The sequence below is a fragment of the Schistocerca nitens genome, chromosome 9 (assembly GCF_023898315.1).
Source record: "Schistocerca nitens isolate TAMUIC-IGC-003100 chromosome 9, iqSchNite1.1, whole genome shotgun sequence".
NCBI classification, from domain to species: domain Eukaryota; kingdom Metazoa; phylum Arthropoda; class Insecta; order Orthoptera; family Acrididae; genus Schistocerca; species Schistocerca nitens.
The window spans coordinates 122,313,682-122,385,770 of NC_064622.1; the positions used below are offsets into that span (position 1 = coordinate 122,313,682).

General features: G+C 41.3%; 1 long non-coding RNA gene across 1 annotated transcript; it reads right to left on the reverse strand.

The window, feature by feature from the left end:
* Window positions 1-1,240: 1,240 nt before the first annotated feature.
* Window positions 1,241-57,843, reverse strand: LOC126203469 (uncharacterized). The gene is made up of 4 exons (XR_007540266.1): window positions 57,793-57,843; window positions 19,312-19,425; window positions 8,586-8,676; window positions 1,241-1,871 (listed from the first exon to the last, which is right to left on the reverse strand). It is a non-coding gene; the product is annotated as an uncharacterized LOC126203469 (long non-coding RNA).
* Window positions 57,844-72,089: the final 14,246 nt, after the last annotated feature.

A 72,089-nucleotide genomic window follows, 5' to 3' on the forward strand; every position in this document is an offset into this window, starting at 1 on the left:
TCAGAGCCACGCTGGGAGCTCAGTCGACAGTGCCGGGCAAGGCCCTGCTCGCGGCCCCAGTACTGTGCAGGGCTAGTCAATGGCGTCTTCTCACTTGTGACGGGTCACGATGCTGCCTGGTGTTTAACTCTGGTGGTTGGAGAGTGGATGTGGGTGGCGGAAAGACTCCGAGAGCTCAGTGCTGGTAGGTTGTCAGTTGAAGCCCCGGCCATGGTGTGGCGGCAGTAACACTGTCGACGTATCTCCTTGAGATGACAGAAGAGCGATGGCTGCCAGAGGTCTGAACAGTTAGGCAGTGGTCCGTAGTTTGGAGCCATGTGCCAGCTGTGAAGATTGCGACATTGTTAAGGTGAAGATTTCAGACTGAGTGCAGCTATGTTGCCCAGGTGGCCGATGATGACGACTGACACGGTAGGAGTTTAAAGTCAAATGCTCGGTGCTGTCTTTGCGGAAGGAATTAAATTCTGGGAATTGCGGAAACGTCTTGGTCAGAGTCGGTGATTTTCATGTGCCTGTTGTCACATGACAGTGTGTTAAACTACAAAATCGTCCTGGAGGCTAGTTACTTTTCCAGTTTCTTGGGATAAAGAAACAACAGTAAGGAAGTGGTAGCATCTGCGGAGTTGCCTTACGGCATGGGTGTTGTCTGGCTGTGGTCAGTACTCCGATCCCAGCAGTCTGTACAGGGCACTGAGCCTGCTACAGCTCAACCCGTTACAGTGCGATACTAGAAATATACAGTCATGTCACAAAACACAAGTAGGACTCACAGCAGTAGCTGACCGTATACAAATAAGGACAGCGCAAATGGTCACGTGTTTTGGACCCATGAAAATACGTGTCAGAGATAATAAGACACAAGTTGCGGTACAAGCTCGAAAATAGCGAATGCCTGTTCCAAGAAACAGTATTAAGTAAGGAATCTACAAAAATATTACAGGCCGATACCTATCGGTTCCGAAACAACCACAATTATGCGTTTCAGCAGTTACTGATCCTGCACTCCATTCACAAATGGAATGAGATATAATCCTAATAAGTGACACAATGGGATGCACCCTCTACCATGCAATTTATATTGGTTGGAAGAGAACAAATGTAGATGCAGGCCGATTGGATAATAGTTTTGGGGAAGAGATATTGTAGAACGTAGATATCGAAGAGTAACTATATGAATTATTAATGCATATCTTAAGTTAATCAAGAAAATACTTAATACTCAAATCTTAAATGAGAACGATTAGGCGTTTAAATTTAAATTTAATAACAATAAAAAACATAAGAAGGAAGTATAAATACGAAAAAGTATAAACTAAAGAGTTTTTTACATAAGAACATAGTTCCTCTGAGCGTTAGTACTGTTTAGAGGTCTCATTTTATAGACGATGCCTTCCATGGCTTAACAACATTGTTGTTCCCACAGAGTCAGTGCTTATGAAAATATTCATTCAAAACTGGTTTTGCCTTCACAAGAGGAAATGCGATATAGGATTATTTTCCGTTAGCGGATTAACTCTGATCTGCAAGGTACGTTCTTCGTTGACAAGCAGCTGGTACTGCCGCAAACTGTGCAACATCAACATTATTCACAGCGAGTCCTAAACGAGTACATTGCAGTGGTGAAACATGGACCATTGCCAGTCTTGTGGTGCCGTCTGCGATTCTCACCGTCACACTGAATGCATGCTGGCTTTGGTGTTGGAAGTCCATGCACTCATTGCAGGGAAACTGCTGTGGATAGATGAACATGGGCAGCAGATGGCGGCAGTCGTTGTCCGCGTAGCGATGACGATTCCTGGCATCGTATCCGTCTGGCAGCCGAAGCTACACCACTCTCGCCAACACAGACGCTCTGCGGTCTTGCTGGTCATCTGAAGATAAAAATTCACTACTACAGTCAGTTCAAAGCGCCATTAAATTAATCTAAACTGTACTGGTACTGTGTATTTACATCGTGACAAAACAGTTTGGATTTCAAACGAACTATTTCACATTGACAACTTACACAGGGAGTATTATAATTAATAACGAAACATGGCACGGGGTTCAAATGGCTCTGAGCACTATGGGACTTAACATCTGAGGTCATCAGTCCCGTAGAACTTAGAACTACTTAAACCTAACTAACCTAAGGACATCACACACATCCATGCCGGAGGCAGGATCCGAACATGCGACGGGAGCGGTCACGTGGTTCGAGACTGTAGCGCCTAGAACCGCTCGGCCACCCCGACCGGCGTTCGCGAGATAACTGCGAGTGTGTTGTTGTGAAATATTTTTCACGACATCCTCTTAAGTATATATTGTTATCGTAGTTACTAGGCGGGTGAAGCAATAAACATATAACATATACTGAATTATATTGAATTATTTAACCCAGACGCTTTTTTCTATTCACCACCTTTTACTTTTTTTTATAAGTATTTGTGTATCATTATAGCCAGAAATTATTCTCCGGAATTACAAGCAAGTCTGCTACGTTCATCGATAGAGAAACAAGTATTACATAGAGCATTTTGGCGTTTGTTTTACCAGAGTAAGCCAGCGACAACAATTTCTCTGGATAAACATTACAGAGATTCGAAACTGAACGGAAGTAACTCTCAACGATAACAAAACAAATTCTACTGAAATAAAAGTAATAATGAACTATTAACCAATCGATTCCTGCTACTGAGGGGAGAAGTTCAAAAATGGCTCTGAGCACTATGGGACTTACATCTTAGGTCATCAGTCTCCTAGAACTTAGAACTATTAAACCTAACTAACCTAAGGACATCACACACATCCATGCCCGAGGCAGGATTCGAACCTGCGACCGTAGCAGTCGCGCGGTTCCGGACTGACCGCCTAGAACCGCGAGACCACCGCGGCCAGCGAGGGGAGAATTATATGAGGTATTGGGTCTATATGGTTGCTAGCCGCCACGGACGTAAGTATGAAATATTGTCCGAGTTAGTAAATTTAGTTGAAATGTAGACATTACAATTATTTCCCCAAACAAATGGACTCAAACTTGATCCATGACTTATCTGATCAAGAAATTCAATTACCATTTACAATCGGCAGTTAAATTAAAACCCGACAACCGCCACCACGGAACCACGGAACGGTTCCATTCAAAAGCAGTCACCACACGCGTTAAGAGATTTATCCCACTGGGAAACGAGACCGTCGCTTCTTGTTTCGTAGAACTTGGTCGGCCACCGGCGGATCCACAATCGCACCCATTCCTGCACGTTCTCCTCGGACGGAAACCGATGTCCACGCACGGCCTCCTTCATGTCGACAAAGATGTGAAAATGACAGTGTGGAAGATCAGGCCTGTACGGATAATGCAGCTGTATTTCCCAACAAAATTCCCGGAGCATAGCCTTCGACCAATTGGTAGTGTGGGGGTGGGTGTTGTCGTGCAACAGGATGCATCCTCTGCTCGTCAAGTTCTTCGAGTGCGGAGCCACAATCAACGTGCAGTGCGAGGACTATAAGGTCAAAACGCCTAGGAACGCTATGTCATAGTCATTCTGTTGCACGGTAATTCCACCCCCTAGACTGCCAATCGGACAAAGGCTACTCTTCAGCGATTTGTCTGGGAAACACCTCAACATCCTGCTGAAATCTATGTCGACCTGTAGAAAAATATGCAAGGACGTTGTTTTCAGTCTTACGACGAAGTGCAAGAGAGGCTGCGGTTCTGTGTCCGACAGCGGCCGACCGCGTTCTACGAAACAAGAAATTTCGTCTCTTCTCTCAGATGGACGAACGTCTTAATTTGTGTGGTGATTACTTTTCCATGGAACCATTCCATGGTCCCGTTCTGGAGGGTGTTCGATTTTCATTTGCCTGCCCCTAACACTGTACGTTTTTACCTATTAAATGAGATGTTTCAAGTTTCATTAGCGCGTTTTGATGCAGAACGTCATTATTGAGGTTTGCAGTGAATTTAGAATTCTTACCAAGACCACCGGATCATTTCGTAAGACTGTACAAGACTGTACAGTTCGCTGCTCCAGTTCCCCCACTCTGTCGACAGGAATGCTATAGACTTCACTTCTGAGATAACCCCCGACTGATAAACTCAGAATATTCTGATCTGGTTATCTTGGAGCCCATTGCTTAAGCACTGCTCGACCCGTTCATCTTAGGACCTATTGGGGCACGTCGTCTTATGTCAACAGACAGAGTTACCCCATCATACATCTAGCACACTCGACAATGAAGGGTCGCTCGTGAAATTTTTGCCCAATTACATGGGAGTTTAGTCGAAAAGTATACATTATCACTATGTTCTACAATATTTCATTCTGAAAGTCAGTGACGGTTCACAACTTTCTGACAAACTGTTAGTTTACAGATCTCTGTTTACTGGTACGCTTTGGGCATGTATGTGCTTTCACTGTGAATATGACACTCCTTGTACATTAGGGTACATAATCAAACTCACCATGTGGAATTATTTCTACTGACCCAAATATAGCTAATGCGAGAATTATGATTGTCAAACAGATCTTAAAAACGCCTTGGATTACTTAATACATTCATTAGTATTCGTCCTACATACTGTGAACTATGAAAGCAGCCGACATTCAGTTCAGTGTACTTCTTTAGTCATTTGTTGAGTTCAATAGACATTAACTATCTTCCATTTAAAATGTCGCAAATAACCCACTTCATCCTCTCGGTAGCTATGTCTGTATTTGTAAATACCAGAAGATAGTATAGGTATATGGTTTAAAATTTACGATGTATAAGTATTTTTATTTTCCTCATTAAGCGTCACGAAATGTAATAAATCCACTAAAACACTGATACCCAAGATATTTGCGTTACACTATGTTTAGACTACAAAAACCGTATTACAAGCTGAACTGGCAAGCTCTACACTTAAGGATATAGGGTACTTCTCTGGCTACTGGTCTACTACATAAGTATGGACTATTGAAAGTTACAGAAAGAAATCAGCGCAATGCTTTACAAACTTCTGGAAATATTTGTATCTGAATTCTGAAAAATACAACTTGTGGGTAATTGTGAATGAAGATATGAGTCCAATAAAATTGTGCCTCAGAACATTCGTGAAGCATAGTCTTCAACCTGCAGCATTTCTTCATCTTCAAGCTTCCTCTTGGCACTCCTTTTAGCACGCTTCTTTGGTAACTTGAAGAGCGAATCTTTCAGCCTCATGCACCCGTTGTCTGTCACACGAAAGCAATTGATCATCCATATTAGGGCCACATATTATGCCTAAATTTATCAGGACTTCCAAACTTCCTATCACTCCAGCATTGAAACACATCACTGCATCTAGTAGACCAACTTTTAATGTATTTAGTACTACAAAAACATTCTTGGGTAACTTTTTGAAGGACATCATCTTTACGCCAGTGACTGTTATAAGTTTTTATTACGTTACTGCAATTTAGGCCTTTGGCTATTATAAAGTACTGATATTATGGCTATTAGTAGACTGCAAAAAATAGTCTGCATCTGTGGTCTAATGCATGTGTGACTAGTGATGGGTTAATGAACATGTCCATTTACAAATTATATTGTTTTACGATGTTTGTATACGTGTGCTCGCACTGTGTAACAACGACACAAATGTATATAACAGGATTGACAACGACACACAAATGTGTCAGGTAACATTACGTTGACATCGCTTAAAGTCACAATATCAGCAATTGATAATGGCCTAAGGCCGAAATTGCAATAATGTAATAAAAACTTATAACAGTCACTGGCGTAAAGCTGATGATTTTTAAAAACATTTTTATGACTGTGAATCTAAGCTACAACAAGTGTATTCTTGGATAGTCTTTCCCATATGCAATGGTTGAAACTTTCATTCGTATTCTGAGTGCCCCCATGAAGACATTTACTAAGCAAAACAGCTTCACTCAGGTCTCTAAAAATTGGTTTTATTTAATTCATAACAGACTCAGGAAGAGAATGCTTATGGTGGTATACTTGACCACTTTCTTTTGCTTCTTGGTAACCACACCAAAAATCTGCTCCTTTAGGTCAAAGTCCATGAACAGCGTCGTCATCTGTGGACAACTTATGAAAGTAGGTGGTCCATACAGCTTTCCTCATTGCTGTAACATCATTCAGAGGAGCACTTCGTCTAACGGCCAGTCCATAATAACTCTGAAGAAGGTTTATTTCAGTTTATGTCAATCTGCCTCGGACAGACAGAGATTTTCCATCAGATAGCAACTTTCCTTTCATTCCTCTTCGTAGCATCCTCAATCTAACACCCACCCTCTTTTGCATATGTCCACACTCCAGTTTTGTTACCAAGGTATTACCACAAACATTTAACTCATTAATTTTATTGAAAGATTTAGAGTCTCCATCACCTAGGTACATCGTATATCTAACGTTATAAACGAGCACTGACGTGTGAAATAGTTTTAGAGCTCCAACACACTCCATACCTCCACTGTAACCATCATAATTCTTGGAACACTGATGTTCAATATCTCCTTCTGTGTTACCATGGCAGGTGTGTCAGTACTTAGGTAAGCACTCAACATCAACAGCTTTTCCATTCTCCAGAGAAGTAGCACTTAACAATACCATTCAATGAACGATGTCTTACACGTTGCCATGTCCCTTCAAGTGCAACAACAGTGTCCCTGGTTCCACTCATATCTATAGTTTCTTCTACTCCACGTTTCATAATTGCTTTAGACACAACCGTCAATGCACATAAAAGTATTTTTATGTACTTGCTGAACCTACTGGGAGGAGGAGGAAGGTCCATCAAACCACAAAACTTTTGAGCAGCCTTATTTCCTTTTCCTATTGCACCCGTTGCATACACTAACTTCAAATTCACATCATATGAATTATGCACAATGTTCGAAGTCATTTTAGATGTAGATTTATTGCAGGATCTACCGAGAACAACTAATTGTGACGCTAAACCCTTCCTGCTACTTTGATGTTCAGTTATTTCTAGACAGCCTACACCATCACATCACATTCTTTATCAAAGAAGATAAGATACCCACATCAACAACAACAAATCCACTACAAACAGCGTCATTGTTATCACAAAAATTAGAATCACCAGGAGGCGTGTCATGTTAGAGTTTCTTCCCTGAGAAACTGACACATAGTTACTTTCAACAGTGTGGCTTGTTTTTTTTTTTGTGAACTGGTTACCACAGAATTTCCTTTTACTGAATTTATTGAAGGGCGTGGCATAATTCGTATTTATTGCACACTAAAGGATGTATACTTCCACAAATATATGTAGTACCTGGGCAACAAACATTCAGTAATACGTGAACAAACTGCTTCAGCGAAACAAAAGTAAATACTACTAAAGATAATCATTTACAGACACTAGAAACCAGCACTGTTACCAACTTATAAATGTATCATATGTGTAATCGCTGGAAACAGAAAGTTCACAGTTCTTTTCGATATAATAGTGGTATCTGTAACAGATATAAAGGGGGAGTGGTGGCATACATGACCGTAATTTTAAAATCTGGTATAGATATATATGTCGTTTTTCATTTGAAACCCTATAATGTAAATGTCAATGTAATCAGGAAAGGCTATAGAATTTAATAAAGTCAGAAAAAATTCGATTTTTCCACCATTTATAAGTACCCTGTATCCTTAATGTAGTTCGTCTATTTCCAGCTCGAAATATAACACCTATAGGCTATCTAACAATAGCAATATCAGTTTGTTTTGAATATTATCGTTTAGTAAACGCTTGCAATTTTTCTCTTTGGGACGTGCGGAATTTTACAAATATGGGTAACAAATGAAAGTGGGAGAATGACAAGTCTTATAAAAATTATATCCTTTGTTCATTGTTAAAAAGGGTGCAGAAACCTCTTTCAGATATGGGCATTTGGACTCGTGTTTCACAACACGCATACTGATTAATGTTAGACGTTTAAGCACGATGACTGAATGTAGTGGTCAGAGGATTTCCCACTCTGTAAAGCACAACTAGTAGCCGGTTGCTCCCGTTTGTTACATTACTAGCAACAAAATTTACTTGAATTATAGATGTGTTTCTAACTACTGTCATTATTCTAGCAAGAGTCAGTTTCTGTGTAAGTAGGATTTTATTTGTTTATATTTTTCTGAATCTTAAGTTTTGTTACTAAACCTGTCATGTATCTTAGCACTTAATTCACTCCTAAGATTATAATAGCATCAGTATGTCTGTTAGCAATACTCATACATTATGCTGTCTGTTTTGTATTATTTTTCTTGTGTTTCTGTTGCACTTACTAAGAATAATTTGTGTAAGTAAGGTAAAGCCAGTGTGCACATTCGTATCTATAGCTTTATCCTAATTTCGCCTCTTTCTTAATTGTCGTGACTCCATTCTCTGAGTTTTTTAAATTCTATACACTGTAGGAGTTAGTGTTATCATATTACAAAATCACATTCTGTACATTATTTAAAACGTACAATTAATCTCTTTTTCCAGAACTCTTCGAATCTGTATGTAATGTACTAAATTTAATGTCTCTGATTGATAAAATCAATGTGACTCAATCCTCTGACATTCTCAAAACAGATGCATAAAATTTAATGTCTGTTACCTGTATTAATCACCAGAGGGTGAGATGTCTATCAAGAAATACTATCAGACACGAGTGCTGCTGTGCCTCTGAATGCTGAAGTTTCCGTCATCTGCAACAAAGCAGTACATGTATTAGCTCACCACATTGTTATCTGGATTACAGAAACAGGAGATATCAACTATGAGTGATAATGACACTGACAGTAAACAAACAGCAACAGAGGAACTGAAAATAATGTGCTTAAAAATTACCGATTCGATATCTGCAAATGATATCTCTGACATTACAAAACGTTGAATATTTACTGCTACACATCAAAGACACGACACTAATGATAAATCTTAAGAATGGGCAACATGCTGACATGAAAGAGAATCTTTTAAATGTTACGATGTAGATGTTACAGAGTATTTAAATTATAAAAACCCGTCAAAAGAATCTAAAAAACTGAATTCACCTACTTTTACACTTTGCATCACTTCAAATCTGTTGAACGAAGTGACAGAAACCCAAACTACTTTGTTTATTTTCATTCATTTACGATATATTATATTAATTTTAGGAGTAACATATGAACTCTAAGTATTTTCTGCTTATGGTACCTAACCATTAGTAAATGGTTAGAAAAGGGTTACCTTGTAAAGTGTGGTTCACCATCAGAAACAAATTAACGGGAGATACCAAAATGGGAGGAACCGGAGTAAGAACTTTCGAATTCATTACATCTGAACCATTTAGGAAAGGTTAAGTACATTAAATGAAATAGACCTAACAGAGCCAAATGAAACCTGTATGACTTCACACCTACTTAAACAAAGAGAGACTGCAGACACTTGGACAAGAAGGTCAGAAGTAATGTGTACCTCGGTCCAGAAATGTCATATCTCATAAGTCATAGCCAATCCTCACATCAATTTTGACAGTGCCATTCCATTTGCTAACAGCCGCTTAAAACTCTTGAGAAAAAACCTATATAGATTAGGCGGCTGCGCCTGTCTGTGTGCCCTTCCTGATACAGGCGTAGTGCAGGTTGCATAAAACGAATCGGTAGGGGCAGCTGAATCACGCTGTATAGTCGATTACAGTTCACAACGAATAAGTATGGCCACAAGTGAAAAAGCTTGGCTAAAACTGACTTTACATTAGGTATGTGTGGAAATTATAGTGCAGAAATTTTTATCACTTATTCCACGATATTAAATGCCTACAGCTAGCAGAACTAAATTTGTAAGTAAACTACTGGACGTCCTTCTGGGGACAGTGTTGTGTTTTATACATGAATATTTATTTAGTAGCTTGTGATTTATTCAGTCTAACAGTCTTACATATTTACTTGTCTTACTTTTAACGAAGCGCAACAGTGTGTGGAGCTAGATATCCAGCCTCGCACACTGCACGATACCAACTGCACTGTCGCACCAAGGCTCATGGACCAGCTCAATGTTTCTCTTTCCCAATTGTTTCCTTCCACACCTTCCAAGAGTAACATGGACTCTTAGAGCATTTCACCTCAGTAATACCGCTGATACTGTGTTTAATCGAGCTCTCCATTTTAACCTTTATCTCACAAGCTTCTTGTGGCTGAAGCTGGAGAGAGAAATGTGTAGAAGCATAATGAGTCATCAGAATGAAAGTAAATGCTTTTCTAGCGTGGTTATAAATAACATTTCAATGTCACAGTGTGGGCAGCAATCGTGACACATAGTAAACTGTTGCATGTGGTGAGTGTAGTGTATCTTACCATAACAAATAACGATCTTCTTAGATAAATTATGCTTGAACGTCATCAAACGCAGTGCTTCATGGACGAGATTGCTACTAAAGGATCTCGATGAAAGAAAGAAATCTTAATAACTATAGGTGAAGACAAGTGATACAAACAGCAGGTGGAATCCTACATACTGTACGTCTCTGTCTTTCTTTCTAGTCTCCTTTCTTTCAGAGCGGATACAATTCCTAGATCCGCCACGTTTCCCCCTCCATCCCTGTGAGACGTCCAAACAAACAGTGCTCCATGATATTTGATTTCTTAGTAATGTTTCGTGTGTTCAGAACTAGTAAATAAATAGCCGTGGCTGCAAGTATACAAGGTACATACAATATATAAACGTGAAAAAGTTAATTATATATTGCAATAAAATAAAATATAGTCAGACTGATTCTGGTTATTAAAAAATATTGATTTAACAAAATGCCTATTAAAAGTAACTTTATGGTTTAACGCCCTGTCAACAGTGAATTCATCTGAAATGAGCCTGGGATTGAAATTGCACATGGATATGGAAGGAAATCGGATGTGGCTTTAAAAAAGAACCATACTGACCTTTACGGTCGTAATTTAGGCCAACCACAGGAAACTTACATCCAGACGTCAAGAATAGTTTGAACCTAACTCACCGCGAATGTGAGCCAAGTGACTTAACCACAGTGCTAAATCGTTTTGTATGATTGTTATAGAAGCGTCAAAAATATGAAATCCTTTCTTACCACGCGGCTAGACTAGGTTTCACACAGTGTCCACACAACACGAATGCTTATCTTATTCCATATTTGTAATTAATCTATGATCAATCCGTTGCGGACCTAAAATGTTTGTTTACGAGATGTATCCAGATTTTTTAAATACTTTAAAAATGACATATGTTATCAAGAAATGTGCTTGGGAAAAAATACAAATGCCTAGTAATGGAGATCTCTTTGAACGACATTTTGTAAAATATTCGTAGTTTCTTTGAGAATGTTTTAATTTAATTTTCTGCTGTTTTAATAACGTGACGGATTTTTGTTCTTAATTATCCTTTATGTTATATTTATTAGTTACCAGTCCCAAAACTCTGAAGCTGCGTATTGTAAGTAACATGCAAGTGCTCCACCATGCTGACAGAGTATGTCCCATCTAGTTGACAAATGAATTTTCTACAACTACAATGACTACTAATTTTGTAGGAAATCTCTAAACGTCGTCTCAATAAGATCATATGATATCATAAGTGACCAAATAACCCACTGTACATCCTACTACACAGCACACGAGGACGTTCTGATAAGTAAAGACTTAGAATTTTTATGTGAAAACTCTTAAAGCATTTTACATCAAACAAACGTTTTTAACACTCTACATCTCTAATTTTTTATATCTACACACTTGCAGCCCTTTGCTGCGAGAGGGCTCCGAATAGTAACGTGTAATATGGCGATGTGTAACGTAACTATGTCGCCGCACGACTACCACGCGCGGCCTTAAGGAACGCCTATGAAGATACTGATGATGTGGTTGAAGTAGATGTGAGGTTGTGGCTTCGTCAACGGAGACAGACATTCTACAGGGACAGGTCCTTAGGGTCTAGTCAAATAATGGGCACTTGGTGGACACACCAAAAGATATGGCTCAGATTTTAGCTGAACACTTCTTTAGTGTCACTACGGCATCCAGACGAGCTCCTGCTTTTCAGATGTTCCATGGGAATGTGGAGATGAGGAAGTTCAATTTCTTCTCACATAATGAGCAATTCTACAACCTTCCATTCTCCATGTGGGACCAGAAATCAGCTTTGTCTGCAGCCAGCGACACTGCTCCAGGACCTGATGAGATCCATTATGCCATGCTTGGTCATCTGTGCCCTGAAGCGTTGGGACAGCGCCTCTCTTGTTCCTATCATATGTCGTTTGATGGACAGTACCCCACAACTTGGATGGAGGCAATATAAATTTCATTCTGGCAATCAGACAAGGACCGTAGCACCCCTAAAAGTTAACAGAATGTAGTTCATACCACTTGTATGGGCTAGGCTCTCAACGCATGGTCAACCACCACCTTGTCTGGCTGCTCAAATTCCGAGGTCACTCGAGTCGCTCCCAGTTCGGTTCCAGGCGCTACCGTTCAAGCCTTGACAACTTAATTATACTGGGGATGGCGATACAGGAATCCTTGTTACGCCGAAACGATTTGGTTTGTGTGTTTCTTGGCCTCGAAAAAGCATATGACACTACTTGGACGTACAACATCCTTCGCCAACTTCATAGATGGGGACGCCTGCCACTTGATACCCAATCCCTCCTTGAGGACCGGCGTTTTCGATATCGCCTATCCGATGCCTTGTCTGACTGCTATGTTCAAGAGAATGGGGCCCTCCAAAGCAGTGTCCTCAATGTCACATTGTTTCCCATCGCTTCGGGAGCCCTGTCAAATGCTCTTTGTTTGTGGATGACTCTGCAATCTTCTACTCTTCCTCTGATCTTACAACGACGACGAGGCAGCTGCAACTGACCATTAGGTGGCTGGAAGCCTGGGCCAGGGCAACTGCTTTTCGGTTCTCACCAAACAATACTACATGTGTTAATTTTAAAAGTGCTCATGGAAGTTTTAATCTACCAGTTCTCACAAAGGGGGAGAATATTTTACGTTTTCGGGAAACTGTGTGTCTTTTGGGTGTGTTATTTGACTCGAAACTGGCATGGCTCCCACACCTGAAAGACATGCGAACAAAGGGATCCCAGTCATTGAATATTTTGAAAATCCTTAGCGGAAAAACATGGGGTGCTAAAGGGTCCCGCCTCCTACAGTTTTACAGGGCATTAGCACGATCTCCTTTAGATTATGACAGCTTGGTCTGTGCATCAGCTCATACTTCCTACTTAAGAATGTTAGACGCTGTCCACCATGAGGACTTTCAGATATTGACTGTGGCCTTTCGGACCATCTTAGACCCCAGCCTGTGTACAGAGACTGTGAACCACCACGATGCATTCGGCGACGTATACTTTAGGCTTGACAAGCACTGCACTGAAAATTTCTGGGTCACCTCAGTTCAAAACTGTTCAAATGTGTGTGAAATCTTATGGGACTTAACTGCTAACGCCATCAGTCACTAAGCTTATACACTATTTAACCTAAATTATGCTGACAAACACACACACCCATGCCCGAGGATGGACTCGAACCTCCGCTGGGACCAGTCACCTCAGTCATTGACACTGAACGGCTGTATAGGTATCAGCCCTTCGCGACCAAGCCATTTGGTATATGTGCTACAGACTGTCTCAAGGATCCGGATCGATCATGCATCAAAATACACAGCCAGGGATGGAGCGTATTGCCGCCTTGGTGTCTTCAGAGGCCCAAAGTGATTTTAAGCTCGACACAGTACAAGAAAATTTCTACTCTTCTAAGTATGTACCACAGTTTTATAGTTGTTTATAGAGATGGATCACGGCAAGAGAATGTTCCGGTTGTTCTGCTGTTTTTCCTGATAGGGCTTTTACAATACCTCTTCTGGAACAATTTACAAACAATGATGCACAATTATATGGCATTCTGATGGCACTGACGAGGATTCACAGACATCACCGTGCAAGCTTTCTTGTCTGTTCCGACTCTCTTAGCGCACTGCGAGCACTTCACCAAAAGTATCCAAGAGGCCAGCTGATTCAGCTCATCCATGACTCCCTACAGCGGCTCCCGCACCGTGGCAAGGAGGTGATCTTTTGCGGGGTACCTGGCCACAGCGGGATGTAGGGAAACTACTGGCCGACAAAGCCGCCAAGGTAGCATGTCGGGATGTTGCTGTCAATCAATGTCCCATTCCGTTGCAAGTCATCATCCCATTTTATGACAGACGCATCATGCGTCAGTGGGAGACTGAATGGTTGCATGTGACAGAAAACAAACTGCGGTCGCTCAAGTCGACTACACAGGGAAGGTGGAATTCATATCAGCCTCACTGCTGCAAATAGGTTTTGCTTACCAGGCTGCACGTCGGACATATCCCTTTAACACACCACTCTGTGAAGTTTGTGGTGTGCCACTTTCGGTTCATCGTATTTTGCCAACGTGTGTCCTATTTACCGATATTAGGGTAGCACTCAGTCTCGATGGAGATCTTCCCACCATCCTCCTAGACACTGATTCCAGTGTTACAAGAGCGGAGAAACTTTGTGAGCTGTCAGGCCTCATCCCTAAATTGGTGGGGAAGGGAGTCAGACTTTAATACATTATAAACTGCTACGCATGATGGGGGCAGTCTTCGTCCCCACCCATAAGATAGGCATGCTGACTTTTCGTCGGGGCACTGATGACCTTGATGTTGAGCGCCCCTCACGTCAAATCATCATCATTGTGTATGCGGAATTAATCTTCGATATGGTCCCTTTTGAACCAAGAAGCACTTTGGGTTACTTCATTATGGTATAACCCACCTTACAAGCACCAAGAGTTTACCCACGTTCGAATTCAGTTAGCTCCGACATAATGCTTTCGTAATTATACAGACCCGTGTTATGGTGGTGATTGATACTTGCGGCATATTGACGGCATTGCACAAGTGCCGTTAGTTGTCAAATAAAACAAGGCTATTAGCTACAGCGCGGTGTGCTGACCACACGCCCCTCCTATCTGCATTCTCAACTGAGGATGATACGGCGGTCGGATGGTCCCGATGGGCAACGTGTGGCCTGAAGACGGAGTGCTATTAGCTACAGCACTGTAGTAAACATTTTCCCGAGGAGTTGTCGTTTCAATTCTCGACGATATCCGTCACTGTCATCGTTAGGAAAGCAAATGACTATCGATTAAAAAAAAAAGAATTTTAGAAGCGTAGAGGTGTCCACTGCGTCCTTTACACTCATGAATTACCTCCAAGTGCTGGGACTAGTATGGCGAAGCTCGAGGAGATAAGTACAGTCAGTTCCACAAGAAAGTGTACGCCGTTATCCGTATGAAATGAAGGACAGTATTATAAATATACAGGGTGATTCAAAAAGAATACCACAACTTTAGGAATTTAAAGCTCTGCAACGACAAAAGGCAGAGCTAAGCACTATCTGTCGGCGAATTAAGGGAGCTATAAAGTTTCATTTAGTTGTACATTTATTCGCTTGAGGCGCTGTTGACTAGGCGTCAGCGTCAGTTGATGCTAAGATGGCGACTGCTCAACAGAAAGCTTTTTGTGTTATTGAGTACGGCAAAAGTGAATCGACGACAGTTGTTCAGCGTGCATTTCGAACAAAGTATGGTGTTAAACCTCCTGATTTGAAACGAGAAATAACAGCAGCTATCCAAACTGTTACACCTGATATGCTACAGAGAGTGTGGAACGAGTTGGAGTATCGGGTTGATATTGCTCGTGTGTCTGGAGGGGGCCATATTGAACATCTCTGAACTTGTTTTTGAGTGAAAAAAAACCTTTTTAAATACTCTTTGTAATGATGTATAACAGAAGGTTATATTATGTGTCTTTCATTAAATACACATTTTTAAAGTTGTGGTATTCTTTTTTAATCACCCTGTATATTTACATGAAAACACATGTTATTACTAATTCCACAATTACCTAATAGTTAATTCAATAGCCACCATTATCGATTATAGCCTGAGACCTCTCTCCGGTAAATCAACCAAGTTTCCAAACTCTACTTATCGTTTGATGCACGTCGCAACGAATGTCTGTGACTTTCTAAGAATTTTAGCAGCCGCTCCATATGAAAGCTTAGGCCCCTTTGGATGATTTACAAGGAACACTGCCTCGTGACGCTTCAGACATTTTGCATTCATTTTAAGCTGCAACAGACGAAACACAACATTCAACTCTCACACTATTATCAATACACTGTGTTTGATTACAGATTCGAGACCACTGCCAGAGATGTCGTTGCGGAAGTTACGTTTAACATTATGGTATACACTTCCCTGAGGAACTGACTGTAAGTCGTAGGGTCTGGCCTCGCCTTACTATCTTTACTCGATGTCTGTCGTCAGGAGGCATAGACGACCAATGGATGATGATACTGAAAATGAATGCCACGATTTAGACATTAAAAGTGAATAGCTGAATAATTCCAACGAGACTAAAAGGCAAGGATTGACGATCTCATTTACTTGCATAGGCTATTCGTTTATTTTGAAACAATTTCTTCCATTATTGGTCAATTAGCTAATTTCAGTCCCATGGACACTATCAAACCACATCACTGTTACGTTTACAGTATATTTTATTCCACACGTCTGTGCAAGGGAGAGCAACGCTCCATGAGGTAACTAATAAGATTCTCGCAAAAAGGTAGTAGGTACATGTACATCTATCTCTGAAGTGAAGTCTGTATGTAAAATGGAAAAAGTGCAACCCTTATGTTATTTTTGTCACTGCGTCAGGATACATAACACATTAAAATACGTTAGCGTAACTATTGGAGTCTTTGCTTCGAAATATGAGACGCTCTACGCAGACAAATCACTTCCTTTTAGAAATCTGTAGCAACTGTGAACCATTAATCTTTCGGTTTGCTCTTTTCAACATCCACTGAGCCACCAGCGCTTCTCATTCGCGTTCCGTTCACCAGCAGCAATTTGCTTTCACGTCAGTGATTAAAACTGTTACTAACAGTTCATGATCCGCATCTCTTACTGATTCCTCAATGACTCTTTCATGCCCACCTCAGTTTCTCTGCTTTCAGCTGTACAAGAAAATGCACTTTAGAAGACCTCCATCAATTTTTCAAGCGTCATGTGTTTCCATATGGTCTGATCATCGGGCTACAAAGCGCTCCAGGATGCCTAACCCGTTCCAGCAAGTTGTCATTTGACTGTACAAAAAATGTCTTTTCTTGGAGTCCATCTCCATCAGTAATGGTGGCTTCTCGATAGAAAACGTAGGAGTAGGTTGTGATTCAGTTAGTAGCCAGGTGATTGTCGACAACTTCACGTCACTGGTCTTCTGGCGTGAGGCCAGGTAAAAAGTAACTTTGACGAGGTATGTAGCAGAGGTTCACGACTTTGTGTAGCTATCCACCTTGAACAATCATCAGCACGTTGGAATTGTCTGTTAAGCGCAACCGATTTGTCCGCTATGTACTGGCGACTCTTTCGTATCAGGCAACCACCGGGGAGGGAGGCAGCGCAGGAAGAAGGGAAGAGATGTGGACCTATGTTAAATACAGTGATGTTCCCACTGTTGCATATTAAATTCATGACTACATCCTTGTGTTAGGAACATAAATCTAAATACGACTACATAAAAATAAGCAGAATACTAAAAGACCTGAAACTTGACAAAATAAATCACAGGAAAGAAATATTAAGATTCATAATAATCGTTTTTAGAATAAAATGAATAACGTTAACATCGTCACGAAATGATGGCTTAGTGTAATATCCTTGTAACGTAAGACAATAACCAGTGTTTCTATGTTTTCCGTCAACAGACAAGATTCACTAAATTACTAGAGGTAGCGGTGGATTTCCAGATATCGTAATTAAGCAAAATAAAAAACAAAAAACAAAGATTCAGTACGCACGACGAAAATTCACATTTCACAATGACATTACTCTGTCAATTGCTTTTGAAATTCCATATCTTTTGTCAGAGGAATTGAAAAATATCAAGTAATGGTTCAGGAAAAAGAAGTATCTAGTTTTAAGAAATTTGTTGGTCCAGAGATTACTAATTACATAGGAAGTAACTAATACGAATCATGTGCAAGGTTTAAATTAAAGATAAAAACTATTGCAAACCTTTTATTTTCTGTGGAACAAGCAGGTTTTAAGCATCGACGATTATGTATAAATGGCATTTTCACACCGAAATAAAGAACACTTTTATTATGAAGGATATAAAGAAAAATGAAGTATCCAATCCAGCTTATAAGGGCTATAAGATCACTGTAGGACGAAAAACAATTTTAAGCGTGTAGACTTTCGCAACCAGAATCAAATACTTTCCAGTTTTAGTCTGTGCGTCTTTCTAAAAGTAAATGGATATTACTAAAAACTAGAAAGGAATGTAGTTTTGTCATATGGATTTTGTTTTATGCTGGCCATTAAGTTTCATAGAATGACAAGTCCTAAAGGCAAAGAGGATTCTATTCAAAGCAAGAATTTACTCACATTGCAATGGGAAATTAGTGCGATCAGTTCCTAAAGTTAGATTGAATGCTACCATGCACCAACATCGTAAAGCAACATACGAATTGTAAACTGATGCCTCAGGATCTTTAAAGAATGCGTACCGAGTAAAATATTTGGATGAATACCCCTTCGTGCACTGACGTTCTACTCAATTATACAAGCTACCGAAGATATTCTCCCATATCCAGGTTTTATTTTGCATAAGATGTAATTTGTAAATACTTCCGTTGTAAAAAAAAAATGAAATATTGACCGGATACGGTCCAGTAAATAACGAAAATCATTACCAAAAATTAAAATCTGTACTAACTGATAAATTTTAAATAATTAGCATACTGTATTTAAAGTGAGGAGAATATAGACAGAGAGAGTTTAAAAAAATAGTAAATTTGCACTTTCGTTTGGAGTCTTTTGCGGAGATGTGACGAGGTAAGTAAAAATCAATCAAATATGGGTAGCTTGTATCAAGTGATATCCCACGGTACAATGTAAGAAAATAAACCGCTAGTAGAACAGAGTTTGTTTTACAATGATATCTGGGAAAGAGGATGAAGCGACGCATAGCAACTGTGAGCTTAAGTCCATAATATTTGAGATTTGCTGACCACGGAATTTAGCTTCGATAAAACAAATTGAAGGAATTGCTATTCCAGTTTCTTAGTATTATTAAGAAATGAAGGAAGAACCATAACGAAGAACTTAAAAATTAATTCTGCAGTACCTGAAATTTCAGTTAATACGTACGAAACGAGATATTTACTGAAATGTAACAAAAACGACAAAAACAAAACTAAAAATATCTATGATCAACGTTTGTTGCTACATAGGCATAACGGTGTACCTCACCTGTGGAGCTAGAGACGAACTTGAAAAACATTCCTCCAAGGAACAACAGGCTACCTATGACCACGAATACGAGTAAGGCGCAGCGTGTCGTCAGAGCCCTTCGTGACGGTCTTCCTGCGACAGAAACACAAACACATCGTCATACGATTGTAAAATGATGATCACTGCTTGACCCTAACAGTGTAAATTTTTAAATATGGCAAATTCTACTTTCATTTTTTACAGAGGGTGACCCATAATTGTCGAGTCTGATTTCTCAGCCAACACAAAAAGACAGATGGTAGTTTGTACGGATGGGTTCTGTGATGGAAGGATGTAACGTGAGCTAGTGGACTCAGTTCAGGTATCTCAAAGCCTCCTGTATTCGTTGTGTAGACTCCGCTTGAACTTGACGTTGAGACAGTATGCAGCGTGCCATCAGGCAATAGCGTGCTATCGAATTTTGGTTTTAACTGAAAAAATATGAGATTTTTTATATAATCCGTGAGGCTTGCTTGTGGCCTGATTGGACATGGTTTCGAAATGACTGTTGCGGTCATAGTGACATGAAAAAGCCCTAGGATCCTGATACCCAGGGCCGCAAGATATTGCGAAACTGATTTAATTCTCGCTTTTGACGAAATGAATCAGTAATTGTGCTAGAGCAGCATTTTGGCTGTTGATACGAGACCTAATTAAGAGTAGAAATATTACGTTTTCAGATCTGTGTGTCACTTCCGAGTGGAGAGGAAGGATCATGTTTCCACCTATAAAACAGCAACTGCGGAACGTTTTACTCATCTGCTCTCATGTCAACAAAGTTACTGCGGAATATCATCGTCTGGTAGTGGGAGCGTAAGGAGAACATACTCTGTCAGAAACGAAGTGCAGATATCGGTTTCCGCAATTCAAAGTCACCGATTTACCAGTGAGTGACAAATTGCGTCCTGGTGTGTGTGGTGTACATGAACCGATGCTACCCAGACAACCGGTGAATATTGAACGTTACGAAACAAAAGTATACTGCTTGAATCGCGCACTTAAAAGACAACAGCCGGCAGTATGCTAAGAAACGTAAAAAACTCATTCTGCTTGACGACGTTGCCAAACTACGTCTTGCAAACCGAGTGAAGGAAACGTTGAAGGGACTTTGCTGTGATGTCTTATTCCACCCACCATATCACCAGATTCGCTGGCCGCTGTGGCCGAGCGGTTCTAAGCGCTTCAATCCGGAAGCGTCCTGCTCCTACGGTCGCAGATTCGAATCCTGCCTCGGGCATGGATGGGTGTGACGTCCTTAGGTTAGTTAGGTTTAATTAGTTCTAAGTTCTAGGGGGCTGGTGACCTCAGAAGTAAAGTCCCATAGTGCTTGGAACCATTTGAACCAGATTCACATTTGATTCGGTCCATAAGGCATGGCCATTATGAAAACACTAGATATCGATCGTTTCCTATTACCATTTGTTTCGGGCCATATACCATGACCTTCCTGAAAACCACTTCAAATCTTTTAACGATCTCGAAAACTGGCTCAATGAGCAGCTAACCTCAAAAGAACCTGAAGTTTTTCATTGCGGAATCCATTTGTTACCCGAAGGCTGGGAGAGATTATAGCTACTGAGAGACACTACCTTCAATAAATTAGCTTGTACCATTTCATTAAAATAAACATACGTTACTTGTCCAACAAAAGCGAGAATTAATTCCAGAATCCTGTAGTACTTTCTCGCACATACGTATCGCCAAATGACAACAAGTAAATTCGACAAGTCAGAGCTAATACGGAAGTTTACCGACAAGATAGTTCGTATGCAATTTACACGCAGTAGAATCTTGCGCATCACTCTCTGAACAAGCAAACATTATAACAAATGCTTCAGGTTACAAGTAGTTCTTTACGAAGTTGTAAGAAGTCCATGATTAAGGAATTTGTTGCTAGCGCACTCGAGCAGATGTAATTTCGATGGATTGCTCACGCGCTGCCTGCGATATGTAAGCTATGAGAGAATCTGAGACCAAAGAGCAGTGTTGTATGCAGTAGGAAGTGTGTAGCAGTAAGTTGTTGCTAGCGAGCAGTCTGGTGTATCGTGTTGGCTGGGCCGGTCGTGGTGCAACGATGGCGGAGCCTGAGCGTTATTGTATAAGGTAAAAGCAGCCTCACGCATATGTAGTATTGTTATGTGAACTCCCATGTAAATCTTTTAAAAATGTCCTAATAATAATCTTTGTCATATAAAGTAATTTCTAACAAGCATTCATTTCAATTCAAAGAATTTACTAATTTCTCCAATCCATGATCATTCCGATTGTTGCAAAAGAAAAATTAGTTGCTTCCTTTCATAAATGAAAAATGTATAGACCAGCATTGCACAGAGCTGTGCCGGAAAAAGCTATTGTAAGAGCAGATAGTTGCCGACTTTATCGAGGTAAGAATTTTTGCTTTTTATTCAGAATGATCTTACAGGGCCATGACGCAGCACGCTGTCGTCCAAAATTTACCAAGTTACTGAATTTATTTTTTTTTATTACGAGGTTTAGGAATTTTTCTGTTTCGAGCTTACATTAAATGAGAAAAGAATTTTGTGGGTACATTAAAGGGGAAACAAATTTTGTGTGGAGGTTAGATGTGAACGAATTTCTGTAGGGAGGTTATAAATGGGAACCAATTTTGTTCTGAGGTTACACAAAAACTAGAATCATTAACCAAATAATATTTATTTTAATTTTTCTGTGGGAAGGTTACACTTGGCGACAACCGGCCAGGATCGTATTTCTTTGTGAATCTCTGAGAAGTAGTCATATATCTGCTCTTATTTACTTAAATGTAGTTTGCATCTGGCGCAACGCATTTACTAATTTGTCACGCTTTCTTTCACAGATCATCGGCAATTTATTGCTCTTTGTTGTAATTGTTTGTTCCATTTCGCTTTGTCTTTGTTTCATTTGTGCTTAATTTTGATTCGTGAAAAATGCCGCGAAAAACTCTTAATAGTACATCGCGATGTGCAATGAGTGAATTAGCCGACTCGAATAATTTGACCGATAATACTTGCGACACTCAGTTTAATAATGAATAATCCTCCATTTACACACAGTCAGTGCGTACCGACCACTAGTAATGATTTTAATGCTAATGATGAGCAAACAAATTCAATTACGTCCACAGTAAATTTAACAATTGATGACGCGGCACGTTCCGATACAATGAACGCTGCTCTGTTTGGCACACACGGTTTACAAAATTTGAATTGCAAACAGATAAATTTTTCTCACGAAGATGAACAATGTAGTCAAAATACGTCAGATTTATTTGATTCCGAGGTAGTGACCAACAGTGCACATCCAATTGGCGAAACTTTTCGAGAATCACAGAATGACCAAATGGTTACACAAAACGTGACAATTGCAGGTACGCCATTAAACAGCACAGAGAATAGAGTAGGTAATATTGACATGGATCAAGTTATGGCATTATTGCTACAAACTAAGGAAAATAATGAAAATCTCAAACAACAACTTAATGAAAAACTAGACAACAATTCCAAACAGTCGAATGATAAGCAAGATAACAATTTCAAACAACTTAATGAACAGAACAAACAACTTAGTGAACAGATTACAGCCGTTGCTGCGCAATGTCATGATACTAAAGAACAATTACGTGAGGAAATTAAGGCTTGTACTAGGAGCAGTAGTGAAGAAATTAGTTCTGTGGCTCAAGAATTAAGTAATACACATGCAGCCACAACTAAATTACTTAGAGACGAAATTAGTGCAGTCGCTAAACAATGCTCTGAAAACGCAACACAGTTACGCGACGAGTTTAAATTAATGCCAGCAGAACTTTCCCGCACGCTGGATGCGAAAGTAGACGCGAAATGTGACCAACAGAACAGCCAAATTGACGAACGTTTTAATCACCACCTACACAACAATGAAACGCGTTACAGTAAATTTATACAGGAACAGAATAAAGTAAAGCAACAAGTCATGGAAACAATTTCTGCACAGAGACATGAAGATAAGCGTAAATTGTTTACGAAAGCAAAAACATACATAGGCAACAATATTGCCACAGCATCAGACGAAATAAATACTATCAAACAGTTGAACACTGAATTTCATGATGAAATCTCCGATCTCAAAACAAAAACAGACACACACACAGTGGACTTTCAGACAGTGACCGACAGACTTGAACAATTAGAACGAATACAGGATCCCGATGCCATCAAAGCAGACGTTACAAAATTGAACGAAACCACACGTAAAATACAAAAACAAATTAACGCTTGTGATAATAAAAACGATGATCAGGTAAAAATACTGACTGAAAAATATGATGAATTGGCCAGTCGTGTTGATGTTATCGAAAGTAATAATGACACCAAATCAGACGATAATTCACCAATTTCGTTTAATCAAACACCCGAATTCCAAAATTTACAGCAGACAATCAGTGAGATAGGTTCGTCCAATAATACATTACGTAGAAAATTGTCAACTTTACAGCAAGAAGTGACAGAGATAAAAAATGTTTCAGCCTCTAACACGGCACAGCATACGCCACATTCCGAACATTCTCACAGTCACACAGCCTGTATAATTTAGGTAATTTACAGAGAGTACGTGAGTTAGATTCTGAACAGTCACAGACAAACGGATTAGCATACAACCCTGAACCCATTCAGACATACAGAAACGATAATTTTGATTACAAGCACTTTCTATCCGTGAGAAAATTTAAAGCATATAAAAATGACAGAACACTGATTCACCCTTTGGACTGGATACGACAATTTGCTTTTGTATTTTCTCCAGCTTGGCCTGTAACGCAGAAACTAGAATTGGACAGGATACTACAATTTGTTTTTGAATTTTCACCGGCGTTTCCTGTAACGCAGAAACTAAAATTTATTTGTAGCGCGTAATTGACCTCAGGGGATTCATTACGCTTCGATGAATATGTGCTGTAACGTGCACAGGGCCCTGAGCCGTAGTAGTGCTATTTCATCTTTAGTTTTCTGCACTGCTGCCTTCTCTTTTACTATCCTCTATATCTATCAAAACAGCTCTTCAACTATCGATCTATCTAGAACTAGGAATGAGTAAAGAAAACCTGATATGACAAATTTTACCGAAGGTGACAGTTTTCTTTAGACACTCCCGAAATGACAACTATCACCGTAATTTTAATAACAAACAAGATTTTTATCATCAGCATGTACAAAATTTTCAGCAGTCGCAAACACATTTTGGTAACAATACAGGTTTTTCTCCGTAACAGCATCAAAGCCAGCCAGTTAGCATACCTAACCAACAATGTTATGTGCAAGGTCAACCAAGCTTTAATGTTTCGCTGCCTACACATATAGCGTCGGCTGCGCCAAATAGTAACGCACAGCAACAAGGAAATCAGTACGTACAGAAAACACACCGTTTCAACTCATATCGCAATGCACCGTATAGATATGACTATCATGACAGACGTGAAAGTAATGAGCACAATTTTCAGCGTACGTTTAATAACAGTCGGTCTTACCAGCAGCAAAATCATCCGCAACAACAGATAATCATGAATGAACCAGACAGTCGGTATCATCCCGAACCTAATGCGTCAGGAAGAAATAACAGAACAGTACAAATAGTCGAAATGCCACAACATCCTCCGGCAAATAATAGCACGTCAGATAGAATTTGACTAGATACAATACAGGTTGCATCTTCCAGCAACGCAAGCAATGCTTTTGACACGCAGAATCTTGTTCACGAAAATGTTATTACTTTTGACGACATCCGAGACACTCTTTTGCAGGAAAGACCAGTTATTCAAAAAACCATTTCACTTCCTGTCATTGAAGTAAAGATTGGATCCTCCTAATTTTCAGCAGTAATCGATTCTGGATCACCTATGTCAGTTATAAATGAGGAAACTTTTAACGAATGTAACAAAGAGAAAGCCTATCCTACGTTACCATTAGGCAAAACTAAAGTAAAAGGAGCAGTATCTGGTAAAGGAGTAGATGTAAAATTACAGACAAATTTATCATTTTGTATTGCAGGTCATACATTTCACTCAAATTTTTGGATTTTCCCTTATTGACAACAGACGTTATGTAGGTACAAATTTTCTGGTACAACAAGACGCAATTATTGACTTTCAAAATTTCTATTTCATGTTAAAGGATGAAAATGTACAACTGGCACTCTTTATCTGTAGAAGAACAAACAATTAATTGTACAGAGGTCATTTCCGCATCACGTAACATAGACTGTCATTCCACATTGTTCACAGATACGTACGTACACAAGTATAATACTCCAGACGAAGCCGACTATGACTTTATGCAAATGATTTCTGATGAAGTTAAACAGAGCAGTGCTAATACAGACGACGAACGCACGCAACTACGCAAAATTCTTTTACAACAAGCTCCAGTTTTTGACAACGTGCCTGGCACTATGTCCGTTTCAAGTTAAACAGCACGACACATTTAAAGCCAAACATTATCCTATTCCATACATTGACACAGAACAAGTTAAGAAAGAATTGTAAGCTATGCTTGACCAAGGTATTATTGAACCGGCAGTTAGTCCGTACATAAACCCACTCCATATTGTTAAGAAAAAGGATACTTCACTTCGTCACGTACTAGATTCGCGTCACATCAACGACAATATTATTAATGAAACAGATCGCCCACAGACACTAGAAGAACTTCTACAGAAATTTCATGGTACTACGCAGATTTGAAATCGGGATTTTGGCAAATTCAGCTCCATCCGGACTGTAGAAAGTATACGGCTTTTCTCTGTTTTGGTGACTGTTATCAATTTTGTAAATTACCATTCGGTTTAACTATTTCTTCAGCAGCACTTATTCGCGGTTTGAATACTATACTTCCGACAGAACTTAAAGACAGAATCACAACGTATGTAGACGACATTCTTATTGCAGAAGCTAACTGGTTTGAACACAATCTGATTCTTGAACTACTGTTACGAACTTTTCGTACACAAGGACTCATAGTTAATCTCAGTAAATCGCACTTTGGCAAGACTTCGAAAAAATTTCTTGGACATGTAATATCAGCAGAAGGCATTGCGCCTGACCCGGAAAAACTTCACGCTTTACGTGACATTACTGTTCCTACGACGAAGAAACAAGTACGCAGCTTTTTGGGTTTAATTAACTTTTTCCGTAAATTTATTCATTACTCTGCTTTAGACACTCCTAGATTATGTCAATTGACAGGTAAAAACACTATTTGGTCCTGGGATAGCCAAGCACATTCTGAATTTGTCAATCTGAAACAAGCTTTGTTGAATGCACCACTTTCATCACATCCAGATCTTACAAGAAATTTTTCCATTGCCACCAACGGTTCTAACACCGCTTTAGGCGTACACATTTTTCAGGAAATTGAAGAAGATGGTTCTACAGTAATGAAAAACATCCCCTTTGCGAGTCGCATTCTGTCACCTGCTGAACGCAACTATTCTGTCACAGAACAACTGTGTTGTATGGGCATTTACGAGATTTAGGCATTTTCTTTATGGAAGACATACGACCGTTTACACAGATCATAGAGCTATACAGTTTTTACATTCCGCTAAATTCACACACGACAGATTAAGCAGATGGAAACTCTATTTACAGGAATTTAATTTTACAATTGTTGACATTCCCGGTACACAAAATATTGTAGCAGACGCACTATCCCGTTCTCTCAGCAACAATCAGCAAGACATCGCAACCAACTTCTGCCAAGCAAATTTCAGCGTCATGTATATTCAACAAGTTGCATTTGAAAATTTCATTTCGTCGTCATTACGAGACAGAGTAAAGACAACGTGTGGAAAGAAATTAAACACTTTTGGCAAGATAGGAATAATGTTACCATTAGAAACCATTACACTGTACGCAATAATATTCTGTTTCGTCGCTCTCACCCCGACAGCAACAATTTGTTATGTATTCCTAACGAGCTTGTTAACAAATTAATTTGGTATACTCATTTAAGTTACGCACATTACGGAGCCAGAAAATGTTTTCTTATACTGAGACAGAACTGTTATTTTGTCAACATGGAGAAACGTATTCGACGAGTTTTAGCGTCATGTAAAATCTGCCAGAAAGCTAAGTCAGATACAACTTCACATATTCCTGCGTTACATCCCATTGTACCTGTTAAATTGAGACACATGGCCGCTGTAGACATTTTTGGTCCGATTCCCAGATCTAATAGAGATTTTTGCTACATCTTTGTTGCTGCTGAACTCACTTCAAAATTTGTTACCTTCATTCCGTTACGCAAAGCTACTGCTAAATCTGTTTCAAAAGTATTTGTAAAACATTTTCTATTTCATGTAGGACATGTATTGAAAGTAATTTCCGACAATGGATCACAGTTTAGATCTGCTATATGGACACGTATGTTACGAGCTAGAAACACTTCTCTGATTTATATATCCAAGTATCACGCTTCTTCGAACCCTTGTGAACGACTAATGAAAGAAATTGGTAAACTATGTAGAATATACTGCCATAAAAAACATATTGATTGGGACACACACACATACTCTCATTCCAGGATGTAATTAATTCCATACCAAATGAATCTACTATGCTATCTCCGACTGTTATAATGAAAAATGTTGAACCACCTAACAAAAATAAAGAATTAGTATCCTTTCCTACATCTCGTCGACTACGACACCATGAAATAATCGACATTGCGCTGTACAACAACAAACGTGCCGCAGAGCGCCGGAGAAGACAGCAAAAAAAGGTTTGTACATGCCGCGACTTTCACATTGGACACAAGATATTAGTACGTACACACTATGTATCTTACAGAGGAAAGAATAGATGCAGTAAATTTGAGCTTCTATACGCAGGTCCATATCGAATTCGCAGCAATCCTCATCCCAATGTAGTACACGTCGAAACTTTGAGAACCAGAAAAAGCAAAGGCAATCACCATGTCTCCAATATTAAACCCTTTATTGAATGAACATACTTTATGATTTATCACACTGTAATGCCATTTTCTGATTTTTATATGACCAATGATGCAATTATATTTATGTGACTACTTACTGATGATTATTATATTTTTTCTTGGCAAGTGCCCGGCAAGGTAAGGTTAGCAGGTCGCTTTTCTTTTCGTTACACATAAGACTGTGCAAATTTTTCCAGATAAACTTACATATTTTATGACCAATTATGCAATTCCATTTAGTGACATATTAATTTTATCAAAGTCTTGAACTCTCGCCTCTATCAACTACACAACATACAAGCTGAACACAAAGAAAGTCATTTATTGTCGTTATATATCAGACCGTGTACATTTTTCATTTTTTATGTATGTATGATTGTTTTCCTGTTTTGTTTGTATGCAGTACGAAATCTTTAAGATATAACAAACACCAGTTGACTTTGACATTTTGCCTTATGATATCTCAACAGCGTGACTATTTAACATTTTTTTTTTTTGCTACTACATTATGTTACTCTGTGTACATTTTTGTACCCGAACACTGTCTATATTTTGACATAATACGTTTTCTGTCATCCTATGCTGTATGCTTAATTATATGAGTAGAAAAGAGTTTTTATTAAATGGGTATATGATTTAAATGCGAGATTTTAATCCTTATTCAACATTTTCAGAAAGCAATAACGTTTAAAAGAAATAAATTAAACAAACCACAGTGAAGTACTATGAAATGGGAATTTCACCTTCGGAATGAACGAAAGAAGATGCATTACCTCGTCACGAAGAGTAAATGGATCAGAATTAACAAGCATTAACAAGACTATACTATACACATCGTATGATTGCAGTATTAACTAATTATTTTTCTTTCAGAATACGAGGTGATTGTTGCAGGCTGTTAGACAGAACTACACATCTTAGTTTTAGTGATGAAATATGCTAGAAATAAGAAACTCTATACTATGAATAGTTGTATGAAGTAAATGGTAATATAAATAATGAATAATGAAGTGTCCTTTTGCAGATGATAATAAATGACGATGAATAGTTATATGAAGAATATGGTAATATGAATAATGAAGTTTTTCTTTGTAGGTGATGATAGTGATAAATTTTATATGGCCACTTAACGCACCACTTTTAAGTTTTTCTTTGCAGATGAGAATAATGATGAAGTCTATATATTTACTGTTAGTTAAGAAATGCTACTTAGTTATTTAAGTATTTGTTGCAGTTCGTTTTGACAGTATGTCTTATGTCGCATGGTATAATGACTGAATGTTTTGGAAAGGACAGCTAGAGTATATACATATTGAGTACACGTTTCATTACCTGTTAATTCGAAGTTTACTACTTTTCAGCATAATATGCGATTCTTCTTTCAGCTGAATAATCCATTTTGTATTTTTTACAGGAAATGCTATTCATGAAATTAATGTGCTATAAGCAGTTAGTTATTAAACCTGTTGCAGTACTTGCATTTTCTTTTACCCATTTGTGTGTGTCATTCATGAATGTGATCACATATACTCTACTTGTTTCATAACCTTGCTACAGCTGACTGATGACGAATGACGTTACTGATCCTTATTTGCAGCAATAAGTCAAAAGCAAATATTTTCATGCCCCAGCAATTAATTATCGATCCCAACGCATTGCTAGCACAAAAAAATGTATTACCAGTCCCAAATAATGCTACCAGTTTAAGAGATTTCTGAGTAGTACTGAATGATGTTTTCTAACCTCAGACCTTGAGTAATAGTTAACAGTGTGTTACATTTTAAATATGTCATGTCACTTGAATGATGAGTTCTGAATAATAATGAACTATATTTTGTAATAATGCATACATGCTATGCCAATAATTTCTGTAAATAATATTTTTGTTATACTCTATAAATGCTATGCTAATAATTAACTCTCTTTTTGAATGATGACTTCTGATGGTTTGTAACTGGCCAATGAGTGCCCATGTTCACTGTAATCAGATGACCTATGAAATTATTCTGTAATACTTCATACATAGTACAGAAATGTTTAGGAACTAGGCGATGAGTGCCACCAATTACCCAAATCGGTTGATAGACTAGTGTAATTCTCAATGATGACTAGCATAAGACTTAATGTCCGTCACCTTCTGACCTAATTACCAGAAATTACTGTAATATCCGTTTGTCCTGTCCATCCTTATGATCATGGAGCACCATTTTTGGTTTTTGCACTAGTTCTACGTTGATGAAAGAGTGTGGTGTTGACACATCATGCTGTCCACCACCTTGAACAATGGAGATGTTATTATGGTTATACTATTTGGTGTACCTAATGTACTACCAAAATGATAACATACAATATTAATACAACATTTCAGTGTATTGGCTACACTGATAAATACTTCAGGAAGAGAACTTCACATTGTCTCACTTGGTGTTGTGCTTATGTAGAAAGATATGGACTTTCAGTGCAGCTATGTGCAACCTACTGTGCTACAACCATGATGCAATCCTTCCCATTCCTTTCGTAGTTGTAAAATGGTAAAGACTTATACAGTGAGTTTAAATTCTTGTAAAAATGCTAAAGACTTCTACAGTGCGTGTGCACTTTATTTCAGTCCATGATATGTTATGTAAAAATGCTAAAGACTTCTACAGTGTGTGTGCACTTTATTTCACTCCATGATATGTTATGTAAAAATGCTAAAGACTTTTACAGCGCCTGTGCACTTTATGTCATTTGTTAATATATTTTGTATTCATTGCCCATACATTTTGTCTTTCTTAATATGTTCTGCACTTATCAATAGTGTATATACTCTGTGACTGTAGACTTAGTTAATTAAGTAGACTATAGAAAAAAAATTTTTGCTCGTGGCAAGTCCAATTGACTCACCATCGCTGCCAAATTCCCCCCCCCCCCCCCCACTGGAAGGTTATGTAAGAAGTCCATGATTAAGGAATTTGTTGCTAGCGCACTCGAGCAGATGTAATTTCGATGGATTGCTCACGCGCTGCCTGCGATATGTAAGCTATAAGAGAATCTGAGACCAAACAGCAGTGTTGTATGCAGTAGGAACTGTGTAGCAGTAAGTTGTTGCTAGCGAGCAGTCTGGTGTATCGTGTTGGCTGGGCCGGTCGTGGTGCAACGATGGCGGAGCCTGAGCGTTATTGTATAAGGTAAAAGCAGCCTCACGCATATGTACTATTGTTATGTGAACTCCCATGTAAATCTTTTAAAAATGTCCTAATAATAATCTTTGTCATATAAAGTAATTTCTAACAAGCATTCATTTCAATTTAAAGAATTTACTAATTTCTCCAATCTATGATCATTCCGATTGTTGCAAAAGAAAAATTAGTTGCTTCCTTTCATAAATGAAAAATGTATAGGCCAGCATTGCACAGAGCTGTGCCGGAAAAAGCTATTGTAAGAGCAGATAGTTGCCGACTTTATCGAGGTAAGAATTTTTGCTTTTTATTCAGAATGATCTTACAGGGCCATGACGCAGCACTGCTGTCGTCCAAAATTTACCATGTTACTGATTTTTTTTTTATTACGAGGTTTAGGAATTTTTCTGTGTCGAGCCTACATTAAATGAGAAAAGAATTTTGTGGGTACATTAAAGGGGAAACAAATTTTGTGTGGAGGTTAAATGTGAATGAATTTCTGTAGAGATGTTACACTAAATTAGAATTACATTCATTATTCATGTTAATATTTATTAAAAGTTTTTTTGTGTGGAGGTTACAAAGTCTGTCAGATTTTAAAAACAGTACTACTTCTTTGTATGATACTAGGACTAAAATGGCCTATACGACAGTATGGAAGAGGACAGTTAATCAGGAATAACAACGTTTCGTCACCTCTCCTCTGAGTTAAACATCGTGAACGTGGTACACACAAGCATCTGACAACACGAATGTGGCATTATTGCTGCAAAACATCACACCTGGACATCTGCTCTTCAGGGTCAGCGGGTCTACACGTACGGGGATTTCCTCACGGCTCGTCCAACCGCAACTAGCCATTTATAATTAGTCGAGGCTCTACAAATTACCTCAGATAATTGTGTGTTTCTCAACAACAAAAACAACATAATGCGCATACATGTGATGTAGCTGATAATTCGCCAGATACAGCGCCTGAAAACATAATTTACTCACTTAGGTTACCCTGCACTAAATTACTGCTCTTTCTTAGAAAAATACGTTACTATGACCGTCTGTGCAGGTAATGTTGCTAGGTAAAAACAGACAACGAAAGATAATCTACTTTTTCAGAGACGATGAACATGTTATATTATCATTCCATTTTTATTATGGTCGTAAGCGTGGTGCTTTTCTGGGTCTGATCTTCCTTTCAAGGGTTTTCAAGTTCTTAGTAATTCCTCATCTTCTGTATCCCAAATGTCCAGTATTTTTTGTTTTCCATATTCCAAGACAATTTTTCAATAAGTAATTCACTTTATCCTTCCAGTTGCACAAATAACATCTAGAAAAGCAATAAATTCACTTTCAGGCTTGTTATTTAGTGCAACTATTTCTTAGCTTTTCAGGAAAAAATCAGATTCTTATCTATCTTCGGAAATCAATTTTTTAACTAATTTTTATGCATCGTATACAGTTCATTAACGTCTTCCATTTGTAAATGGGCTCCCTATATTCTGTTATGCGTATGACGTTTGAATTTTGGATGATTATTATCGATGCATACATTACAATGAATAATGTTTACTGTGCCTTACTCTGGCATGTTATAGTAATTTTATGCTTCTGAAGAAGGCTAGATTATCCCAGCCGAAACCTGGGTAAAGACCTGAAAATTTTCGCAACTGAGGCGGATTTTTCACTATATTAGTCTATGACAATTGTTGACGGAGCTGCCATATGCTAAAAATTCTTACATTACAATGAGATGACAAAAGTCGTGGGATACCTCCTACACGCGGCTGCTACAGTCGCAGGTTCGAATCCTGCCTCGGGCATGGATGTGTTTGATGTCTTTAGGTTAGTTATGTTTAAGTAGTTCTAAGTGTAGGGGACTGATGACCTCAGATTATAGGTCCCATAATACTTAGAACCATTTCTTTGATACCTCATAACATCGTGTCGGACCTCCTTCTGACCGCCATAGTACGACACCTCGATGTGACATGCAATGAACAATTCGTTGGAAGTACCCACAATAGCGAAAGCGTTGCCGGTGAAGAATTTTGTGCACGAACTAACCTCTCTATTACGCCCCATAATTTTCCGGTGGGATTCATGCTGAGCCAAACTGTTCGCTTGAACTGTCCACAATGTTTACCAATCAGGTCGCGAACAGCTGTGCCCCGATGACATTGCGAATCGTCGTCCATAGAAGTTGCTTAGTACTTTGGGAACATGACGACCATGAATGGCTGCAAATGGTCTCCTAGTTGCGGAACGTACAGAGGACCCAATTCATTCCATGTAAAGAAAGTCGCACCATTATGGAACCCCCACGAGCTTGCACAGTGCCTTGTTCACCGCCTGAGTCCATGACTTCACGGGCTGCACCACATCGAATCATGCGATTAGTTCCTACCAATGAAACCGGGGGTCATCTTACCAGGCCACGATTTACCAATCGTCTAGGGTCCAAACGACATGTCACGAGCCCACGAGAGGCGCTGCAGGGGATGTCGTGCTGTTACCAAAGGCACTTTCGTCGATCGTCCGCTGCCATGGGCCACTAACGCCAAATTTTACCGTACAGTCCTAACGGATAGGCTCGTCGTACGTGCCACATATATTTCGGCGATTATTTGAAGCAGTGTTGCTTGCCTGAGTGCACTGACAACTGTATGCAAACACAGCTGCTCTCGGTCCATGAGTGAAGGCACTCGGCCATTGCGTTGCGCGTGGTGCGAGGTAAGCATCACATTTTGTATTCACGGAACACTATTCACACTGCTGAGCTCGGAATATTGAATTCCCTAACGATTTCAGAAATGGAATGTCCCTTGCGTCTTGCTCCATCTACCGTTTCGCGTTTAATCATGTCGGAAACATTTTCACACGAATCAAACGACAGCCTTGACAATGTACTGCCCTTGTATACTTTGGGTATACTTAATACCGCCATTTGTATATATGCATATCGCTATCCCACGGCCTTTGAGACCTCAGCTAAATGATCCAAAGTATCGAATTCGGAAGTCTGTTACAGCCGGCGCAGAAATGAAAACTGATTCAATACTTTTGTATTGCAATATTTTTCGGTGATGATGTAGGTGTAGAAATAATTGTTCCACTCTGTTAAATGGAAGCTGTACTTAGTTTTGTCCAGTAAACTGACTTTTGTGTAAAGAATCGAACTGCCATGTCTAAAACAGCCTCAAACTTTTTATTAATTTACAAATGACTTAATGTGTTAATTTTTTGACACTGAGCGAATAAGGAAAAGAAAGTTCAAAAAGACTTGGAATTAAGTTTAGATTTCCTTGGAAAAAAGATCTGAAATTACGTTTTAAGTTTGTTGGATGGTGCTACTTGCAGTTTTTATAAAACATTGGATGAATATAATCCGAGTACTTCCGGCTCAGTTTTAAGTAGAAGCCAGGTTTTCACGCTTCTTAATATTAATAATATCGTATCACCTGAACTATGAGTCGTACAACAATATCATCTTCAGGTACATTCACTGATATATATATATATATATATATATATATATATATATATATATATATATATATATATATATATATATATATGGATACACCCTGAATTAAGTGTTGGGAATGGAGTTAGTAGTTAAGATTTAATAAATTAGAACGTCACTCACGATGCTGAAGTATTGTGCATGGAAATGATAATATAATTCTTTTATAATTTTTTGCGGGTGTCAGTGAGAAAAAGTTTCGCAAAGGTTTGAAATTATCGGCAAAGCTTGTTGGAAGTCGGTAAGCGCGCTATTCTCGAATACTGGCAGAATATAGTCTGGGTAATTTAAACGCCCTGACGTACGCTGCCATGCAGAGTTTCTGTCTTACTGTGTTGACATACGGCTATACATCTTAATGAGTAGAATACGATAGCCTATTAAATACGCTCAGTAATTATGTGGAAAACTAATCAAGTTTTTGTTGGCCCCGGAAGGTGTTAGATAGGCAACTTTTAACTGACGCCATTTGTCACGAATCGAATTATCTCTTTGGTAATACACATATTGACACAAGTTGTGTTAATGTTGTCTGTGTTGGAGGAAGGGATTTCAGAAAACTGTAAGAAAGAAAGAAACTAAAGCACTGCGAGTAACCTAAAAAATACGGGGGTTGCCCAGAAAGTAATGCACAGCATCTTTTTCTTCAACAGTTCTTTATTGAACATAATTTAGAACGATACACACGAATGAATGGTGTTTTATCTGAATACTCTATTTTTCCACGTAATCTCCGTCCCGTTCTATGGCCTTCCTCCATCCCGAAACAATGGCGTGTATGGCCTGTCGGTGAAGATCCTTGTCCTGGTGACGGAGCCAGTGCTTCACTGTATGAATAACCTCCTTACCGTTCTCAAAATGTTTTCCACTAATGGCATATTTCAATGGCACAAACAAGTGGAAGTCTGAGGGGGCTAGGTCAGGGTTACGGGGTGGATGAGGTAACACTGTCCAACCATGTTTTGCGATGTGTTCAGCAGTCCTCAGACTTGTGGGGGCCGAGCGTTCTCAAGTGTGTCTTGAGTTTTGTTAGTATGTTGACATATGGTACTGAATTAATCGTACCGCCTCTTGGCATCACATCAATGAGAATCACAGCAACACAGTCCCAGAACACGGTAATCATGACCTTACCGGCGGAAGCAGTTGCTTTGAATTTTTTCTTCTGTGGGGAGTGGGAATGGCGCCGTTCCATCGACTATTTTTTTGTTTCGGACTCAAAATGGTTAACCCAAGTTTCATCACCTGTCACAATCCAGGACAAGAAAGCCTTCCCCTCAGATTCAAAACTTTGGAAGAAATCAAGACAAATGCTTCTTTCTGTACGATTTGTGATCCACCGTTAGACACCGTGGGACTACAAATTGCATACACTTAAGAATACCCAAGAGTGCCGATAACTGCATTCACACTTTCTTTGCTGATTGAGAGATGCAGCACCAAATGACGAGTAGTGATATGTCTGCCCTCGTGAATGACTTCAGCTCGCTGCAGTATGTCAGGTCCGACAGCCGTGGAAGGTCTCCCAGACAGTTGCAAATCGTGGAGCTCCGCCGAACCGCCTTCTGATGCTCTTACCCTCCATGCTCAGCGACTAACTGTACTTCAATCGACAGTACAGGCTCCTTAGACTTTGCACAAGCGTTTTTGAATATTCGCAGCAGTCTCTTTCTCTGCAATCAGAAATTCAATGCGGCGCGTTGCTTGTAACGAACGTCACCTACAGACGCCATTTTGAAACTGTCCTGCAGCTACGCTATCTGTCAGAAGTGACCGAAACTTGGCGTGCTCATTCAGGAGACAACAAATAACACATACCTAACGTTTCGCATTCGTAGCATTGTTTTCAGCTGAGGAAAAAAATTAATACAAGCATTATAAGGAAAGACTATAACAAAATGGCAGCCACTCGAAGTTATCAGCAACTCAAAAGCTATTTGGCAAAGAGATATGTCATAAAAATTGAAAACAAAATCGTTGTAAGATAGACTGTCGCCTGAAGAAGGTGAGAAACGATTCAGAACTTAGAAGAAGTAAACCAGTTAATATTGGAACACTGTTAAATCTTGAGTCTAGGGTTAACTGGGAGGATTGGAATAATATGTCGAAATCTTGTACAAGGATGACGGCTGTCCATTTCCAGCGTAACATCTTACAATAACGACAAAGTGGAAATTGGAGCAAGATGTTCAGAATATATAGACATATACAACAATCCATGGGGAAAGAAGACACCTGCAATTAACTACACTATACTTGAAAGAATAATCTGTTTCTCCAGAGCTAGTTGCAAGACTAAGCTCATCCATCGTTGGGAACGACATTTCTGTGCACCAGCATGTATCTTGGTGAAAAGGTGTTCTTTATATAATACATCACAAAAAGGTATTTATGGTGTAACATATACATCTTTCGTTCAAGATACAAATTGCTATAAAGACTCCACGCTATCGTCTGGTGATATTCCTAGCCCACCAGGTAGCTTATCGATGTTTTCACCACGCTAACTTGTGATCCGGCTTAGCTATTTTAAATTTTCCCAGCAGTAATACTTTTATTCTAAAATTGTGTCTATTTACCGCCTCTACTTTTAAAATCAAAATTTCTGAGTAACTCTCATTATCTCTCGATATCCAGATTTTTCTTTACTTATCCTTACATGAGGAATTTGAAGATATATTTGCCTAATCTATCATGATTCAATACATGTAAACAATCATTCTCCGCCGTCATTTGAATATATGAGTATTTTTTTATGTTATAATACATTCCAGTACATTTCCTACATTTGAAGAAGTTTTTTCACAATTTTTTTGCATTTTTCTAGTTTCTTATCCTAGTTCTAGTTTTGATAGTGTATGGCCCAGGTTTTATAATATCAGCATATTTTATTCCAGATTTTATCCTTACTTGAATTTATTTTATCATTTTCCAATGTTCTTTCATTCTTAATACGAGTAGTTGCAAGCTTCTGGTACTCTACCATATAAGTAAGGGAACGGGCGAGTAAAAGTTCGTGTGAGTGCAAAACAGCCGGTGTCATCCACGCGAAAGATCCTTCAGTCGAGAAGCATAAGCGTTTCAACATTCTTACTGGATTGCAATTCTAAAGAGAGACTTCGAGCAACTCAGAGGAAAGTGATTAGAATAGTGCAGATAGAATCGCCTTCGTTAGTTCCACAATGTTACGCAAAAGACACTGGGCAGGACGCAGTAACGATTGGTGAGATTTTCACTAAGGAGTAAAGAATCTGCCACAGATTCGTTAAGCTAAATAGCGAAACTGTAGACCACTGACGACACGAGAAGAGCAGAATCAATTCAATAATGCAATGCCTCTGTTGTTCAGAAATACGATCCATAGTTCCTTCGTACATGTATACACGTCCGAAGAAAAAGGCACTGCAGCTTCTAGAGCCATTATAAAATACATGAAACGTATTCACAGTTGTGAATATTGACCTGCATCTGCTGTATAATGGAACAACGGCAGTGAAAATCTGTGCCGGAGTGGGTCTCGAACCCGTATTTCCTGCTCATCGCGAGCGGTCGCCTACAATTAGGATAGTCGAGCACGTATATTCTCGTACAGGGGAGACATGTTAATTGAAAGCCACTTGCCGAGTGTTGCCCTGTGGTGAGCTCGGACAGTCTAAGGGCGTGACCGCTAGCGACGAAGCTGGAAATCTGCGTTCGAGTCCACGCCCGGCACAATTTCACTGTTGTTATTCCATTACACAGTTGATGGTTGTCCGTAATCGCAACTGCGACTGCATTGCATGTATTTGATAACGGCTGTAGTCGCTGCAGTGTCTGTACTTTCGGACATACACCATGTCCTGAGGGACATTGCATCGTATTCCCGAAAGTCGGAGGCAGTGCTATATCGTATTTATTTGCCAACACCAAGTCAGCAACTTTCAGTTAATATGTCTTCCCTGTACGGGAATATACATAATGGATGTAAGAGTGCAGGTTGTGGGCACATGGCTGACGTCACATGGAAAACCGAGCGAGGTGGCACAGTGGCTAGCACACTGGACGTGCATTCGGGGGGACGACGGTTCAATCCAGTCTCCTTCCATCCTGATTTAGGTTTTCCGTGATTTCCCTAAATCGTTCCAGGCAAATTCCGGGATGGTTCCTCCGAAAGGGCACGGCCGACTTCCTTCCTCGTCCTTTCCTAATCCGATGAGACCGATGACCTCGCTGTCTGGTCTCCTCTCCCAAAACAACCAAACCCCAACCCAACGCATGGAAATTTCGATCTGACCTTGAGGCATCCTCGGATAGCCTAATGCTAAGGCGAGCGCTAACGACAAGTGGGGAATCCAGGTTAGAGTCCAGGCCCGGCAAAAATTTCACTGTCATCATTCCATTATACAGCAGCAGGTTTTCCGCATCCGCATCTGCGAACACATTTCACGCAGAATCAAATCGGTCATTATCAATGACGCTGTAAAGCAGACTCTTTTCGGCAACATATTCGGCACCCCAACTAGGTTTTCGCACTCAATCGGTAGGATTGACAGCGTTCATGTCGTTCACACTCGATTCTCTGACTGTGGTGTGGTGACATCTCGTGCGTGACACTGTTCTAATGTTGATCTTGCACTCGCTGACCGACGAGTCGATCAGCGAAACGATGCCACGGCTGATTGAGTCCAGCATCCAGTACTGACGTCAGCACAGCATCCAGCGCTGGTGGGTAGACTCAGGGTCGATGAACACCCCTCCAGGGCGGAAGCTGTCCTAAAACTCCAGCGTCATTTGAGTCTCACGACTACACGGCATCCAACATCGCGGTCCATCTTGGGGACTACGCGAGCAGTGATCTTGGGGAGGGGGGGATCGAGAACACTTCAAATCACACACGTCTTGGTCACGGCCGTCTCCAGAAGCAGAGTTACTGACGGGGCTTGGTTTCCACACTAGCGGTCGTCAAAACCGCCGCATCAGCGAGTCGTCGGCCTCCACTTCAAGCTTATGCAGCGTACTTGAAACCCGTGTGTCCGCTACTGAATTCTTCTCTCGATCTCGAAGTCGTCAGTCAGCGCAGATGAAGCATCAACAACTTGTATTTCCCTCAATAATCATTAATATTGACATCAGCAACTGGTACTGAGGGTGAGTCAAAGACAAGACTTCCTTATTTGTTGTCAAAAGAGAAATTTTATTCTTTGCTATGTCCAGAGTGGGACTAAAAGGCTTTGAAGTGAGCTTGTGTAGACCAGGATAACCGGAGGATTTACTCGCAGTTTAAGGTAACAATCGGCAAAACTATGCTGTTCAGGTTCTTTGCAAAATCTGTAATTTAACGGGACACAGTGATGCATTTGTACCAGCAACATGTAATACTTATAGAGAGTACGGTCACACAGCCGACAGAAGGTTGTTCAGAGTGTCGTTGTTTAATGATTATGGACGGGAACTAAGTGTAATTGTTTTATTCTTAACGAACAGCTAACGCAACAGCCTCAGTGTGGTTTGTGTGAGACTAAAAGAATAGTGCTCCTTCACCATTCATTGATCCTTCAGCTGCAAATCTAACGACTCTCCTCTCTGGGAAAAACAACAGAGCATGTTACTGTGCCCATAGACGATGTCTTAGCCACGGCCACGGTAAGTTGCTGGTCAGATGAACATGCTTGCAAATGACCAAGTTACGTATCACGGGGTGAAGTTACGCATCACGGAGGGAAGCGAAACCTTCATCGCATATCACTGACTCAGTAAAGTATCCATAGTCCGTGAGTTAGCAGCAGATTTACAACAGATGTATAGGAAACACATCAAACACAACATTACTTGCATTTTTATGCAGGAACTAAATAGTCTTAATATAAAAGGTGAATTTACCAACAGGATATGATAGTTTAATGCACAGACTTTGAGACGACACACAAGCCAGATGTGGAAAACAGCGTAAAATAGAGCGTTGGACGAGCTCTGTTTCTCAGAGGTTTTTCTTATTATTTTTTACATTTTCATTTATTTAATTATAAGTCATCAGTGTTGTGACTGATTTGATGCTGCCCGACACGAATTCCTCTCCTGCGACAACCTCTTCATGTCAGAGTAGCACTTGCAACTTATGTCACCAATTATTTTCTCGATGTATTCCGATCTATCTCTTCCTCTACTGTTTTTACCTTCTATAGCTCCCTCTGCTACCACGGATGTTATGCCCTGACGCCTTAACAGATGTCCTCCCATCCTGTCTATTATTCTTTTCAGTGTTTTCCATACTTTTCCTTCCTCGCCGATTCTGCGCATAACCTTCTCATTCCTTACCTTATGAGTCTACCTAATTTTCAACATTCTTCTGTTGCACCACATCCCAAAGTCTTCGGTTCTCTTATGATCTTGTTTTCCCACACTCCATGTCTCACTACCACACAATGCTGTACACCAATCATACACGCTCAGAAATTTCTTCCTCATATTAAGGCCTATATTTGATACTAGCAGACGTCTCTTGGTTGGAAATGCCTTTTTCATCAGGGCTAGTCAGCCTTTAATGTCCTCCTTGCTCCATTCGTCATAGGTTATTTTGCTGCCCAAGTAGCAGAATTCCTTAACTTCAAATACTTCGTGATCCACATTGGTATGTTAAATTTCTCGCCGTTCTCATCTCTGTTACTTCTCATCACCTCGGCCTTCCTTCGATATACTTTCACCCTGAATTTTAACCTACTATTGAAGCTTTCCTTTTTTGTCCACAGTGGTTCTTCGATGTATGGATTGAACAGTAGGGGCGAAAGACTGCATCCCGGTCTTACACCCTTTTTCATCCGAACACTCCGTTCTTGGTCTTCCAGTCTTATTGTGCTCTCTCGGTTGTTGTACTTACACAACTGTTTATTACCCTCGTTTCCCCACAGCTGTCCCCGATTTTTCTCAGAATTTCGGACATCTTTCACCATTTTACATTGTCGAACGCTTTTCCAGGTCGACAGATCCTTTGAACGTGTCTTGATTTCCAACCGAAACGTCAGAAATGTCTCTCCGGTGCCTTGATCTTTCCTAAAACCAAGCTGATCTTCATCTAACATATCCGCAGATTTCTTTTACATTCTTCTGTGTGTTATTCTTATCAGCAGCTTCGATGCACGAATTGTTAAGCTGGTTGTGCGATTATTATCACACTTGTCGGCTCTTGCTATCTTCGGAATCGTGTGGAAGATATTTCTCCGAAAGTCTGCTGGTGTATCGCGTCACATACAATCGACACATCAACGTGAATAGTCGTTTTGTTGCCACCTCTCCAAGCGATTTTAGAAATTCCAATTGAATGTGGTCTATATCTTCTGCCTTACTTGATATTAAGTCTTCCAAAGTTCTTCCATGTCGACTCCTGTTTTCTCTTCTACTGAGCCATCAGAAAATTCCTTCCCATCCCCTTTGGATGTACTGCTTCCACCTACCCAACCTCTCCTCTAAAGTTAACTATAGAGTTCCCACCGATTTCTTAATGTTGCCATCCTCACTTTGAATTTGACCGAAGGTTGTTTTGATGTCCCTGTATGCTGAGTCCGTTCTCCGCACAATCATTTCTTTTTCGATCTCTTCACATTTTAATGCAGCCATATTGCCTTAGCTTCTCTGTACTTCATATTTATGTCATTCCTAAGTGACGTGTATTTCCGTATTCCTGAATTTCCCTAGATCTTCTGCCTTACTTGATATTAAGTCTTCCAAAGTTCTTCCATGTCGACTCCTGTTTTCTCTTCTACTGAGTCATCAGAAAATTCCTTCCCATCCCCTTTGGATGTACTGCTTCCACCTACCCAACCTCTCCTCTAAAGTTAACTATAGAGTTCCCACCGAGTTCTTAATGTTGCCATCCTCACTTTGAATTTGACCGAAGGTTGTTTTGATGTCCCTGTATGCTGAGTCCGTTCTCCGCACAATCATTTCTTTTTCGATCTCTTCACATTTTAATGCAGCCATATTGCCTTAGCTTCTCTGTACTTCATATTTATGTCATTCCTAAGTGACGTGTATTTCCGTATTCCTGAATTTCCCTAGATCTTCTGCCTTACTTGATATTAAGTCTTCCAAAGTTCTTCCATGTCGACTCCTGTTTTCTCTTCTACTGAGTCATCAGAAAATTCCTTCCCATCCCCTTTGGATGTACTGCTTCCACCTACCCAACCTCTCCTCTAAAGTTAACTATAGAGTTCCCACCGATTTCTTAATGTTGCCATCCTCACTTTGAATTTGACCGAAGGTTGTTTTGATGTCCCTGTATGCTGAGTCCGTTCTCCGCACAATCATTTCTTTTTCGATCTCTTCACATTTTAATGCAGCCATATTGCCTTAGCTTCTCTGTACTTCATATTTATGTCATTCCTAAGTGACGTGTATTTCCGTATTCCTGAATTTCCCTAGACATTTTTGTACTTCCTTCTGACGTCGATCAGCAGAAGCATTTCACCTTTTATAGACGGTTCTTCGCATCTGCGTTCCTTGTCCGCCCCCGGTAGCTGAGTGGTCGGCGCGACAGACTATCAATCCTTAGAGCCCGGGTTAGATTCCCGGCTGGGTCGGAGATTTTCTGCGCTCGGGGACTGGGTGTTGTGTTGTCGTAATCATCATCATTTCATCCCTATCGACGCGCAAATCGCCAAAGTGCCGTCAAATCGAAAGACTTGCTCTAGGCGAGCGGTCTACCCGACAGGAGGCCCTCGTCACACGCCATTATTCTTATCTGTGTTCCTTGTATCTACGGTTTTCTTTCCAACTTATCCATTCCTCTTCAACTGTACTACCTACTGAGCTATTCATCATTGCAGTGTCTACAGTGTCAGAGAACTTCAGACATACCTATTCATTTCTTAGTACTTCCGTATCCCAGTTTTTTGGGCATTTATTTTTGCGGATTAATCTCTTAAACTTCAGTCTGCTCTTCATCACTATTAAATTGTGATCTGAGTCTATATGTGCCTCTGGGTACGCCTTACTTTCCAGTATTCGATTTCAGAATCTGTGCCTGACAGTGATGTAACATATCGGAGATCTTCCTGTATCTCCCGGCCTTTTCCAAGTAAACATCCTCCTCCGGCCATTCTTAAACAGAGTATTCGCTATTACTAATGGATGTTTATTGTAAAACTCAATTAGTCTTTCTTCACTCTCGTTTCTACTACCAAGTCCATGTTGTAACCCTTCCTTTTACATCCTCCCCCATAACTTCATTTCGTTCTCCTATGACTATTAGATTTTCATCTCCATTTAAGTACTGAATTACAAGTTCAGTATCTTCATATATTTTCTCTATCTCTTCATCTTCCGCTTGCGACGTCGGCATGAATACCTCAACTATTGTTGTCGGTGTTGGTTTGAAGTCGATATTGGCGAGAATAACCTTGTCTCTGAATTGTTCACATTTACTTACTCTGTCATTCCTTTCTATTCATGACGAATCCTAGTCCAGTTGTATCATTTTCGGCAACTGCTGATGTACTGTATACTCGTATGGCCAAAACTCTTTATCTTCCTTCCATTTCGTTTTACTGACCCCCACTAAATCTAGATTGAGCCTTAGGATTTCCCTTTTCAGATTTTATAGCTTTTCTACCACGTTCAAGCTTCTGTCATTCCACGTCCCTATTCGTAGAACGTTGTCGTTTCGCTGGTTATTCAATCTTTCTCTCATAGTCACCTCCCATTGGCAGTTCGCTCCTGGAGGTAAGAATGAGAGACTATTTCGTAATCTTTTGCCAATGGAGAAATCATCAAGACACTTTCTCAGTTACAGGTCACGTGTCCTGTGAATACACATTGTGTCTTTAATGCAGTGGTTCCTATTGCCTTCTGCGTCCTCATACCGTTGATAGTTGTTGATTCCTCCGCCTTTAGATACAGTTTCCCACCCCAAGGGGGTCCGCCCCGATAGCTGAGTGGTCAGCGTGACGGATTGCCGTCCTACAGGCCCGGGTTCGATTCCCGGCTGGGACGGGGATTTTCTCCGCTCAGGGACTGGGTGACGTGTTGTTTTCATCATCATTTCATCCCCTTCCGGCGCGCAGGTCGCCCATTGTGGCGTGGAATATAATAAGACCTGCCCCGTAAAGGGCCTCCCGGCCAATGACGCCAAACGCTCATTTCCATTTACACCAAGGACAAGAGAGTGCCCTGAACCTCTATCGGCTCCTCCACCCTATTTTACAAGGCGGTTGGCTAAATGAGAGTGACTTCTTAAGCCGCAAGTATGAATTAAGGACGCTGAGGACGTACCATAGGCACTTAGTGTTAGTATCCGTTTACGAGATGTGGATAGTGCACTAGGACGTGCAGTGAACAGAAAATATTCTGATTTGGTGAAGAACGTTAGTTCTGTGGCATTTAAAGGCGCAATATAGTGAAGCACAATATTGTAATTTCCAACACTATGAGAATAAGGCTCGAGATTGTGAAACTATGAACTAGGAGGGCAAGTACAGTGCGAGAAAGAAACAGTTAAACGGGAATGGGAAAGTTCCTTCCATCGGAAAGCGTTCCCAATAGATCACAGTACTGTGAAAACGTATACAGATTCAGACTGTTGCTTGACAGCTTGGTAAATAAAACGAAGTAAGGTTTGTAGTAGATACCGGCGCACACATGGTAGAGCACTTGCCCGCGAAAGGCAAAGGTCCTGAGTTCGAGTCTCGGTCCAGCACGCAGTTTTAATCCGCCAGAAAGTTTCGCATCAGCGCACACTCCGCTACAGAATGAAAATCTCATACTGAACACAGTTCAAGTTTAAAGCAGAGAACACATGGCTTCACAAAGAAATAGAATTGTTTACAACTGTGAGGCAAAGGTTTTCTACAATATTCTGCTAAGACTATCCGGTTGGCCACCATGCTAAAATCTGCCTTTCGCAACGAACAGTTAAACTCAACAGGGGTTCGTTTCCAATGGATGCAACAGGTACAAATGTTTCTGTGTCAAAGGTAAACCCTTTGCTAAGGTGGTACGAACTAAGCTGTGTACAACTACGTTAAAAATTGTTTCACATGAAAGAGTACCAGTAAGTACAGGAAACCTAGTTTGGTTTACGATAGGCACAGATGTTGCACAATACGCATTGTGTTTAATAGAAACTATGTGAAGTAATGATATGTTGGGTAAACAGCATTGTTTTATATGAAGAAGTATAAAATATCGTAAGGAAATAAATGGACAGCTTATGGTGCCAGTAACCATAGATGATTTCACAACGAATGAAGTAAATCTTCTGAAGATATTAGTAATAGCTACAAGTCATGTACTCGAAGAAGAAGACATTGATGGGTAAGAAATAGAGGACGATGTCATGTAAACTGTCAGCAAGTCTGCGTTCCATAACAAGGTTCGTCTCTCAACGGGAAATGATCGATAGGTCGTGGAGTCATTAGGTTGGTACAATGATTTATTTAATTCAGAAGGTTCTGGGCCAGCCACACTGATAACACAGCATCGTACTCCAACAGGCAGTCATGCAACAGTGAACTGTAGCAGGTAACCAAAACATCTGAAGAACAGTTCATAGATCAACAGCTCAAAGAAGACATAACATGGGACGGTGTAAAATCTTTTCCATACTCGATTCAAGGAGTAGTTAGCACTAGATCGAAGTATGTCCAGAAGATAGTCCATAAACAGCTTTTATAACATCATCCAGGTGCTAGCAGTATCGTAGAATTCCTTTTGGGTTCAAAAACCCACCTGCAACATTTCACTGTTTATTAGATTGAGTCCCAAAAGTTTTAAAAGCGAAAAACTCCATGGTCTGCTTGGATGAAATCATACGTTTTTCTAAAGATCTAGCTGAACATGCTGAACGTATAGGTAAAGTATTTGACAGATTTAAAGCTACTGCAGCTGAATCGCAAAGAGATTTTGGAGTAGAATACGGCGAGGTGATGTGGAGCAATATGAAAATAATAGTTGAATTTCTTATGTTCAACGAACAGATTTGAGTATTAAAAAGATACAACGTCATAGGTTACCATAATCGGAAAATATTTCAAATGATTGAAAATGACGCATTAGGACCATTAATAGAAGTTTAGCGGGTAAAAAGTATTTACTGGCGATGATCGTCTATTTCTCAAGGTACCTCGTACTGATAGCAGTACCAGATCAGAGAGCAAGCACAGTAGCTCAAGCTATGGCGAACCATTGATTTCTTAAGTTTGTTATACCACATGTCATATCAAGGAACAAAATTTCATGCCTGCTCTGGAGAAACAGGTTGTCGTCTTATCCATCCACAAGGTAATGATCTTACGGAACGTGTACAATATACCATACGGAAGAAGTTATGACACTATGTGAACAGTCAACGTTTAGAATGGGATGTCTGTTTGGCTGTGTGGTGAATGTGTACAACTCACTGTACGAAATGGTGTATGGATGAAAAGTGCCGTCGACTTTTGATTTAGTGCCATGAAAATTAGGAATGCTGGGTGAACACGTGCAGCAATTCACAAAAAGAAGAGCGAATTGACAGGGAACGAGTATATTAATCAGTACAGAATAGAACAGTGGGTTCTACTAGAAAATCCGTATACCTCGAAGACTCTAACCAAGAAATTCTTGACAAAATCTCAAGGACCGTACCAGCCTGCGGGAATAACTTCACCGGTCAGTGTTAAGTCACTATTACTTAAGAAAACATCGGTTCTGCAAGTTAATCGCGTTAAACCTTTTAAGGCACAGCTGATTCGTTAACACAAATACCCACATCGTTACTATCGAAAAAGAAATTACCACGCGGAAAGAGAAAAATACAGAGTGTACCTTATGAGCTTAGGTCTAGTGATAAGTGTCAAGAACGCAGACTATTGCGTTTAATTTTGTGGTGGGGTACATAGATTAATATTATTTTTCCTTTAGTTTGCTGTAGCAGTCTTCTTCTGTCTAAGGAGCGAGGAGATACGTGGTAATTCCTTTCTCCTAGGTGGCGTAGAAGACGACGTCGCAATATATTATCACAGGTAAATTTTCCTTGCACCTGTGTGAAGCTGAAGTGATTGGGATTACTGCAAGTGGAAAAAGAATTCCCCACAGGGACACAGCACATTCGACATCTAGTGAAAAGTAAATAACATTCTTTGCTCAAGCTTCTACGGCTAAGGATTATTCAGATCAAGCTAGGGTATACAGGGTGTTACAAAAAGGTACGGTAAAACTTTCAGGAAACATTCCTCACACACAAAGAAAGAAAATATGTTATGTGGACATGTGTCCGGGAACGCTTACTTTCCATTTTAGAGCTCATTTTATTACTTCTCTTCAAATCACATTAATCATGGAATAGAAACCCATAGCAACACAACTTACCAGCGTGACTTCAAACACTTTGTTATAGGAAATGTTCAAAATGTCCTCCGTTAGCGAGGATACATGCATCCACCCTCCGTCACATGGAATCCCTGATGCGCTGATGCAGCCCTGGAGAATGGCATATTGTATCACAGCCGTCCACAATACGAGCACGAAGAGTCTCTACATTTGGTACCGGGGTTGCTTAGACAAGAGCCTTCAAATGCCCCCATAAATGAAAGTCAAGAGGGTTGAGGTCAGGAGAGCGTGGAGGCCATGGAATTAGTCCGCCTCTACCAATCAATCAGTCACCGAATCTGTTGTTGAGAAGCGTACGAACACTTCGACTGAAATGTGCAGGAGCTCCATAGTGCATGAACCACATGTTGTGTCGTACTTGTAAAGGCACATGTTCTAGCAGCACAGGTAGAGTATCCCGTATGAAATCATGATAACGTGCTCCATTGAGCGTAGGTGGAAGAACATGGGGCCCAATCAAGACATCGCCAACAATGCGTCCCCAAACGTTCACAGAAAATCTGTGTTGATGACGTGATTGCACAATTGCGTGCGGATTCTCGCCAGCCCACACATGTTGATTGTGAAAATTTACAATTTGATCACGTTGGAATGAAGCCTCATCCGTAAAGAGAACGTCTGCACTGAAATGAGGATTGACACATTGTTGGATGAACTATTCGCAGAAAAGTACCCCTGGAGGCCAATCAGCTGCTGATAGTGCCTGCACACTATGTACATGGTACGGAAACAACTGGCTCTCCCGTAGCACTCTCCATACAGTGACGTGGTCAACGTTACCTTGTACAGCAGCAACTTCTCTGACGCTGACATCAGGGTTATCGTCAACTGCACGAAGAATTGCCTCGTCCATTGCAGGTGTCCTCGTCGTTCTAGGTCTTCCGCAGTCACGAGTCATAGGCTGGAATGTTCCGTGCTCCCGAAGACGTCGATCAATTGCTTCGGACGTCTTCCTGTCGGGACACCTTCGTTCTGGATACCTGTCTCGATACAAACGTACCGCGCCACGGCTATTGCCCCGTGCTAATCCATACATCAAATGGGCATCTGCGAACTCCGCATTTGTAAACATTGCACTGACTGCAAAACCACGTTCGTGATGAACACTAACCTGTTGATGCTGCGTACTGATGTGCTTGATGCTAGTACTGTAGAGCAATGAGTCTCATGTCAACACAAGCACCGAAGTCAACATTACCTTCCTTCTATTGGGCCAACTGGCGGTGAATCGAGGAAGTACAGGACATACAGACGAAACTAAATTGAGCTCTAACATGGAAATTAAGTGTTTCCGGACACATGCCCACATAACATCTTTTCTTTATTCGTGTGTGAGGAATGTTTCCTGAAAGTTTGGCCGTACCTTTTTGTAACACCCTGTATATTAACATGCTATTTCCAGCTGCAATTTTGAATTCCCGTTTGCAATGTTTGATGATCCATCCATATCCGGTCAATGCAAAGTTATCGACAAGAGGGTATAAGTGCGAATGACTGAAGTAATAATTTTGGCAGAACAAAGACATACGCATCTTGTCTTCTCAGTAAGAGACCTCAGCAACTCTATCAAGGAATTAGTTGACCATTTGCAGCACAGATAATTCGTACTGACAAACTATCGAGTATAATTCAGCTGTTTGTAGGCAATGTGGAAGCACCACAGTGTAAAGAAGTAGTATAAATGCCGCAGCCACAATTTCGAAGGAATGGCAGCCGCTTGTTTTACGCTATGTTTTCTCCAAAAACATTAATCCATTAATAGTACGAAATTAACGAGTACGGCAAAATTAGAGTTAAAACAAAGTGTGATACAGCCGGAGCAACGTTATAGCTTCCTGTTACGATTACAGGTACCATAGCGGGGTCCCAATCTCGACCGATGTTGTACTGGCCGGAGAAATCGTTCAGCGTGTTACCCATGGAAAAACTAACCTTTCTGAATAATGCTTTAGATCCCACTTTACTATGAACAATAGATGAATTATTCATTGCAGAAGAGGGAGAAATTTCGCTAGATCAAATGTTATAGCATGTTCGGAGACATCGACAGAAGCGTAAACAAAACATCGTAGCATTCAGTGTATCAACCACTAGCGGTATGGTGGTACTACCTTTTATGTGTGCAGCTTAATTTTCCTCAGAAGGCAAGAAATCGTGCAAAGGGAACAACCAATCATGAAATTCCTTCGGAATTGATTCGTTCTAGTAAGTAAGAGATTATAGAATAAAATGGTAAAGAAGCGATCTAGGAAAACAATGTTAAACAAGGATAAGTTTTTTTGTGATCACTGCAACAAAAAGAACAAAGTAAATGTAAATATGTAAGATAATTCATCAAACAGATAGAAAAAGGGTGAAATTCAGAACGGATTTTTATTAAAATGCAGGTGAATTGTACGTATGAAAACTAATAAGGGAATGCGAGAGTAGCGTGTTTCTTAGCGCAAAACAGTTGGCATTACTTGCCCCACGGAAGCGTCGCCACCCACCAGCCGAGAAGCATAAACATTTCACCGCTGTTTCTCGGTCAGGGAGAACGTCTATTTCGCCACTCCCAAAAGAGACTGTGAACAGCTCCGCGGAAAGTGTTTAGAACGGCGCAGACTTTGTTAATTCCATAATGCCACGCATTGGGTACCAGGTAGGGCGCATCGACTAACGAAAGTCTGAATAAGCTGCAAAGGCGAAGTTGTTAAGCAAATGCTACGGAGCTGAATACTGCAGACAACTCGGGAAGAGCAGAATCAATTCGGTGATTCTGAATGACATCGTAGAGTAGGGCCACTCATCAGTGACACAAATACTCCATCCTCTCTAGCTTGCACTGTTTGCACAATGAAGTGGTCATCAGGTGTTGTAGAAAATCGCGGCTGAGTACTTTCTCTCCTTCAGGCAGCAGTGCTTGTGATAGGGAACGCTCCTCGTGGACATGAAGCAAGAGTGTGAGCAATGCCAAACTCCTGGGCTACACTCGTCACCCTTCGTCCTTCCAGTTTCCCGATGATTCCTCTCCGCGTGAAGACATCCAAATGTCGTCACCGTACCATACTGTAACGAAGAGCACCCCTACAGTGTACCGTAACTGCTCACTGACTGACGGACACTGTCTTTTCTGGATCCTTCGGCTGCTTCGTTCTATGAGACCAGTAGTCACGCTTATCTCACACCACGTGACGTCCAACTTGCCGTACACGAACTAGAAACCTCTGGCAACTTGCTCCTCCTCTTCGATTCATTTCAATCGAGTAGTTAATATGTTCCGTCTATTTACTTATCTCGGCCTTAGCTTTGGCACTGCGATGTACTTAGCTGTATCCTCCATCTGCATATTTCGCTTATAGTGTTTTACATCGAGAAACTGTTTCGATATTATTTGAGTGTAGACTTTCCCGGTGTATACTGTTGACGAAATCTTCTCGGGATTTCATCAGGGTAGATGTGTCGAAAATCCGCAACGTTTCGATGAGTGTCATTCTCATCATCTTCTGGCAAAGATGATGACAATGACACTTGTCGAAACGACGCGGATTTTCGACGCAGCTACCCGGATGGAAGCCCGAGAGGATTTCATTAGATGTGATGTTATTCTTGTACGGTGACTTCGGTAGTTAATTCAGTAGTTGAAAACGTATATACGAGAACAGGATTACTCTGCACCTGTGCTGCCATTGAACGTTGATAAATCAAAATAATAAATTAAACATGATATTCTATACTGTCAGGTGTTTATATTTATAAAAAACACAAAGAGCAAGTCATATGCCGCATATCTTCTTAAACATCTATGCTTGGCAACTTATTCGTTACAAAAATATCAGGTTCTTTGGGTGAAAATGAAAAAAAAAAGTGATTTACTTTTCCCATTTTCGTTCATTAATGTCTTAAGACATGGGGTTTTAGGATAGTTCGCCATTTAGGAGTAAGTGTTTGTAGCACAGAAGTGTCCAATAAAGATAATACGAGAAGTCCTCTCTACAACCTCTTCATAACAGCCTTTTGGTTATACTGAAAAAGGTTCATAGCGCGTTCGCTCCGCCCTGAGGTTTGTTGCCATTAATCAAACACAATTCGAAAACCACAAATTCGTAAATTTAATACTACAAGAAGATCCTCTGATCACAGTATGTGTGGCAGAGAAAGAACTGAGATATTCTAAGATACGTTATCTTTGATATCATCTATCAAAGATAGATATCTTTAACAATCTATGCAGTGTTGTAAAGTGTTTAACATAACATAAAATTGGCAAAGGAACAAAGTTCGAGTCTCGGTCCGGCACACAGTTTTAATCTGCCACGAAGTTTCATACCAGCGCACACTCCGCTGCAAAGTCAAAATCTCATTCTGGTATCATAAAATTAACTTCAAAGAAAAACTAATGTCATACCTGATTCCCAAACGAGAAAGTATACTGCAGTGTCCTCACACTGCGTCATTCCACATGGCAGCGAGAGGACGCAGTGTTTATCCACGGAACTTGCAAATAAATAAACGCTTCTCGGGGGAGACCCTTATCCTTGCTTTAGCTGCCTTCCTGTGAAGCTGGGTGATTTCATTGGTCTGATCCTATAACGATTGGGACAAGTAGCAGAGTCGTCTACTAACAGAAACACTGTTTCAGTATTCCTTTTCTTCTGCATTCCTTTCGTATTAAACCCCCCCCTCCCCCCCCCCCCCCCCCGCCTTTCATTTGTCGTCACTATTCTTTGATCGCCATATCACGCCATATCAAAATAACCGAGCGAGTTAGTGCAGTGACTAACACAATGGGCGCGCATTCGTTACGAGGCTGGTTCAAATTCGCGTCCCGCCATCCTAATTTAGATTTTCCGTTATATCCATAAATCGCTCCGAGCAAGTGCCAGGTTGTTTTGTTTGAGATGGCACAGCCGATTTCCTTCCCTATTCCCGTATAATCTGAGGTTGTGCTCTATGTATAACGACCTCCATGTCAACGATACATTAGCTGGCCGGAGTGGCCGAGCGGTTCTAGGCGCTACAGTCTCGAACCGCGCGACCGCTACGGCCGCAGGTTCGAATCCTGCCTCGAGCGTGGATGTGTGTGCTGTCCTTAGGTTAGTTAGGTTGAAGTAGTTCTAAGTTCTAGGGGACTGATGACCTCAGAAGTTAAGTCCCTTAGTGCTCAGAGCCATTTGAACCATTTTTTTCAACGATACATTAAAACTTATCTTCCTTCCCTCTGCCTAAAATAAAAGAATACGATAAAAATCCATGCTCCTCTAGACATCCAGTTTTTATTCTTAACAACTTCAATGAGTGGTCCTCCGAGCTCGACCTTGAACGAGGAATTGGTTGTTCGGTCTGTGAGTTTTCTTTTTGCAATACAATGACATATCCTTTGTATTTCGGTATTGTAGCTGCAGGAACTCCATTTCTTAAACTGATATTTCGACCGTATACTTATCGGTTACCTTTCGAATGAACTGGTAGACTAAATCTACAGCACTTGCGTCCGTCGTGTTAAACCTCAAGGTCATGCTACTGCGCATGCACCCGCACACTCACAAGGGCCAGAGATGTTGTTCGACGGGAAAGAGCTATGCACTTATTGAATCTTTTGTTAGAAGCTCGATCCATGCTGGGATACGAGTACATGAAGACGAGCTGTCCCTTAGCGACATACTTACTACTTGAACCAAGAAAGCGCCGAAGCCCTTCTTTTTCCAGGCTGAAGCCACCGTCTGTATTAATGAAATGCTGCGCCAGACAAATTTCTGTTGTTTCCTTCAGCATCAGGTCTCAGAGTGATTAATGGACGCAAAAATTTTGACAAAGTCCCACTGCATAGAGCAACCACCTGTTAGCAACTATGAGGACGTTCAATAAGTAACGCAACACATTTTTTTTAAATTTTTTTTATTTATTTATTTTTTTTTTTTTTTGACAACTTCGGTCGAAAAATGCGGATTTTATTTTGGAACATCGTAAAATATTTCAGCTTCAGTCCTTATAGTTCCATGGCGGCGCCCGCATCACGTGGTCGTGCGGTAGCGTTCTCGCTTCCCACGCTCGGGTTCCCGGGTTCGATTCCCGGCGGGGTCAGGGATTTTCTCTGCCTCATGATGGCTGGGTGTTGTGTGCTGTTTTTAGGTTAGTTAGGTTTAAGTAGTTCTAAGTTCTAGGGGACTTATGACCACAGCAGTTGAATCCCATAGTGCTCAGAGCCATTTGAACCATTTTTTCCATGGCGGCGCTATGCGTAACCTTCAATTAAATTTCGTCTCTAGCGCAGGTGCGTTCCAAGCAGAGATCTGTCTTCGAGTTGCTCTTGGTTGGTTCAAATGGCTCTGAGCACTATGGGACTCAACTGCTGTGGTCATAAGTCCCCTAGAACTTAGAACTACTTAAACCTAACTAACCTAAGGACAGCACACAACACCCAGCCATCACGAGGCAGAGAAAATCCCTGACCCCACCGGGAATCGAACCCGGGAACCCTTGCGTGGGAAGCGAGAACGCTACCGCACGACCACGAGATGCGGGCAGTTGCTCTTGGTGGAAAAGCAGAGCTTCGCAGATACTCATAGGTGATTGAGGAGTGTCTACGTAGATATGCCAATGAACAAAAGCACCGTGAGTCGTTGGGCGAGACGTGTATCACCACCGTAACAATGCCGTGCAAACCTGTACTATTTCCCGCATGCCAAACGGCGGCACACAACTGTGACTCATGCGATAGTGAACATAGGGGACACTCCTTGAGGCCACCCCACAACCAGGATATCGTCTCTTTCGACTTCCATCTGTTTGGCCCCATGAAGAATCCACTCCGTGGGAAGCATTATGTCGATGACGGAGAGGTTATTGACGCAGCAAGACGTCTGCCAATAGAGTAGCACCATGCGTACACTCAGGCCCTCCCAGTAAGGTGGTGTAGGGCCATCACATTGAACGGAGATTATGTTGAAAAGCACGGTTCTATAGAAAGAAAAATAGGGAAATACCATAGTGTACTGTAATTCTGATTAAACCGACCTGCTTTCAGAAAAATACGTGTTCCATTACCTATCCAACGCCGCTTGTGATTAATGATCCGCATGAGTCGGCATTCAACGAACTGCGTATCCCAAGGTGGCATCGTCTTTGTAATGTCACAATCCACAAAGAGGAAGGTAAGTAACTATAAATATCGAAAAGTGTTTGATTCGAACATCTGGAATCTAATACTACTTTTTATCACAATTGCCCAAAGTCTAGGGATATCCATCCTGTGTGACTTGCCATGGTCGGCCGGTGTGGCCGAGAGGTTCTAGGCGCTACAGTCTGGTACCGCGCGACCGCTACGGTCGCGGGCTCGAATCCTGCCTCGGGCATGGGTGTGTGTGATGTCCTTAGGTTAGTTAGGTTTAAGTAGTTCTAAGTTTTAGGGGACTGATGACCTCAGAAGTTAAGTCCCATACTGCTCAGAGCCATTTGAACCATTATTTGACTTGCCATGGAATACCAGGTAAATCTGCTTGTTCATAAGACAGACTGCGAGACCGTTTCATCTCATAAATTCTAGGGGAATTTAATTCGCTTGTATAGCAAATCGCTTACCTTATTTTCATTATAAAGATGCTTTAGTGATATTTCTTGAGTGTGGTGCATTTCTCATGTTAGATCAGCGTAAGAGGGAGGAAATTCTGAGGAAAAATCCGAAAATTATTTAGTGGGTTATTTTGGCATCGCGAGAACGTTGCATTAATAATAAACAAGAACCTGTGCAGAACATTTCTGGAAAAATATTATGCGTTGCGGAAAGGTTTACATGAAAATGTAAGCGGCAACTGTAAAATCATCAGGACGAAACTGTCAAAAAACGTGAAATGAAAAGAGAAAAATTGTGGATTAAGAAAGATAAAGTGCCAATTTTACTATTACATGATTTTGAGGAAATATCATTTGAGTTGGGGTATAAAAATTAATAATAGAACAAAAATTTAAATAAAAATTTAGAAATATTACCAACCACAAAATATCTATGTAAAGAATAAATATTATTCCATTACCACAGAAAAATACAACTTTCCTTTCTTTCAATGTAATGAAGGTGTACAGATACCTACTCTCTAAAATCGGTTTGTTGTTGTTGTTGTTGTTGTTATGATGTTCAGTCGTGAGACTGGTTTGATGCAGCTCTTCATGCTATATCCTCTGCCACCTTCTTCATCTCCTAATACCTACTGCAGCCTACATCCTTCTGAATCTGCTTAGTGTATTCATCTCTTGGTCTCCCTCTACGATTTTTACCATCCACGCTGCCCTCCAGTACTGAATTGGTCATCCTTTGATGCCTCAGAACATGTCCTACCAACCGATCCCTTCTTCTGGTCAAGTTGTGCCACAAACTCCTCTTCTTCCCAACTCTGTTCAATACCTCCTCATTAGTTATGTGATCTACCCATCTAATCTTCAGCATTCTTCTGTAGCACCGCATTTCGAAAGCTTCTATTTTCTTGCTGTCTAACCTATTTATCGTCCATGGTTCACTTCCATACATGGCTACAGTCCACACAAATACTTTCAGAAACGACTTCCTGACACTTAAATCTATACTTGATGTTAACAAATTTCTCTTCTTCAGAAACGCTTTCCTTGCCATTGCCAGTCTACATTTTATATCCTCTCTACTTCGACCATCATCAGTTATTTTGCTCCCCAAATAGCAAAACCCCTTTACTACTTTAAGTGTCTCATTTCCTAATCTAATGCCGTCAGCATCACCCGACTTAATTCTACTGCATTCCATTATCCTTGTTTTGCTTTTGTTGATGTTCATCTTATATCCTCCTTTCAAGACACTGTCCATTCCGTTCAACTGCTCTGTTTATGAATTTTTTTTAAAAAAAAAGATTCAAATGGCTCGAAGCACTATGGGACTTCAACATCTGTGGTCATCAGTCCCGTAGAGTTAGAACTACTGAAACCTAACTAACCTAAGGACATCACACACAGCCATGCTCGAGGCAGAACTCGAACCTGCCACCGTAGTAGCAGCGCGGTCCCGGGCTAAAGCGCCTATAACCGTTCGGCCACAACGACTGGCTATAAGTTACATAAATGTGGACCTATACCCAGACTTCCTGACAGATGTTCTATCCGCACATCATCTGCGGATAGTGTGGTACAAATATAGCAAGTAGCTCCGACCACAATCCACACGGTAGCGTACGAATTACAGATGTAGAGTTTACAGGAGGGCCGTACTGAATTTCATAGTGTCAGGCTTCAGATAGTGTTCCCTACCACGCAGTACACAGTCCATTTTTGTATACCGTACATATAGTGAGTAATGAAAAGCATAATTCATATTATAGGCTCTGAACTATCTGTTAATCAATCGGGCCACGTACATTTACTGTCGGAGATACACTCGAACGCGGCAGTAGGGTTTTCAGTGGCCTAGGTATGCACTACGGAGGCGCAGCAATGGAGTAGGCATTGTTTACAGGTAGCGGCCGTGTGTGCTGCTTACCTGTGCTTGCGTCGTCTGCCGGAGAATCCGCCATGCGGCCCACGTGTCCGCAACTGACTGCTGGCTGCGCGTGCCCATCTCACGGGCACTGGCGCCGTATCAAGGCCGCGTGACGTCATCGGAGGGTCCGGCTCTTGACGCAGAACGTAGTAACCGCGACGCCACCACGCTGCCGAGAACCTGTCTGTGGCGTGATTAGCAAGTACGCAAGCAGATACTTAGACGGTCCTCATTTCAAGGTCAGCAGAGACATGAAGCCAGAGTGATGATCAATAAGCTCACGGCTGAATTACTGCCGTCACATGAGCTCCCAGCAGTCATCATCCACAGCTGACTTACAGCAGCATAATACCGCTCGACTCCATTTACGTAACTTAACTTTCAAATAATGAGATGAAGTTGTTTCAATAGCGCATACTACAGGCACTTGTCTCCACAGAGAATTGGCGAAATAACTACGAATCAATAGTTCATATTTAAATTTGGTCACCTTACTTATGGATGTATTCCTTGTGCGAAATTTTTGCCTTTATATGAGTTCTGCTTAGGGTTTTTATAACGCCCTATGTTCTGTTCTTCCACTGGTTGTTGATATTTATCTGCAGTAGAGGGAAACGGTAAAATATCATCATCAAAACGAAGTAACTTGAAGTTAGATACGTTTATATGTGTTTATTCTTCGTTTTCCAATGTAAGAATACGAATACTTCTAGGACGGGTGAGAACATTTTCGGTGCCGGCCTAGTGGCCGAGCGGTTCTAGGCGCTTCAGTCTGCAACCGCGCGGCCGCTACGGTCGCGGGATCGAATCCTGCCAATCCTGCCTCGGGCATGGATGTGTGTGATGTCTTTAGGTTAGTTAGGTTTAAGTAGTTCTAAGTTCTAGGGGACTGATGACCTCAGATGTTGAGTCCCATTGTGCTCAGAGCCAACATTTTCATTGATATGAAACCTTCCTTCCAGACTCCTGTTTCACTTCCGAATTTCGTTTTGGCGTATGTATCGATTAGTGCCATAACAGGCCGGTTTCTCATAGCTCATCTTGAAAAATTTGGTTCAAACTGGTCTGGTCTCGGATTTGACTAAGTCTTAGAGTTTTGCTCTTTGTTATTCTGCCATGCCGTCTCCATTGACCGTTTTTCTCTTATTATTTTCCTCCTGTTCACCATCAGATAACCACCTAACCGTTGTTGAAGGCCTCTGGCCAGTTGGATAGTTTCTCTTCGTTCTTTGAGTGGCTCCTAGTCTCTCCCAGATTCTGATCGCAATAATCAGCCAAAATTAAACAAATTTTTTTGTGAAAATCACAAAAAATTTATTTGGCTTTCTGATTTATATTTTTTAGCGAAATATCAACCAAACAGGTTAATACATTATTAATAGAAAGATAGAACGTCATTCGGATTCGGAAGTGCTCTAGTAAAAAAACTCTTTAATAAACTCGAAATTTGACATAAGTCTTTCTGGCTCATCAAGGTGCCAAGGCGCCTAAGAACCACACACAAGACTATGAAGAAAACAATAGTTACTTAAATGTTCTTTAACATACTAAGTTTTTAAAATCAAAAAATATACGTAAGAGAAACTTTTGAGCATGTGCTTACTTGATTAATTAACAGTTGACCCCCCTAAATGCTATCTACTGCATGAGCACTTTGTTTTCCATTTTAAATATTACAAGTAATTTTATGCCTATTAAAAATTCGCAGTCACGAATTTCCATAACTGCCTGTATGGGAATTTGTATCTACATGAGCGTAGGGCAAATATTTTTTTGTTTGTTTTAGTTTCATTTGAAAACGTTCTACATTAAAAATTTGTTTTTAATGAAACGATTATCATATTTGGGGTATTTAAAGGCAGGGATTGTATGACTGCAAAATTAATAGTTACAAGAGAAAATCTCTCCTTGAGTACTTTTGTAAAATACTAGTAGGCTGTACTCAACCGAGCGTATAATGTAGCAGAATCAGATTGTTTATTATCATTTCTTATCATCACTGTTGACGTCAAGCACTTAGACTTCGACTTTCAATGCGAAAAAAATGGTTCAAATGGCTCTCAGCACTATGGGACTTAACTTCTGAGGTCATCAGTCCACTAGAACTTAGAACTACTTCAACCTAACTAACCTAAGGACATCTCACACATCCATTCCCGAGGCAGGATTCGAACCTGCGACCGTAGCGGTCGCGCGGTTCGAGACTGTAGCGCCTAGAACCGCTCGGCCACTCTGGCCGGCTTTTAATGCGAAATCCACGAAGACAAACAACAGGGAAAAGACTGGAGTGTAAAATGTAATGGAAGTGTACGGTATATGTAGCTAAGGGCTATTAGATGAACTAAGGAAGTTTGTTACTGCGCTTCAGGAGGTAAAAAAAGCTCGAAACGACAGTACAGTTGGAGGTTAGTAGATAATTCTCCGGAGCAACGTGGATGTCAATACCTGAAGACCATTATGTATGGAAAAGACTGAGGGAGGCATTTATTCGAAAGCGGATGTGAAACAGCTGTCGATGAGACCCTATGCGAACAAACGTTTCACACAAAACATGTTATGATTACGTCCACATTGTGTGAAACCTCCGCCATATGCTATAGGTCTCATCCTAAGCAATCGAGAATTCAAAGCGGAGTGAGTTGAGAACCATTTATGTTTTGCGACAGCCGACATGTGTAGTTCAGTGATCGGTGTGACTGGCTGTTATGCAGAAGACTTTCGTTGGATTCTTGGTACTGCTGGCAGTTCTTGTTTGATAATAGGACTATAACGCCGTGCACTCAGCCTCGCGATGCCAATCGAGTTGCTATTGAGTTAGATGTAGTGGCTACAAGGTCAAGATACTCGACAGCTTCCGGGAGAGCGCTGTGCTGACCTCATGGGCCTCCATAAGTCTTCAGGATGACGCTACTGGGGGAGGACGATAGGGTGGTCTGTCAGTCTGCGCCAAAACGCGGAACTTTGCTTGCTTGTTTGACAAATGTCATACACCAATGAGCCGAAAATTGTGACCATTTGCAGAAAGACAGATGTAGGTTCGCCTCTGGACACATCAGCTCTCGTTTCATGGACTCGAGAAGTTCTTGATGGTCATCCGGAAGCATGTGGCACTGGATGTCTAAGCAGAAGTCGTCTAATATCGATACAAATAATTAAAAGGCCACTGGGTTGTGATCGCGCAACCTTCACCCGATATCGTTAAGGATTTGTTCTGTTGTATTCAGTTCTACATCTACATCTACATTTATACTCCGCAAGCCACCCAACGGTGTGTGGCGGAGGGCACTTTACGTGCCACTGTCATTACCTCTCTTTCCTGTTCCACTCGCGTATGGTTCGCGGGAAGAACGACTGCTGGAAAGCCTCAGTGCGCGCTCGAATCTCTCTAATTTTACATTCGTAATCTCCTCCGGAGGTATAAGTAGGGGGAAGCAATATATTCGATACCTCATCCAGAAACGTACACTCTCGAAACCTGGACAGCAAGGTACACCACGATGCAGAGCGCCTCTCTTGAAGAGTCTGCCACTTGAGTTTGCTAAACATCTCCGTAACGTTATCACGCTTACCAAATAACCCTGTGACGAAACGTGCCGCTCTTCTTTGGATCTTCTCTATCTCCTCTGTCAACCCGACCTGGCACGGATCCCACACTGATGAGCAATACTCAAGTATAGGCCGAACGAGTGTTTTGTAAGCCACCTCCTTTGTTGATGGACCACATTTTCTAAGGACTCTCCCAATGAATCTCACCTGGCACCCGCTTTACCAACAATTGATTTTATATGATAATTCCACTTCAAATCGTTCCGTACGCATACTCCCAGATATTTTACAGAAGTCACTGCTGCCAGTGTTTGTTCCGCTATCATATAATCATACAATAAAGGATCCTTCTTTCTATGTATTCGCTATACATTACATTTGTCTATGTTAAGGGTCAGTTGCCACTCCCTGCACCAAGTGCCTACCCGCTGCGGATCTTCCTGCATTTCGCTGCAATTTTATAATGCTGCAACTTCTCTGTATACTACAGCATCGTCCGCGAAAAGCCGCATGGAACTTCCGACACTATCTACTGGGTCATTTATATATATTGTGAAAAGCAATGGTCCCATAACACTCTCGTGTGGTACGCCAGAGGTTACTTTAACGTCTGTAGACGTCTCTCCATTGAGAACAACATGCTGTGTTCTGTTTGCTAAAAACTCTTCAATCCAGCCACACAGCTGGTCTGACATTCCGTAGGCTCTTACTTTGTTTATCAGGCGACAGTGCGGAACTGTATCGAACGCCTTCCGGAAGTCAAGGATAATGGCATCTACCTGGGAACTTGTGTCTAATATTTTCTGGCTCTCGTGAACAAATAAAGCGAGTTGGGTCTCACACGATCGCTGTTTCCGGAATCCATGTTGATTCCTCCAGAGTACATTCTGGGTTTCCAGAAATGACATGATACGTGAGCAATAATCATGTACTAAAATTCTACAACAGATCGATGTCAGAGATATAGGCCTATCCTAAAATTCTACAACAGAGATATAGGCCTATAGTTTTGCGCATCTGCTCGACGACCCTTCTTGAAAACTGGGACTACCTGTGCTCTTTTCCAATGATTTGGTACCTTCCGTTCCTCTAGAGACTTGCGGTACACGGCTGTTACAAGGGGGGCAAGTTCTTCCGCGTACTCTGTGTGGAATCGAATTGGTATCCCGTCATGCGAACTTGGTGGCCAAGATGTTAAAATGAGTTCAGTATCGTGTTTCTCGAACCATTTTAGCACAGTTCTGACTTTGTGACATGAAGCGTTATCCCGCTGGAAAATTCCAGCGCCACTACGGTTATCGTCAGGTATCATGGGACGTAGGTGACCTGCAATGATGTTCATGTAGTCCGCAGCTGTCATAGTGCCATCGGTTACTATCACAGGTTTCACGGAGGCATCATTAAATGGTCCCCTCCGCATAATACGGCCCCCTGCCCCTCGCACCCTCCAGCCAGTGACAATGATGTGGTGAATGTTTCGAGTAGCTGTTTGCCTGTATGATGGTGTATGTGGACACGACCATTGATGTGGTGTGACAAGAACAAGAAGATTCCTCTGAAAATGCGACTCGTTTCTACTAATCAATAGTCCAATCTCGCAAATACCCATGCACGCCGCAGTAGCAAATGATGTCTTCAGGCCAACATGGTAAAACATAGGTGCCAACTGCTGCAGAGCCAAAAGTTCAACACTGTGAACGATGTGCTCCTAAGCACTTTGGCCCCCAACAGTACTGCACTCTATTGTCAGCTTTTGTAAAGATTATATTCTGTCCTGCTTTACAGAGCCGGTAAACCTGCGACGTCCACCCAGTGATGAGGCTTGGACGTCCAACGTCTCCTAACCAACTACATTTCCCCGTCCTTCAACCACTTCTCATAAATGCTTACGGCAATAGTAAGCGTACAGCAGACAAATTTCACCGTTTACTAGGTGCTCGTTCCGAGATGCCTGGCCATAACAATCTGCATTTGGTGAAAGTTGCCTATGTTAGCTGATTTCCCCATCTGCGACCCGTATTGTCGCTAGAATGATTTCACATTCGTCTTTACTTCACTTACAGTTTCCTTACTGCGTCACATGCTCACAACCGTGTGGCATTCAGTCACGGTATAGTCAGTGGTCGTATTGTTTCGGTTCATCAGTGTACATCTACATCTACATTCATACTCCGCAAGCCACCTGACGGTGTGTGGCGGAGGGTACCCTGAGTACCTCTATCGGTTCTCCCTTCTATTCCAGTCTCGTATTTTTCGTGGAAAGAAGGATTGTCGGTATGCTTCTGTGTGGGCTCTAAACTCTCTGATTTTATCCTCATGGTCTCTTCGCGAGATATACGTAGGAGGGAGCAATATACTGCTTGATTCTTCGGTGAAGGTATATTCTCGAAACTTTAACAAAAGCCCGTACCGAGCTACTGAGCGTCTCTCCTGCAGAGTCCTCCACTGGAGATTATCTATCATCTCCGTAACGCTTTCGCGATTACTAAATGATCCTGTAACGAAGCGCGCTGCTCTCCGTTGGATCTTCTCTATCTCTTCTATCAACCCTATCTGGTACGGATCCCACACTGCTGAGCAGTATTCAAGCAGTGGGCGAACAAGCGTACTGTAACCTACTTCCTTTCTTTTCGGACTGCATTTCCTTAGGATTCTTCCAATGAATCTCAGTCTGGCATCTGCTTTACCGACGATCAACTTTATATGATCATTCCATTTTAAATCACTCCTAATGCGTACTCCCAGATAATTTATAGAATTAACTGCTTCCAGTTGGTGACCTGCTATTTTGTAGCTAAATGATAAGGGATCTATCTTTCTTTGTATTCGCATCACATTGCACTTGTCTACATTGATATTCAATTGCCATTCCCTGCACCATGCGTCAGTTCGCTGCAGATCCTCCTGCATTTCAGTACAATTTTCCATTGTTACAACCTCTCGAGACACCACAGCATCATCTGCAAAAAGCCTCAGTGAACTTCGGGTGTCATCCACCAGATCATTTATGTATATTGTGAATAACAACGGTCCTATGACACTCCCCTGCGGCACACCTGAAATCACTCTTACTTCGGAAGACTTCTCTCCATTGAGAATGACATGCTGCGTTCTGTTATCTAGGAACTCCTCAATCCAGTTATACAATTTGTCTGATAGTCCATATGCTCTTACTTTTTTCATTAAACGACTGTGGGGAACTGTATCGAACGCCTTGCGGGTGTCAAGAAACACGGCATCTACCTGTGAACCCGTGTCTATGGCCCTCGGAGTCTCGTGGACGAATAGCGCGAGCTGGGTTTCACACGACCGTCTTTTTCGAAACCCATGCTGATTCCTACAGAGTAGATTTCTAGTCTCCAGAAAAGTCATTATACTCGAACATAATACGTGTTCCAAGATTCTACAACTGATCGACGTTAGAGATGTAGGTCTGTAGTTCTGCACATCTGTTCGACGTCCCTTCTTGAAAACGGGGATGACCTGTGCCCTTTTCCAATCCTTTGGAACGCCACGCTCTTCTAGAGACCTACGGTACACCGCTGCAAGAACGGGGGCAAGTTCCTTGGCGTGCTCTGTGTAAAATCGAATTGGTATCCCATCAGGTCCAGCCGCCGTTCCTCTTTTGAGCGATTTTTATTGTTTCTCCATCCCTCTGTCGTCTATTTCGATATCTACGATTTTGTCATCTGTGCGACAATCTAGAGAAGGAACTACAGTGCAATCTTCCTCTGTGAAACAGCTTTGGAAAAAGACATTTAATATTTCGGCCATTAGTCTGTCATCCTCTGTTTCAGTACCATTTTGCTCACAGAGTGTCTGGACATTTTGTTTTGATCCACTTACCGCTTTGACGTAAGACCAATATTTCTTACGATTTTCTGCCAAGTCAGTAGATAGAACTTTACTTTCGAATTCACTGAAAGCCTCTTGCATAGCCGTCCTCACACTACATTTCGCTTCGCGTAATTTTTGTTTGTCTGCAAGGCTTTGGCTATGTTTATGTTTGCTATGAAGCTCCCTTTGCTCCCGCAGCAGTTTTCTAACTCGGTTGTTGTACCACGGTGGCTCTTTTCCATCTCTTACGACCTTGCTTGGCACATACTCATCTAACGCATATTGTACGATGGTTTTGAACTTTGTCCACTGATCCTCAACACTATCTGTACTTGAGACAAAACTTTTGTGTTGAGCCGTCAGGTACTCTGTAATCTGCTTTTTGTCACTTTTGCTAAACAGAAAAATCTTCCTACCTTTTTTAATATTTCTATTTACGGCTGAACACATCGATGCCGTAACCGCTTTATGATCGCTGATTCCCTGTTCTGCGTTAACTGTTTCAAATAGTTCGGGTCTGTTTGTCACCAGAAGGTCAAATATGTTATCGCCACGAGTCGGTTCTCTGTTTAACTGCTCAAGGTAGTTTTCAGATAAAGCACCTAAAAAAATTTCACTGGAATCTTTGTCCCTGCCACCCGTTATGAACGTTTGAGTCTCCCAGTTTATATCCGGCAAATTAAAATCTCCACCCAGAACTATTACATGGTGGGGAAATCTACTCGAAATATTTTCCGAATTATCCTTCAGGTGCTCAGCCACAACAGCTGCTGAGCCAGGGGCCTATAGAGACATACAATTACCATGTCTGAGCCTGCTTTAAGCGTCACCTTCACCCAAATCATTTGACATTTTGGATCTCCGTCAATTTCCTTCGATACTAATGCACTTCTTATCGCTATAGACACGCCTCCCCCTTCACTGTCCAGCCTGTCTCTGCGGTATACATTCCAATCTGAGTTTAGGATTTCATTATTGTTTACGTCTGGTTTCAGCCAACTTTCTGTCCCTAGTACTATATGGGCGTCGTGACCGTTTATTAATGAGAGCAGTTCTGGGACGTTTCTATAGAGGCTCCTGCAGTTTACTATTAGCACATTAATATTGTTATTCCCTGTTGCATTTTGCCTACTCCTACCTTGCCGCGTCTCAGGAGGTGTGATGTCGGGCCTAGGGAGGGAATTCTCTAACGTAAAAAACTCCCATGTGCACTCCACACGTACTCCACTACCCTTGTAGCCACTTCCGGCGTGTAGTGCACGCCTGACCTATTCAGGGGGACCCTACATTTCTCCACCCGATAGCGGAGGTCGAGAAATTTGAACCCCAGATCTCCGCAGAATCGTCTGAGCCTCTGGTTTAAGCCTTCCACTCGGCTCCAGACCAGAGAACCGCGATCGGTTCTGGGAACGATACTACAAATAGTTAGCTCTGATTCCACCCCGCGAGCGAGGATTTCCGCCTTCACCAATTCCGCCAACCGCCTGTACGAACTGAGGATGACCTCTGAACCCAGACGGCAGGAGTGATTGTTGCCAGTGCTCTCTATCGGTAGGGCCTCCTCCACATCTCGGATGAGACCCCCCGGCAAGCAGACAGAGTGAACACTGGCCTTCTTCCCCGACCTTTCCGCTATTTCCCTAAGGGGCTACATCACCCGCCTAACGTTGGAGCTCCCAATACCTAAAAACCCCTCCTCCCGTGTGCCTGCTCGGACCTTGCTGAAGGAGCAGCCACATGTCCACTCACAGGCAGAGCGGGCGATGCCATACGGCCAGCCTCCACATTTACCCTCCGCCTCGTGCGCCGCGAACGCCGCTGAACCCGCCACTCTCCTTGGGGAGAGGGTGGCCCAACCGCGCCCGGTACCCGCGAAGATGTCTCGACAGCAGGGACATTGGGTGAAGCATGTAACACCTGGGGTGTACCTTGCGACGCACTAGACACCCCACTGACGCTACACTCCGAGGCAGCAGCCTGAAGACGGCTGATCGCGGCCATCAACACGTTCAGCTGTTCGCGAACAGTGGCCAGCTCCTCCTGCGTCCGTACACAGCAGTCACACATCCTATCCATCCTAAGGTCTCAATTTACTGTAGAGAGTTAATCAACTTTTAAATAGACTGCTAATTCACAAAAGGCGGCTGATCATTGACTAAACTGTGATAGCTAGCCACTTCTTGTAGAAAACAATGAAAATAGCTCTACCTGTGTCTTGACTGTATTGAAAACAAACACTAGCACTACTGGCACTATGGTTGACTAAAGGGACTCTCTCTGACTGTATTCAAAACAAACACGAAAGTACTTCATACTTACGAACATAAAGTGCTTAAAAGACTGTAGGTGTCTGCCATATTACATTGAGCAGTAATTGAGGACTGGTATGTTGCCAAATTATATTTTTGTTATTAGTAAATTAAATACACTCCGTCATAATTCGTGTGGTACACGCATGCAGTGCATTTATGATATGTAATGAATGTCTTTGTATAAAACAAAAATAAAACGACTAAATATTTATATACAGTATAATGTGACACTGGCATCCATAAAATCACTCCATGTGCCTTATAGCACTGTAGGACGCATTCCTCTCCTATATGTCTGACTGATTATTTCAACACACCACAGCTCGGAACTCCACAATACTCCATTTATACAGTGAGTGAAAGCACCTACCACATGCAGTGAGGATTCTGTTTAATTTGACTCACAGTTTTCTATCGAGTTCGACACCCACAGTATCACATTTATATTTCTCGAACCTTTCCCGTAACTGGTAATTTACGATGTGTTGACAGTTCTTGTTCCAGAGATCTCTGAATACTTTTGTGTTACTTGTCGTTAGCTGTTCAGCGTAGAGTAGTAGCGGGTGTCCCGAACGAAGCGTATTTCTTCGTAAGACAAGTGTGTCCTGATGAATGGATATTTTCTCATTCTATCGTATACTGTGGTAGTGTCTAATCAAGGTCTCATTTCTGCGAATCTCTGGTAATCAGATATTACTTAGGAGGGGAAGCCAGTACACAGGATGCGCATCGTTTTGTTGAAATGTGCACCGATGAGGCTGGTACAACTATTACACCACACCGAAGCACGATACTTTGTGGCTGAAAATACCAGTGCAAGAGCCGTTGTACGTAAAGTCTTCATTGAACCCCCCCCCCCTCCCCTCAGGGTGAGGCACGCAGCCCCTGAATGATAATGTTGCACGTTTTTAGCTTGGCTGGTGTGTTCTAAAGATTTTTTTATAAGGTAAACACGACAAAACAATATTAGACCCTAGATATTTTACGCAAAAAGAAGTGAAATATCTGAGAGGTGCCGAAATCAGAGTGGAGACAATCATTAATCCAGCTATCCTAGCTGGCGTCCGTGAACGTTTATCAGTGCCTGACACCTACGTGGCAGCTCCGTATAAATATATGGAGGTCGTCCTGTGGCATCCGTTCCCAACCTTCAGTAAGAGCCTAGGAGAGTTCGTGGAGAATCTGTAGTGGAACAGGATGACCATGTACACGTCTGTCAAGGATGTCCCACACATGCACGATGCGGCTTAGGTTGACACTCACTGCTGACCACTCCGTTGCATCAATGTGCAGGCTTCGCAAGACATCCCTGCCGACGCCCGCCACATGGGCCCCGGCGTTACAAGTAATTTAGGGCCAGCACCGTATGCAGCAGTCACCACTTGGTCCCACAGAGTCTGTTTGTGGTACTATCTAGTGATAAGGTGACAATCGACAATGACAAGACTCGAATGGTTGTCAACCCTGAAGCCTCCTTGCAACCTCACAGAGCCTCCGAAAACTGTCGATTCCCTGGACAACATTATCAGGTACCGTTCACCATGGCTCTCCGTCTACGAACGCGGCCATCACCTTGCGTCAAAGAATATCTGTGAATAATGCGTTAGGCAGTGACGAGGTTACCAGTCGGCACGGGAAAGGCAGATGTGGTGGCGAGCTGCAAGATGATGTCATGTCAAACGGGGAAAGGCAGATGTGGTGGCGAGCTGCAAGATGATGTCATGTCAAACGGAGTATTCGAACAGGACGTCTGAGTCATAAGGTCCTTTCTTGCAACCAGTTCATTAGAGTACAATCTGGCATGGTGGTTCCAGTGGCCTTTGTTAGAACGTCTTGAAGTGGCCTGGCGGCGATGCCGCAACACGGAGACGGCCCTGATATCATTCTTCACATGTGATCATAATGCGTTGGCTACCATGTCCAGCTCGCCTTGTGTATTGATCTCTCTTGCTACAGCGCCATCCGGGCGAGCGGTTCTAGGCGCTACAGTCTGGAACCGCGCGACCGCTACGGTCGCAGGTTCGAATCCTGCCTCGGGCATTGGTGTGTGTGATGTCCTTAGGTTAAGCAATACAAATAAGACCTCAGGGAATTAAAAAAGATACCGTCCAAACAACCCTTGAAAGCCTAGGTTGTAGGGGACTGATGACCTCAGAAGTTAAGTCCCATAGTGCTCAGAGCCTGTTGTGCGTCCACAGTTTATGGATGACACATCGAGAGGCATTGGCATCTACAGCAACACGATCAAAAGTCCATCCTTTTTGGATGAAACAGACCACCCTTGCAACCTGCACTGCATTAAGATGTTGCTTGCATTTGGTTGTTTGAGTTCAACGTCCACAAATGACAACCTCTATCGGTGTATCTCAATAGAAAACACTGGGACTCAGGTGTGCACTTTCTACTGAGGGGTCACCTGACAGTGTAATACATAACACAATCAATAGATGGCGAATGATATGAATTGCTAGCTATATTGAAAGCGACGATTTGAAGCTATGCAATACAAATAAGACCTCAGGGAATTAAAAAAGATACCGTCCAAACAACCCTTGAAAGCCCAACGGACCCGACCGGTCGCCATGTCATCCTCAGCCATTAGGTTTCACCTTATGCGGATACGGTGGAGCATGTGGCCAGCACAAAGCTATTCTGGCCTTTGTCAGTTTTCGTGACAGGTGCCGCAACTTCTCAATTAAGTAGCTCCGCAATTGGCCTACAAGAGATGAATGCACCCTGCTTGCCAACAGCGCTTGGTAGACTCGGACGGTGACTCATACAAGTTCTATTCAAGTCCGACAGCGCTTAACTTCCGTGATCTGACGGGAAACGGTGTTACAACTGAGGAAAGGCCATTGGCAGACCTCAGCGACTGCCTATATGAAAATAAATGCACCGTACCGGACGTTGACACATGTGTTCCCGCGATTCTTTTCAACAGTGATCAGCTAAATCTGTGCAGATTTCCATCCCATGGTCAGCAGCTTTGTGACTAGAACAGCGCATTATGACAGGTATTATAAATAAGATAGTGGTCTTGTTTTGACGTATCTAGAAGTGCTTCCGTGGCAGTTGTGTTCCGATATACTTCCAAACGACAATTTACTATTCACAGGTAAGCACAAAACCTCATAAATAATGCCAATGACTTCTGCTATATTTGCAGCGAATTAACTTGCTTCTACAAAGTCTTTGCTGATGAGTTCTGTATGAAACGTATATTTCTTATGTTTTGGATGGAAGATTGGGGAGTAGTATAAAAACTTGGACCGCTTGTATGCTGCACTAATTGTTCGTAAGATCTAAATGCAGGACTGAATAGAAAAGGGCGTCGTATGGTTTTTGTCGTCACGATCGTTTGAAGGGTTCCCAACAACCGCACTACTGACTATTATTTCTGAATGGTCCAACTATAAACAAAGGAATCGCTTTGGAGAATAAATGAATAGTTTTATACCGTACAACAGCCTTTGCAATGCGCCCTGTACCTCAAGACAAGAAACATCCTGTTCCTGAACTCCCAGAAAATGCTTTTGTGAACTGTTATGAAGCCAACCGATTATGAAGAGGAACTGTCATCAGCTTTATGAGATGCAGACTTCCCTCCAAGCACACCATCCTCAGCTTACAAAGTAACGCAATCGGTGCTCAATGATCTCATCTGGCATCTACAACTATGACATCACATTACAACTGTGGAATTATCTACACGACTCTGTCAAAGTGACAACATGACTCATTAAAAATATAGAATTTGATCATTTTTGTACAACTAAGGGTGACTTCACGTACTGCAAAGACGCAATTGGTCTGATGGAGGCACTGAATAAGAGACGCAGTCCTGTTCAATGAGGACTGTTCACCAATGTTTCGAAGACAAGTCTTATAGCAATACTTTTACGTCATGTTAATACAAAATAAACATGTAAAAATATGAGAAATATCCTGATGGGACTAGACTACAAGAGATGATAGTTGTAAGTAAATGAAGATTTTAAAGTTATTTTCATTTTATTAGGGACGCAAGCGGGCTACCCTTTGCGAATGAGATAGCTAGAGGCATATACCATTCTCAGCAGTGTTGGGTCATGACACAGTCATTAACTACTGAATTGAAAAATATATTGTATGCATCATTGATAAAGAGAAAACAAGTTTTGCTCCCAGCACTATGTATATAACACTGGTGATTATGAACATTTTTTTAAATGCTTTAGATGTAAATGTCTCTGCATTTACTTACTTACGTCAAAAGTGCCTTACAGTCAGTTTTGAAATATTGAAAGTGGATGTGATTAAACAACTTTTCAGAGACAACAAATTAATGCAAAATGTTAACTGGAAAAGAGTATGACAGTCATGTGAGAATGTTTGTGGGAAACTTCAACGATGAAAATTCCAGATAACTTGCGGATGATCTGATGTGATCGTATGAACGGCTTAAGTGTAGTATGTCACTAAATAGAGTTTTTTGAAATCACAGTTAGATTTATTTTCGCCAAATTGTTTTGATGTGAGCGATGAACTTGATGGGCGGTTCCAGCAGGATACTTCGGCTACGAAGCAACGATATACAGGGAAATGGAATGCTGCCATGCTAAA